Source organism: Fistularia commersonii, chromosome 33 (genome assembly GCF_037954325.1).
Source record: "Fistularia commersonii isolate RoL2024-O1a breed Wild chromosome 33, RoL_Fcom_v1.0, whole genome shotgun sequence".
Taxonomy (NCBI): domain Eukaryota; kingdom Metazoa; phylum Chordata; class Actinopteri; order Syngnathiformes; family Fistulariidae; genus Fistularia; species Fistularia commersonii.
Genome location: NC_141316.1, coordinates 3947343 through 4008290, shown reverse-complemented (window position 1 = coordinate 4008290; position 60948 = coordinate 3947343). Strand labels below are relative to the sequence as shown.

Here is a 60948-nt window from a genome sequence, read left to right as displayed (position 1 = left end):
CGAATGGAGAGAGGAGATGGGGGTGGGTGAAGAGAAGTCTGAAACTTTATCCTTTTTTTTTTGCATCTCATAAATCTTACGATCCCAGGTACACGTTGCCTGTTCAAGTGACGTCAATAATCCCAACACTGAATGGAGACAAGAGAGTAGGAAGGATGACACATGATGTTTGCGTGGGGGGTTTGCCGCAACAGTAGGTGACATTGACGATCCCCCTGCCACACACACACACACACACACACACACACACACACACACCTGGCACTATCCATTTACAACAATGGGTACTGGGAAATGGAGCTGGCTTGTCGTTTTTTTTTTTTTTTTTGCGCCCGGTGATTGATATGCTGACACGCGTGTCCGTGTCAACGCCCCGTGCGTGTCGAGTCCCCGCGTTGGCAGTCAACCAACGCGCAAGAGAGAGGCGCATTTCCTACATGCTTCCTCTTACGTCCTCCTCCCCTGCGTACGCGCATGCATGCACACGCACGCTGTCATTCCCAGCCATAGGCAGGGTTTTTCCGTGAGCTGCAAAAGCTTAAACGCGATCGTCACTCCTCCTCATCATCGGTTCACAGCTTCTCTCTCACTCCCTCTCTTCTTCCCATTCCTCCCAAATGCACTTTCCTCACCGCAAATGTCATATCTGACATGCGGTGTTTGGAAGCCTCTCGAGATGCGGGAGACGCGGGAGAAAACTTTTTAAGGCTTTTATCCATGTACTTCCATTCACACACCCCGGACCACTTAAAGTACTACTACACCACTGAACTGGGATTTTGTAGTACTGGATGACTGCCTCACCGCTGCTGGATATAGGTTTCTTCTTATTATTATTATTTTTATTATTGTTGTGATTATTATTATTTGCATTTTCTTATTTTCCACCTGCCCGGCGCGCCTCTCCGAAACAGCCCCGTGGATCCTGCCGTCGGGGACTTTTATAGCGTGTGAAATATTTGCAGTAAGTGCGAAGTTTTGGAGAGCAAAGTGAGATAAAGCATGGCTGTCGAAACCCGCAGATGAGTACGAGGAGGAGCCGCCGGTAAGACTGTTTATTTATTAATCGCTTTTTTTTTTAAATTGATTTATTTTGTAAGTATGGGGCATAAGACGTACGTAGCATTGACCGTTAGTTCATCAGACGTGATAGAAATTGTTATTGGGATGAAGTAAATTTGGTCCGTGTCTGTCATGCACCTGGAACTGCATTAAAGTTTAAAATAATTGAAAAAGAAATGAATAAATAAAAATCGGAAAATTAATGATTGAGGACAAGGGATTAATGTCAACGAATTTGTTTCAAAACCTCTAATGCCCCCTTAAAAGTTGTCATCTAAAAACTCCTAGATTACTTACATTTTATATATCATATATATTCAGAAATACCTCTTTATCAATCTGTTGACATCGTATTTTTTGTATATATTTACAACAGCAATTGATTGACATATTTCCCACCCATAGCATTTACATCTCTTTGCAATATAGCACAAATTGCAATGGATATTTTGTCAATGTGATTATCATCACAACATTCATTATTTTTGTGTTACTTCTCACAATTTTGTTACTAAATAAGGATTAGATGATGATGATTAGAATCATGTTATTCGATATGTTCAATTTTTTGGTTTACTAAGCTATCATAATTTATTAAGTGCAATTTCAGATTTCATATATCTATTTATTAATTTATTAATATTGCCCATAAGACAATAATCAAAAGAAACAAAGTATAATTTGAAAAGAAATCTATACAATTTGGGAGTCATCAAGTAAATGTACATTTTCACTGGATTCTTTTAAGCTATTTTTTTACACTTTTTCAATCCTCTGTATGTGTGAAACATATGGCAGAATTGAAAATAAAGTTGACATTGACTTGAACTTGAGTAAATTTAAGATTTGTTCAAATGTACTTTATTTCGATTTAATTTCATATGATTCTATTTATTTAATTTCAATATTTAATTTTGTTCCTGATATGTCTTTTTCTTAATGTTACTCAATCATTTTAGTAGTGTCGATTTTTGATAAATGTCTGTCATTTAGCAGGAAATTAGAAAACAAAGACGTTAGGAGGAAGGAAGAAGGAAGTTTCCAAGCGATGAAAGCAGTGTGAAAATCAATTTTTGAAAGTAATATGTCAATTTATTGCATTATGGGATTTTGTAAAACAATTTCTCTTAGTTTACCAAATACTCAGGTGAATTGAAGTATTTTCTGCATCGTCATCTGTAACTTTCGATGTTCTCCCAAGTAGAAAGTTTTGAAATCAATTGTTGGTCATGCATTGACTGAATTTTTTTTTACTGGCTCTGAAAGTCTTAAAAATATGAACAACTATAACAAGAAAATTATGTTTTTATAATAATATCCCATTATTATTATATGATTCCATTCATATTCTGAAAATAATTAGTTGATTTTCTGTTATTTTCTAGTATGTCTACCCACCTCTTCAGAATGTTATGGGTATTGTTTGTTTAGATATTTTCTACTCATGTTATCTCTACTTTGCTCTTATTTTATTTTGTATTTATTTCCTACACCGTACATAATATGTCAACATACGGAAGTAAGTCACCCCCAACAAAATTACAATCAGTGGATTATATTGAAAGATAGAAATTGTACTGGTGATTGAACAAAAAGCTAATCAAATTATCTTATGAAATTGTGGTTACTAATCACGCCAAACAAGCATCGACAGCAATTTACGTTAAATTGAAGGTTTAGAAGCTGCAAGACCGTCTCATATTTTGAAACCAGTCATCAAAAATCAATGGCACAAACAGTTTTGAAAAGAATACCCAATATCTCCTTGGCAAGACCACTGAAAACAATCAAACAAGTGCCTTACGGTGTTTTGTATACCAGTTTCAGTGGGAATGAGCCGGAGGGAATTTTCACAAATTATTTTTGGTGCTGACATTGGACTCATTGGTGTGTGGGTTACTTTATTCTCCCCCAGTATCGCTAATGCTTCGTTGTTTTGTCTTTACAAGTATGCCGGCCGTCCGAAGCACTTTGTCGGAACTTTGCAGTCAGTGACTCTCATTATCGAAGGGATAAAACCTGAAAAGAGATTTTATATGAGTCCTCGAGCCTGATATCTTCCATTTCTATTTTTGCTTGCCCAGATATGACCACGGTATCTATGGAGCCTGCAGTGTCCCTGGTGGAGATGGGCCCAAATGCTACCAAACCCCCTCTGGACCTGAGTGATGATGCAGCTGCCACTGTCACCATCGGTACCATCCTCTCCATAATGTGTCTTGTTGGCGTCTTGGGAAACATCTACACCCTCGTGGTCATGTGCCACTCCATGAGGAACGCCGCCTCAATGTACATCTACATCATCAACTTAGCTTTAGCAGACCTGCTGTATCTGCTCACCATCCCTTCCGTGGTGTACACATACTTCTTACAAGGATGGTACTTCGGGGATATCGGGTGTCGGATTCTGATCAGCATGGACTTCCTGACCATGCACGCCAGTAGCTTCACACTGACAGTCATGAGCACGGAACGTTACTTTGCGGTGCTGAAGCCGCTGGACACCGTCAAGCGGTCCAAAAGCTATCGAAAGGCCATCGCTCTGCTGGTCTGGGCCGCTTCGCTCATCCTCACTCTGCCGATGATCCTGAGCATTCAGTTGATGATGGTGAAGAAGAAGCTGATCTGTGCACCTACTTTGTCACAGCTCTCTTACAAGATTTACATTTCAGTCCTCTTTTGCACAAGCATCGTGGGCCCAGGACTGATCATTGGCTATCTTTACATCCAGCTTGCCCGGACTTACTGGATATCGCAAACAGCGACCTTCAAACAGACAAAAAGACTTCCCAATCAAAAGGTCAGTGACTTGCATTAAAACAATCCATGTTTTTTTTTTTTTTTTTTTTTTTTTTTTTTCCGGTTTCAACCAGATCTGCCCTGCCACAGTCTGCCAGTGCCACCAGTATATATTTATATAATATATATTTTTATTTATTTATTTATTTATCTATATATTATATGACCTTTTCCCCTGAGGGTTGTTTTTCTGTCAATTATAAGAGGGTCTGTATAGTTACATTGTGTGTTACTGTGAGTGAAAAATTGACCTAGTGCTGCAGCTTAAAGCGCTGCAGACTGATGTCTGATGATGTTCAGATCAATCATTCAGTCTACTCTGCTTTTTTTTTCTTACCCGATAAATAAACTGGACATGGTTGTGGGACATTACTTAATTATGTTACAGATCTTTCAGTGAAACACGAATATCATCTAGTCTCTGATGACATGAATAGAGCGATTTACTGACAGTCGGAAGGTGATGTCGCCAGACATGGGGAAAGCAATTTAGACTCCAAAAAATCTCATCCTACTTTGGTAGCCAGTGGAACTCCAGAACCTGTCCAGCAGGTCTAATTCAGTCTGCAGCCCACCTGGAAATGGAGAACCCAGACACATTGTCTATGCTTCACTACACAAACTCCATTCCACCTATTGATTGGAGAGCTTTACATCTTTGGAGAGAGGTGAATTAGCAGACCTATGTAGTTTGACCAAATTGTAGTACAAGCAAAACTTGTCAGAAAGTATTGATTGAAGGCAAAATGCTCTCATAGAAAGTTAAGATTATGAGATTTTAAAAGAGATCTGGTCTTATTTTCCTCCAACGACAAATGAATACACCCACATTTATTTGCAGCTCCGGATGAACCATGGCCAAATCCCCAGACTGCATCCTTCAGTGGTCTCACAACATTGCATTCACATGATAACGCAATATTACATCATATACAAGTACATCATTCCCTTGTTCGCCACCTGCAACCCACTTGATGCTCTGAAAAAATATGGCGCTAGAACAGCTGAGGACCGGTAGGAAAACACAATGCCTCAATTAGGTGTGATATAATATGATGCATTGAATATTTATACGGAATACAATGAACTGAATGAGCAAAGAATTTGGCAAAGTGGAAGTGTACAGACTCCTACACTTTGCACCTGTTCTACTGTATATATTCTGTCTTGGAACTCAAGAACCATGTTGGTCAAGTCATCTTTATAATGACATTTCACAAGACAGGCATTGAGAAAAGAGGTCATTAGTCAGAGTCAAACTTTTTTTTTCATAATGTGTAGTTTGCTCAATGTTTGACCTCAACAATGAAATAGATAACATTTTACCAATTGGAATTTTGTGCACTCACCCTGCAAGTTGATTTAATTAGTACATCGCATTAGATGTCAGTAAAAGGCAGGGTTGGAGTGTCATGGAGACTTAACAAATATGAAAGCGCCACAAATGAGCTCAGCGTTCAATTACTCTTCAAAGTTTCGAGTTATCTTTCCATTAGCACTAAGAAGCGCAGATTACAAATTGTCAGCCTGGCTTTGTTTTGGGTGCTTAGAATGACTGACTTTCAGCTTGTTCAGTGGAAGATGACAACATTTTGACAACTATCCTTGAGTTCACAATCAACCTCAGCTCTGTCGGATAGGTCTCATCATTTTGTAGCCGGAATTCACCTATGAAAGCTACAGAGTTTCCCCTTTTCTGCACGTGCACACACCAACCATGTAGAATTCCATTTGTTTCAACATGAATCCACATGTTTGCCATGAACTTGAACTGAACCCTGTTTAAAACTTAGAATTGTACCAACAGAGCACTATATTATTCGCAACAGATTTCAAATATGACACAGATGACTTTCTTTGACAGACTACAATCCAATCACGATAATGGTTTCCTGTCTTGTTTCCGATTAAAATAGCGGGGCTGACTCAATTGACACTCAAACCATGTATTCTCCTGCTACTGTGTTGACAGTGATGAAAGTTGAGTTTTGTTTTGTTTGTTTTTTTGACAGACTCCTAACCTCCTTCTGACACCTCCGAAACGACAGCATTCACCCGCTTTTAATTGTTTTACATCCACTCTGACATTATATATCACATAATAACAGGCTTCTGCACCTCTAATTGACTATGAGGGATATCTGGTATGTAACCGCTGGAGTCTGGGTTGGGTGGTGATCTAAATTGAGACCGTTTGTTGTGTTAATGAGAGAATAATTACGCTGCGATTGGGTTGAACGGGTTCTGTGTGTGTCGTTTGAGGGACAAAGTTATGAATTCGGAGGAGTCATTTAAATAAGTCTGTTCGCTCACCCAGTCAGAGGCTCGGGCAAGGTTGAGCCTTGGGGCAAGTTGTAGGGTGTGAGTATGTGTGTTTAGGTCGTTTTAGGAGATAGGTGACAGGTTTGGAGATTTTGGAGGTTACACTTTTAGTACACCTTTGAAAACGGTAATGTCCTCCATGGATAGAGAAGTCAGATGGTTAAAGAGAGGAGTCAAAGAAGCCATCTTTATCAGACTGGAGAGACTGTCACTGAACAGAGGAGAGGACTTTTGATGCAACCTTTCACCTACATCCAACAGTGTGCTAAGATCTGTCCCAAGACAGAGCAACACAAACACATACCCGCAGATCCGCCTGTACTCTACAACTCACCCGTAGAGATCAACAACACACACCAGCCCCTGGCGACTTCCGCCCAAACCTCAGTCCAAATTAACTTACAAACTCTTTTCTTTTGCACAATCTACACATTAGCCTCATAATTATCTATTCAGAATTCATCTCAGGTGGGTTCCCCTGATCTCTTAGATTTGTTCACATAATGACGCAGACGTTAACATGACAGCCCCATTCAAACCCCATCGCTGCACCACTTTTCACTCATTTAAAACAACGGACCCTTTCAACTCAGACCAATGACTGACTCCAACCCTAGTAGTTATATGCCAGAAACTCCCACGGTCTGTTAGAACTGGAGACGCAAGTCTAGTTGCCACGATAAGATAGAAATATATTGTATGACACCAGAGCTCAGAACATTTAACAGAAAATCATTCCTGTCTCATGTTTCAGAGGTAGACCTTGAGCTACTATTGAACCTACATGCAGAGGAAAATGCACTGTACTTTGATTTTTGATTTTAACACTGAAATGCAACTTCAGACATGTTAAAGCTATTGTCCTACTTTAGCTTCTGCTGTGATCTCACTGTTGCAACATTGCAGCTAATAGTGAAGATTGTAATTGCCAAGTCGCTGTGGCTCAATACTGCATTAAACAAATCGGAACAAATAAATAGTTACAAATAAAAGTGAGAACTTACACATAAGGAACAGCAAGAGGCAGCAATAGATATTCTATTTTGCATCTGTGATAATAGTATCTTTTTACAAATTGATTTACCAGCGAGTCAGTTTTCATTATACTGCAATAAATTAATACAAAAGAAGGTGCAGCTGTTTGGCCTCAGTCATACATCCCTTTCTCCACTGCTTCTGGTTTTCTGTTTTCCATTTCCCTCTTGTGCTTTCATTCACCAAGACAAATCCCACCCAATTTAACATCACCACAGAACTTCACCATTTTTTTTTATGTATATATTTTTGTTTCACTCAATATTGCCGGCAATGCCAAAAGCTGCCCTCCAATTACTTTTGAAGGGTGATATTTATTGACATCTACCTATCTTTGAATAAGAATGAAGACAGAATCTGTTGAGAATCTGTAGGCCCCGTTGATGCTCTGTGTGTAAAAGTAAGTGAAGTAGAAGGGTTTAAAACCCTTGGCCTGAATGTGGTCAGCGTCTGGGTTGTCTAATGTCATCTGGGAGATGATTCTGTCACTGTTGGAAAAGATTGTTTCATAACTTATTCAAACTGATGGACTGTTTTTAATCGAGCATTACAAAACCATGGGGGGATTATGGACGTGGTGTAAGAAGATATGACGTTAGTTGGTGTGTGAGAGGAGGATGCAGAGATTAGGGTTGGATGGAAAAGGTTGATTCGCTGTGGCGACCCCAGAGGGGGAAAGTTGAAAGGAAAAGGAGAGGAAGGAGGGATTGGTACACATCAAGCACAATCTAGATAGCAATGACCACAGAACACCATCATTTGGATCATAATATACCATTAATGTGATTTTCAGGACATTGTCAGAGATGTTTTAAATACAGTGAGATCATTGCTAATTTATTAGCTTAGTGGATCCAAGAGCAAGAGACAATATCTGAAACCTCTAACTTCAACTGTAACTCAGATTGAAAATACAAAACATTAAGATGGGTGGATTGATTGATGGATGGGCGGAGAGCTGGATGGAATGGGGACCCTCATGTCTCAGCTGTTTGTTAAGAGGTGAACTTTGTGATAGATCATAGGGGTCAAGCAGCAATATTGGGTTCCAGCAGAATCCTAGACCTTCAGGCTCTCCAGTTCAACCCAACAAATGACCAGCCAAAATTTTGCATCATCACTCTGCCCACTTTCAGGCTTCTCACCCCCAACGCCACCGCAATCCCACTCAAACAGGACCCTTTGGCGCCAATGGTAAATCATATCCACTAGTCATGCAGTGAACCCTGAATCGCAAGATTCTTCCTCCTGACCCATGCTGGCCCTCATTCACTGAAAATGAAATAAAGAATCCTGAAAAAACCTGGTCAAAAATGAGAAGAGAAAACCAACATTTGTGATAAAAACAAACCAAAAACAACCTCAGAGCTTGTTTCTACCCAATTGTCCAACCCAACCTTCATATTTCATTCACATGAAACCCTTTCATCATCCTCATCCTCATGCTCATCCTCATCCTCATGTGTTTAGGTTTTCAATACTTGTCGGTTATGGTTTGTGGAATTTATAGATCATTGTCCTAAAGAGACCTTATTTCTCTGTTAGAACAAATTCGACTCGTACATTTGGCCTCCTTTAAGGTCTCTTAATGTTGATTAATTCTCTTGTTTTTCTGACCATTTAACAGATCCACTGATTTCTAGTAACGGTTCTTTTTCTTTTATGTTCCCAAAGGTACTCTACCTGATTTTTACCATCGTGCTCCTCTTCTGGGCTTGTTTCTTGCCCTTCTGGATCTGGCAGCTGCTGGGTCAGTTTCTCCCTTCACTGTCCCTGTCCCTCTCTCCTAATGTCAAGCGCAACATCAACTACCTGACCACGTGTCTTACGTACTCCAATAGCTGCATCAACCCCTTCCTCTACACGCTGCTCACGAAGAACTACAAGGAGTACTTGAGGAAGCACAAGCGGTCCTGGTCGGCCGGTAACTACTTCAACAGGAGGAATCGCTTTCAGCGTTCACCGCGCAGATCGCCCTCCTCCAGCAGTCAGCAGTGCACTGATAGCTTCATGCTCACGCACACAGCATCACTGCGTGCACACAGCAGCAGTTTGTGAGGTAGGAGAGTGTTTTTTTTTTCAATGATCTGTGAATGTCTTGTCGAGGAGCAAACTAAGACCGATTCAACATACAATTTTATACAACGTAAATATATACATTTTTGACACTTAGGTATAGAAATGCTTTTTGATGTTTGCTGTCAGATAATTTGTTTTTGGTAGTATGATACCCTGTGATTGCAGAATGCACTTGTTTTGGGCCTCTTTTTTGCATCCTGGCATTCATTGTTAAGCAGACAAAGTGATGCCATTTGATGATAGGCTGCCTTCAAAGTGAAATGCTTGGCAAGTGTTTTGAAATCTTTTTAAAAGATGAAACATTTTCAAAAACTTAGGAATTTCACAAGATGTTAAGATGTTTTCATTTTGACCCACATAATGAATTTGCCGAACAGAAATCAAAACCGGCATCGTCAGCTGATATGACTGTGTACATATATGCATACATATATATATATATATATATATATACACACACACACAGACACACACACACGTACAGATATATTTACATATAAACTGAAGCTTAAGCAACTTCGATTGAAAAGTAAAAGCAAAGCCAAAGTAATGCAACATTGATTGTTTTTAAAGTCACAGAATATTCTTATTGAAGCAATTCTTTCAATATTTCAAAAAACAACCACCATCACATTCATATTTGATCATTTCTTTCTGGAACATTATGTTCAGCATCTCAATAATGGCTCTATTTTTCCATTACTAGAACAGCGTCAAACAGACATATTTGGAATGTATTTATTCACGTGTCCATCTATGTGGCAGTCTCATATTTTGCATAAGTTTGAGATGTTGCTCACAAATAATCATTGCAATCAAAGTCTGAGGACTGATTTAATGTGTAATGAAGGGACACAGAGAATAAAACGCAAAACTTGGGTTCTTTTAGAGGAGGAGTAAGTTTGGAATAAACATGAACCCACTCACACACACACACACACACACACACACACACACACACACATACATTTACAAAAACCATTAAATGGCTACATCATTGCAATATAAGTGCTTTGTGTCACGGCAGCTGAATACAGTGTTCTTTATCTTTCATTAAAGCTGTGCTGGTTTATGTTTTAAAATACTTTCACTTTTTTCACTTCACATCAGGAAAGCCCAAATAAAATATAATACTTTAAGTTCTGCCTAAACTCTCCAGTCAGCTAATATATTGGTCGATTTTATCCTTTGACTAGTGAGTCTGTGTGTGTCCAGGTTACCCACTGTGAGAGAGTAGCAGAGAGCAATATATTATTACTCTTTGCCTTGGACTACAACGTGCTGAGTTACGCCCGCCATAATTCACATTGGTAGAAAATGCGGTGTCAAATTTATACCTACGCAATGCCACAAATACAGAGCATTTGGCCAAAACACACACGTCGCCAAAGACCGGGGATGTCAGCTGGACCCTCGGTGGCTCCGCGGCTGACATGCAACAGAATCGGAATGGAAATTTTATGAAATTTTATGTTGGCCGAAGTTTTGATCCCTGAACACTTTTCGTCATTGGCAAACAGATGGTAAAAGTACCCATGCGTCTTGCAGAATATTTTTTGGGCACACAGTATGGATTTCCACACATTGACTGTGGTTACGTGGCCTCCTGGTGCTGTGTGACATAATACTGGAGAGTGAAGGATTTTCCCTGCGGTTTTGGATTATCCATTCAATCTGGCTATCATGATCATATTCCTCTTGTGATGATTTGTAATAAAATGTTGATGGTCCTCTGACTTTAGAATCACTATTATTAAACAGACATTAACTTCCAAATTAAACTGCTACAGCCCTGATCTTACATTGTACAGATGCATCCAAGTCCATGTTATATCATTACATTGACTTCGATATCTTTAATTTTGAATGATTAGGAATGCGAAAAGAAAAGACCCTCATCTCCTAGATGTTTTTTTAGCATAGCACAGCAGAAAGAAAAAATGCTTTTCGGCACCAGGCTTAACACACGCAGAAACTTATACCAAGTAGTATTCTGGAATTGCATGAGTGGATATAACTCTCCGCACCAGTACGGGGCAGAGGTGTTTATTTACAGTCTAAAAAAATATTAAAAATAGCTTCCTTTATCGGTACATAGTGAGAGCTTTTAATATACTGTATGTCTAAAAAAATTTTGAAGAGCATCTTTTGAACTGATCGTGCTGCCTTTTTCTCCTCCATTTCTCTTATCATGCTCTGACAAGCATGCTTATGATTACTCATTAAGCACAATTATTTTACATATTAATTTTTCCATTGACATCATTCAATAAACAATGTCAATTAAATCTGTTCATTAGGCCTAAGTTGTTGCAGATTGGTTCAGCCAATGCGTTTGTGTGTATTTGAAAGAAAAGGACCACTGATTATTCTTGTCGAAGTCTTCTTTTTGACAAGAAGATTTCGACAATAATCCAACATGACATAAATGACTGAGAACCTCCACGTGCGCGACCATTCATTACGCATGGCTTTAATTGAATTCAAGTGCAGCAACAGGGGCACATGAAGTGACTTTTTTTTCTTTTCTTGAATATGTGAAACAAGATCATTTGTATAAAATATTTATTACCTTCTTTTTTGTACTAAACCCCATTAAACCAAACAAGAAGTCAGTTCTCCTGCCCTTCAAGGGACGAATACGATAGCCATCTTTGACCTCATCATCAAAGGGAGTTAGAGACAAGCTTTTAAAAGAGCCAACAACTGTACATGTTTCAATCACATAGATACATTTTAAAAGTGTCTTTCCTGAAAAATATACTAAAGGCACATTTTTCAACTAGTTCCATATGCCATTTGCAACCTCGAGCCGCTGTGAGTTCAGTCTGATTAGATGCTCATTTGAGCAGATCATCTCGGATTATGACAAGGATTATATTTACCATCACTGACAACTACAGAGAGTAGGCTTTAGTATTTCCAGTTGTTTTGACAGTCCCATTGGCTGCAGCTGACCGACTAATGGTCACTTGTGTGGTGTGTGAGGGCCTTTAGGCGGTCTCATCAAAGTGTGATGTGACAAGTCAAGCACAAAGGAGCCACCTGGCTATTTCCAACAACTCGCAGAGGTATTTCCCAGAGTTCTTGCTACTTGTGGCTCTAATGAAGATGAAATATTTCTCTTATGCCTTGTGAAATTACATTGTTCAGAATATTTACAATAAAGATTCACTAGCGAGTTACCTCATTACTGGCAGTGACTGACTCATTTTCAGGTCTTTTATAACCATTGTTGTGGTCAGACATGCAACACCACACAGTTTGGTTGGGGACACAAACGCACATGGTCGCACAACATTTTCATGAAAGGTCCAAATGAAGACACTTTTTAAGAATAGTGACTGATGATAATTTGCAAAAATTTTAAATAAACGTATCCACATGCCGTCCATCGTCATGTTATAATTACAATTTGTATTTGATTTTTTTTTTCTTATTGCTATTGATCATATTTTGTCTAAATATGAAGTGTATTTTTATTATATCAATTTAAGTTTTTTTTTTCCTGTTTTCTTTGTAAGAAGGGTTGGGCTATGACAGAAAATATTATTTATTGTAAAGCATTTCCAAGTCCATTGTTTTTTTTTTTTTAACCGGGAGGTTCTTATGATGCATTTGTTTCAGTAAATAGTGAGAAGAACCTGGAAGAACCTTTTTCTTTGAAAAGATAGTTTTTCCTCTTCTTTGTCTCTGAAATGATGAGGGAGAATGACCAACTCATTTTACAGATCACAATACAAACAAAACAAGAAATCGGAATAGGTCAGAAAATGACATTTAGTGTTTCTCAATTGCAACTGATTCGACGCCGAGCCCCTTCAGTGATTTATGATTGCATTTTCGCCATATCTGTGCAAAGGGCAGCTCACTCCCATGAATTTTTCTTGCTGCAGGAGTCTTCAAATAGGGAAATATCGTGTGTGTTCTAAAGTTCTACTGGTATGTGGAATTTCCACCAAGGTGCAATAATACACTCAAATTAATATACATAAATTTCAAGAACTGTTACAGAGACACGTCCCCTTCCTCATAGGAAACTCTAGCCACATTGCTGTAATTTTTAATTATCACGATTCAGTTTATGGTTTTCATTTTATGCTGTTTGACTGACATCATGGTCTCGACTTGTGAAGCACTTTCACAACTAGCTTTATACTTGATTCACCAATTCATACACACACACACACACATGCACGCACGCACGCACGCACACTCTGATGGTGTCAGAGCTGCTGTGCAAGACGCTAACCAGGCATCGGGAGCAACTTGGAGTTCACTGTCCTGCCAAAGGACAATCTGGCATGCAGACAGTTTGAGCTCGAAGTAGAACTGCCAATCGTCCGATCTGTAACTCTACCGATAGACTCACAGTTGCCTTTTTCTAAATCAACACCTGCGATCATAAACATGATGCATTGTCGTTCTGTATGAGTATGGGGAGAAATACGCTGACCTGGCATTCCAGTGTGGTTTAATGGCACTCTTTGATATGACGATCTCATAAAGGTGAACGTCTGCATAGACGCCCTCATTTTCATTCTGAAAAATCACCATCTCAGACGCCCTCTGCTAAAAACGACAGGGTTACAAACAATACATTTCTCTTTTGACATATTAAGAATGTAATGCACCTGTTCTTTCAATTATTATGTCGAATAAGCAATTTGTGTAGCATTGAGAAATACATCATTAGTTTAGAGGTTGGAGGACCTTTAGGGGAGCCTTACTATCACGCTGAGCACCTGTATTGATTTTGTGTCGTCACACGGTGGAATTATATTCCATAGCGAAGGATCAGAGAGAGCAAAGACAGGAATATTCACTTTTAACATAAAGCTGTTGTATAACAAATCGGTTTCTTTCACTTTTCGGGAAAGAGAAAATTACATATGAATGATAAATGTGTGGTTGCGCAGATGAAAGTTTCTACAACCAGGCAGAGTGTTTTCCAATTCCATTGAATTCATTATTAATTCTTCAATCAACAGATAGACAGCGGCCACAGGATGACTTCACACTTTGCGCTCGGCTCACTTATAGAAAGTAGCGGGAAAAAATACCAATATAACCACAGCTCCTTTTGGAAAATACATTTCAGAATAAACGATCTGCTGGAAAACTCAGTGGTTTGTGAAGAAATGGTTGTAATCTTTTACCATGTCAGAATTATTTCAAACTCCTAAATTGTTTCCTACACAACTGTCTTTGATATGAGTGGCTGACATTTCAAAGATAAATACTTAAGTGATTGATGATTCCTTGGGGAAAAGTTGCAAGGCCGAACACATGACGGCTGCCCGGTAGGCCGCTGCCTGGTGCTGATACCATCACATGTTTACAGCAGCAGGAAGCACACTGTGAAATTACAGGAAGTGTGCCTTTTAAGCAGCGACTCTTGCAAACATAGAACTCGGGTTTTGGTTTTATGATCATGGCGACCGTGTAATGTCTTGCTACAAGTTTAAACTTCCTTGTGCATAAGAAAGGGTTGATATTTCCATGAAGTTACAATGTCCGTGAAATAAGCATATAATATTTCAGGAAATTAATAAGGATGAGAAAAACTTAGAGGACTGGTGTTACTCCATTTCCAATTGACAAAAACCTTGCTGCCCCTGTTATCTACATCTCTTAGAATAATGTTCACATTGTTAACAGAGCCAGCTCAGACTACATAATGTTCATATAATCCATTCATATATAAATAGAAATTACTGTGCTAGAGGATGGGATTTAAATTGTAACTGTGGTGGTGAAATCTATGAATGACCAGCCTGTCCGTATAGATAACACATAGGAAATTGATCAGAAAAAAACATCCAATTTACTTATGTGTCTGCTCTGACTAACTGATTTACCTGATAAGTAGAAAATATAATATAAAATAACAATTATGACACCAAAATTTAGGATAACTTGGGGTATTGGGAAAATTACACACGCATGCATGCGCACGCTCACACATACGCACACACACACACACACACACACACACACAGGTTTTTAGCATAGTATTAGCATAGTTGTCCATTCTTATCCCTGATGTTGCTGTTGTTCTCCCTGCTGTCTATTTATTCGTGGATGTCTGGCTATCTTCTGTCTTTTAACTGTGTCTCTATTAATTTTAATACTCACTCACACACACTGTGACCTAAAGCCGCACCTTAAACCTCATAACATCAAGTCATTTGTCAACTTGATGCTAGAATTATGAACTTTAAACATGCTGCTTGAGCCCAACGGATGCTGGCCGCTGATGCTACACATTTATATTCTCCTATAAATTATTTTCAAGTTAAAAAGAAGACCTCCACCAACTCCCTCATATCATAATTGCTTTGAATTTGTGCTTATAGTCGGATACAGCAGGCCTCATATTCAGCCATCTGCCGCAGGCTGTGGCAGTGAACTGTGTCAAAATACCATATCACAGGGATTTTGTGAAAAGATGACGCTCCCGATGGTATTTTTTGAAGCAGTTTGGCTTTAGGAGTCTCAAAGGGATCGAGCAGAGGTCTCCTTTGTGAAGGTCATCTACACATTTCTCACAATATTTGTCTTACAATAGCGAGTGGGGTTTTGACTCCCAAGTCATATATACGGTCACCGATTGCACCGACTTTGTTCCTTTTGAAAAGTGGAAATGGGAATTTGCGCTCTCTTATCGTAGGTGATAGGAAGCTTAAGCTATAATAGCCAAGCGCTGTATTGTCTGGAAAGTGTAATCAATAACCATCACCACTCAAAATCCAGGGCTTTTTGAAAGGACTAGAGACTTGGATTGATTTTTGCAGGGGTAGCACAGCAACAAGGTCCCCGGTTCAATCCCAACAGGAGTCTCTTCTCCCACAATGTCACTATGTCGGGTCCTGTGATCGACTGCCAACCGTTCTGCGATGAACTACACCTCTCGCTCAATGACAGCGCGTATAGGCTAAAGCCCAGCGGCAACCCTGAGTGCAGGATTAGCAAATGAAGTAAATGGCATTAGCAGGGTTCATGTTGATGGTCCACTGTGTTATCGGGCTCCCAAAACACTGGTGATTTGATGTATTAAAACAAAACGTATTTATTTATTCATTATTTTTGAGTATGGTTTGCTCCATTGCTTTACTTTGAATACATTTGCGATTATTTTAAAATGTTTAATAAGCGTTTCATATGATTTTTTTAAATAAAACTATGCCAACAATTTCATCATAATTATGTTTATTGTTTGTATTTCCCAGTTGCCCCCAAGCTACTCTTTAGGATGAAACCCGCATAAAGAAATAGATGTTTACATTTACAAATTACAATTTACGAATTACGATGGATGGGTCAACTTCAAACAGGATCAAGCTTTGCAGAAAAAGCCTGTGCTTCACACAGCAAAATGCCCGGGGGTGGGCCTTGTTTACTGCCATCTTGTTCACTGCAGTTTATTGAGCAAGATCTGGGAGAGATTTGTTGGTTGCGTGCCGACTTTCCATGCTTTGTGAAAATCGCGAGTCCTTTGGAAAAGTGCTTTGGAAAAGTATTCTAGCATATTTCAGTTTGGGAATGTCAATCAAATATCATGACATGTCTGTTACAAAACTTTGATAAAGGTGCTGTTTGTTCCGGGTTGACTCTTGAAAACCGGTTTTGTTTGAAATTTTCTGGTGTCTGAGAGCTTAAGAGACAAGGGTTCCTGGTTTGACAATCCGTTCTCAGCGTGAATGCATCAGTCAAAATGCTGTCAGCTGTATTTTTACCTCAGTGTACCCAGACCTTAATAACAATGATAGAAAAAACAACCGCAGTGAGCATGACTCAGTATGATACACAGATGCTGGGGTGGAGCTGACCTGCGGGTGAGCCTTTTTCATGAAAAAAAAAAAAACTGTCCGTCAGTAAACAGCACCCAAAGTTATTACAAGTAATTTATTTTGCTCCAAATATTCTGCTTCTGTCATTGTAATGAAATGCCTACGTGCCCTGCAGCAGTTAAGAAAAGGTTACTGGCTGCTCTTCTGAGGATTTTCAGTTGTAGAGCTGGACTAAGCAGCACAGGGCCAAACAAAGCTAATGGTTGAGGAGAGGCCAAGACGACCATACGCGTATTGACTCAAAAAAATGTTGCCAGGTAAGGCTGACTTCGATTTGCGCCGCTGTTCCCGTGTCTCGACAGAGAACGATGTGAAAAGAATGAGGGGGCAAGAAATAGATTCGGGGTGCCAACAAGCTAGATGGGATTTCTTTCTGTGATTCGATATATAAATGAGACTCCTGAGCAAGAAGGAATATGGTCATAAATGTACAAAAGCATCGAGTATATCTGTGTCATTGCATGTATGTTTGTGTGTGTGTGTGTGTGTGTCTATGATGTGAGTTATCTAAGACAGCTGTGTGTGTTTATAGACCTTGAATTTCAGCTAAACGCATGCTTGTAAATACTTATTCCCTGACCATGGACAAAAGTGGATGGCATCTGCACACAATTTAAGAACAGTGTGTGTGTGTGTGTGTGTGTGTGTGTGTTGGGATGTCACAAAGCAAAAAAAGGAGCTTCTCTCTCTGTTTTTCTGAACCATCATCTAACATATTGAACACCTATAAATCTTTTGCCCTTTTTCTCGTGGATTCTTTTGGCCATCACTGAAAAACAAAAGACTCATTACAGAGGTTTATAACCGCCGCCATCCATGACCTCAAGACACCCTGTAGGAGCTCAACTTGGAGGATTGTTACTGCAGAGGTGTCTGTCATTCTGAAGTATTGTTGCAGCCGATAGCGGTAGTAAATGCAGCTGCAGAACCATCAGTTTTTAAACGTTCAGGGTTCCACATTGGGGTGGAAGCTGGCCTTGTAGAATGAGTGATACGGCTCTTAAAAAAAAAAACATTTGATTGACAGGAGCATGTTACCCCTTACAGTCGCTACTCGTGATATCTACGGTTCTCCTAGACACACGGCCAAAATAAATGTTACTGCATATTTTAAAAAAATAAAATAAACACACCAGCACAAAGAATCTAAAGTAAAAACAGATACATTCAAAAACATATTTGGATTATTTGTTGTCCCAATAAAATTTTAAAGGCACATTTTATCACAGCCAGTAGACAATAAAAGTTCCCATTCTCATGACTTGATGAACTTTGTTGTGCAATGTTTTTAGCAAAGGGAATATTTGGGAAGAAATTGATTGCAGTTCATTTGTACCAAAAAAGATGTATCAATCCAAGGCTTGACTTAAAAACAAATAAAAAAATATACATTGGCAGTCATCTTCCTCTTAGAAGCCTTAAAAATCCCAACAGAGACTAATAGCTGTTTGGTAAGTTACTTGCTTTGAATCTCCTGATTGCAGCCCCCAGGTCCCGAACTATAAATAGACAGTATCATTGTGGGTTTCAGCAATGGGTTGACAGTCACTGGACACCCGCTGATGGGTGTTTATTTTGTGCGCAAGAAACAGGTACTTAATCCACTGCTGCTGCTGATGTCCCTGTTCTTTGCAGATATTCTGTTTATGACAAAAATGCACCTTGAGGAGCAGAATGACTGTTATGCAATTTCACCCTGGATATCGTGGTATATCGCTGAAATGTCACAAAACTGTTTATCTTTGCGATGACACTATGCGGGCTTTTCTGCAAATGAATGTGTTTCGTTCAAAATCACGTTGCCTTACTTTGGTCACTCAGTGTTTGATAAAAGTTTGAGATTTCCCTGAGAGCTGGGGGTCCACCAGGCCTTCTTCATGCTGTCTAAAGCCCATTTTATAGCTATGGACAAAATATTGAAGTTTCAGATTTTTGTTCGTAAATGCCAGCGTGTAAAGATGTGTGTAAGGGTATTACTGACTAGAGTGCTTCAGGCCACATCTGATGCTATTTTATTGGCAACCACACCACCTCGTACTTGAGGAAATTAATCTCCGACTTGACAAATAAGGTTATGAATGATTGGGTCTTTCTTTAATAATATTCCATCCAAACTTCTCCATCTGCTTCTCTACAGCTCTTCCAATGAAATCCTTAATAGCTCGGTAGTCAATGAAACATCATCAAATGAAGATATGGGTATTGATACAGGAGGATACACTGTATTCACATCTGCTTCGCCTCCAAGGGTAGTTTTTAGCATAAAATTTGCGCTTGATGGGACATGTCCCATCAACATATTTCTGACCCTAGTTAGAGAAGGACATTTTTCTGACCCGAGTGAGAGAAAAAGTACGTTCACATTCGGCCACTCTAAGAAAATCAATGTTGACGCAACAATCAAGTTGTGTATGTCGATGTGTGTGCTTTCTTTACCGAAAGGTCACTTGTGGTTAGGATCAAATTTCAAGCTGCTCAAACTGTCGGGATGAAAGGAAGGTGCTGGTGTAGAGAATTGTTTTTCTTTTTTCAGCTTCATTTAGAGCTTCTTTCCCAAGTACTCAGTACCAGACATGCAGAACATCTGGCCAGCTGAGCATCGGGGATGCCTGACCCCGGCAAGTTCCCAGAATAGCAGAGTATTGCTAATTTTTACTTAAAATATGAAGGAATTTGGTATTAAGGTATGTATACACATACACACATATGTATGTATACATATACACACACACACACACACACATATATATATGTGTGTGTGTGTGTGTGTGTGTGTATACACATATATATATATATACACACGTATTTTGGAGAGAAGGTCAGAGAGGCCAGACTGAGATGGTTCGGTCATGTACAAAGGAGGAATATAGAATATATTGGTAGACGGATGCTGGAATAGGAGCTGCCAGGCAAGAGGTCTCAAGGAATACCAAAGAGAAGATTTATGGACGTAGTGAGGGAGGATATGAAAGTAGTTGATGTGAGAGAGGAGGATACAGAGAATAGGGTTAGATGGAGAAAGTTGATTCACTGTGATGTCCCCTGAAGGGAAAAGCCGAAAGAAGAGGAAGAAGATATATACACATGTAAATATATACTGTGTATATATATACATATACCGTATATATGTTTAAATGTCTGTTTAATAAGCGGTAGCTGTTATTGGCCACAGCCACACCACACAAGCCTGCAATACAACTAACTGTTCCCGCTCAATTCCAGGTAAAAAAAAAAAAATCAGAATTCCTTGCACCCCAAACCACGCCCAAAAATTCCCAGCAACCCCAAAATCACACAGAAAACAAGCATCAACATAAACCCCAACTTTTGTGCCTCGCCACAATATATTAGATATTATTTTCAATGTTATATGCCCAGTTAATGCTTTTCATTAATCTCAGTCCCTTCTGTTTACATTTACTTTCTCACATCAGTGCCACCCCCATAATTTCATGATGAAAATAAATGGAACTCTTTGCAGAAATGATCATTACATTCTACATTCAGGCCATGAGCGGACAGTTAATTTGGTGGCATTGCAGAGACCGCCTCCTGCCAAGGCCTGGGTTCCAATTTATGTTAAATTGCGATGCCAATACAGAATGAAAACAATCTGAAGCTTGTATTCTGCTTATAGGTCTACATTGAGTAACTAATGATTTTCACCATATTCTGAATTATATATTATGAAGTATGACACGATATTAGGCAGAAAATCTACAGAGACCACATATCATATCGGTTCTGATTTTCAATGAAATACACCGGATGAAGTTTGTATTCACAGGTGTGGCTGGGATTGTGTTAGTGTGGTTGCAGTCACATGAAAGTCTGGCATTATGATAATCATTTTGCAGCTGGACTGATGCAAAGACTCTAGCAGAGTACTGCTCAATCAATTTAGAAAAATAAAAAAGGAAAAAGAAATAACCAATAACCAATAATTAAATCAATTTAATAAGAAAAAAGGAAAAATACAATACATCAATGTAAAAAGTTGCATCATTATACAAAATAAATAAAGAAAGAAACATTAATGCCACATTTTGGAGAATGTTAGAATGTATGTTTGTGGTATGTGTGTCACAATTGAAAAAAAAGAGTTGAATTGCAAAGATATGTGGTGGAAGATCACGCAGAAGGATTTTAAGTCATGGCGGGATTTGAGCAGAATAATGTAGCCATGATGCAGAGAAGTACAAGATATTGTGACACTGCCCTACTGTTAATTCCCTGAAGAGAATGAGGACCTTACGCTGACAGCAGACGTACATCTCCCACAACGTATTTCCTGGGGATCCTGGTTAAGAATACTGAAATACTAAACAACAAAGAGTCACCTGCCTTGCGGCAAAATATAAATATTAATGAAGAGAAAGGCTGGGATACTCCCTCCCTGCTGTTCTAGAGTTGGCCGGCTAGAACATTTCCCTGCATGTTTAACGGATGGTAAAAGTCCTTCTCCATCCTTGGGGATCCAGACCAGTATGAGATGTCATAATCTTGTCACACTCACAAGATTATTGATACTTTATCTGTGTTCAAGCAGTGCCCATATGAGCACTGGAGTTTCATATGAGGCTGGAGTACCGTCAAATGTGCAAAGAAATAGCTGCTTCTTAAAATATGTGACAAAATAATTGCCTCTTCATCCGCTGGGAATGGGACGTTTTAGCATTGTAGCTGAATCATCTTGTTTCGTTTTTTTTTTTTTAATGTATACGACCAACAGAGAAATTTTGAATTCAGTCATCTGAGAGAAAAAAAAAAAATATATATATATATATATATATATATATATATATATATATATATATCTTCTTCTTCTCCTTTTGTCCTTTTCTCTTCAGGGCTCACCACAGAAAATCAGCCCTTTCCATCTGACTCTATTCTCTGTATCCTCCTCTCTATAGCAACTACCTTCATATATTCTCTTACTATGTGAGATAATCTAAAATATAATCTTAAATATAAAATAATCTTTTAAAGTAATCTTTTTAAAATGTATATATATATATATATATATATAGAGAGAGAGAGAGAGAGAGAGAGAGAGAGAGAGAGAGAGAGAGAGAGAGAGAGAGAGAGAGAGAGAGAGAGAGAGAGATGAATATATATGACTCTTACAAAATAAAATATAAGCATAAAAAAAGAGATTCAGTGTCAATGCGAATGGATAATGTGTTTCTAAATGTAAAAAGGCAGACATTTCAGAGGAATTAAGCAATTCAAACAGGGCTGTTTTTACAATTTGTCCACTAAAGGAGGAATGTTTTTCTTTGTTTTTGTTACATTTGGCTTAAAGACACTTACAAATTAATTGTGACTTTATAACCAGTTTGAGGCCATGTTGATGAAAGCTAAGACAAAACTGCAAACCCCATCTAATCACCGCTCATCTTAGCCAGCTGGCAGAATTCGACCATCCATTGCACATCCACAAGTGAAGTTGTTGGAATCTGAGTGTGACCACAATGATCCTACACAGATGTGCTTTGTCTGCAATGCACTTTAACAATTCCTGCTATATAACAAAGTGGTGAAGAACTCAAAAGTCAGATTTAATGCAGAGTTAAACTAAGAGTGGAGACGGGGTGGCTCGCACGCGAGGGGTCACATGGTTAGGAGAGGGGCAAGAACTTACACTTTCTCAGAGATCATGTCAGTGTTTAAATTATGCATTATCAAAAGCTGTTTTTAGATATTCTGGTGTAATGGTGTCTCTGAGGCAAAACCAGGTTACAACCTTATACCTTTATACCTTGCCAGCCTTTCTGCCTGCAGGAGCAGGTTTGATCATGTGTCCTAGCTCAAGAAAACTCCAAATGAGAAGGATGCATTATTTAAGCCTACCTGAAACAAAATGGTTTCTGACTCTTTCTCCACAATCCATCACATCCACCACCAAACCTCCAGTACCCCCCCGTCCATGTCTGCATGTACCTTTGGCTTGAGCTGCATTCATATCCGACTCCCTATTCAAACACACAAAACCATTCAAGATTATTGAAAGTCAGGTGGAACAGGGCTACCATGCAAGCTTCAGTCCTAGTCACTGTGGATGGATAAGCCATGTATCCAAGGGAACAAAGAGATCATCCAGCATTATGAGCTGAGATGCATCTGTATTTGTGTGTGTGTGTGTGTGTGTGTGTGTGTGTGTGTGTGTGTGTGTGTGCATGTGCATTACTCTGAGGAAATTAATCAAGGTCATAAAAAGCTGATAACAACCATAGACTGGAGAAAAGTGAGCTGAAATACGTTATACACTTGTGAAGAAGACATACAGAGTTGTATCTTCGACAGGTTGCCCACTGATAAAAAAATGAATAAAAATTCAGATAGGTCTAAAATGACCCAAATCATATTAATAAGGCTTTAGCATTTATTCAAAATTTCATTGCACATTTGAAGTAAAATTAACAACAATCGGGAAAACAAATTCAAGGAAATATTTGAGTTTGGTTGCATCACTTTACAAAAGCACATATGGATTTCACTTTATGTTGCTGTGTTGCTTCCTCAGACCATCAAACTGCCATCCAACGTATTAATTTTATTTTATTGTATTTCCAAGTTGTGATTATATCGACAGAGAGAGAATGAGTACTGAAGATCTCGTCTGATGGGACGGTTCTTCACTCTTAATCATTTTGATTTTCATGCTATGCTTTGATGGCAGAGCTACACCCTACATCCTATCAGTCAGATCCACCTGTCCCCCTGGGTGTAAAATATGGTTATCTGATACACCCTGAGTTCTCAGAACAGAGCACTGCAGCCGGACCAGCCGGCACACTACAAATCATTTTTTATTGTGCAGGATCAGCAGTCCTGGCGGTCAAGCAAAGCAAGCTCGGAGACTCCATGTACCAAATGAGAGAATGTTAAGGAAAATACAGGTGAGAACCGATGGAGATGCAGAGAGAGAGAGACACTGTAAGGGAACAGGGTGAGAAAAAGTGAAGTTGATAGGAAAAAAAAGGAAAAATGTTTCATAAGCAGTGTGAATAAGCGGAGTGTGAGGGTCAACTGTCTGCAGTGATCAGTGTCTACCCACTGCCTTCCCTTCATTTTTCCTGTGGCCTCTTTAACTTAATGCCCTCAAGTACTATTTTCACTTTTGATTAACAGCTTGCCCACTGTTTTTTGAAATTTTTTTTTGTTTATTTTGTGTATATCGTTGTAAACTGCATTCGGGAATGATTTTCTGTGTTTTGGTACGCTAGAGGTTTGTCACACCTCTTGCTACCTTGCAGAAAATCAGACGTTTCCCATAGCAACATGTAAGCAGAACATGCTTTTTCTGCTGTACTAATTGTAGAAAAAATGAAAAATAGACCTTACAATTCCTCCACACTCTGCTGTATGAGCTTCACTTTGTGATCAGGTTATTTATACCAGTGATATTAGGCTCCAGAAAAGGAAAGTAAGACAGATGTGAAGAAAATATTATGCTTTTGCCGATTTCTATCTTCACTTTAATAATAATGTATGACCACTTTGCTCTTCAACTATATTAATGACCTGAAAAAAGGTCTAATTACACCCAGGAAGCTTGTTTCATCATCTTTAAAAAAAGAAAAAAAACAGCAGTTGTGTTGGAATCGAATATTTATGGTTTTGAATCCCATGCTCCTCCTAGCGTGTTGAGACAAGTTGTTGAGCAAAATACTGAATCCCTAACTGTTCTCTGGGTGGCTTTAGTGTATGGATATAGATATAGATATAGATATAGATATAGATGTATATATAGATAGGTAGACCTAGAAAAAGCATATGACAGGGTGCTAAGAGATGAACTCTGGTGTTGTATTTGGATGTCTGGAGTGGCAGAGAAGCATGTTAGACTGGGGCAGGACATGTATGCTAGCTGTGAGATTGTGGTGAGGTGTGCTGTAGGGGTAAAATGGTGGAGGTAGGACTCCATCAGGGATCAGCTCTGACCCCCTTCATGTTTGCAGTGGTGATGGACAAGGTGACAGATGAGGTTAGACAGGAATCTCCATGGACCATGATGTTTGCAGATGACATTGCGGTCCATAGTGAGAGCAGAGAACAGGTTGAGGACAAATCTAGAGAGATGGAGGTATGTGCTGGAAAGGAGAGGAATGAGGGTTACTCACAGCAAGACAGAATATATTTGTGTGAATAAGAGCAAACCGGGTGGAAGGGTGAGATTACAGGGAGTGAAGATCGAGACGTTGGAGGATTTCAGGTACTTGGGGTCAAAAGTCCAGAGCAGCGAAGAGTGTGGAAAAGAGGTGATGAGACAAGTTCAAGCAGATTAGAACGGGTGGAGAAAAGTGTCAGGGGTGAGATAGAAGAATATCAGCCAGAATGAAAGGAACGGTTTACAAGACAGTGGTGAGATCAGCGATGCTGTATTGCATGGAAAAAATAACAACGACGAAAAGACAGGAGGCTGAGCTGGTGGTCACAGAAATTAAGATGCTAAGGTTCTCTTTGGGAGTGACCAGGATGGATTGGATCAGGAACGAGTCTATCAGAGGAACAGCACATGTTAGATGTTTTGGAGAGGTCAGATACTGTGACGGTTGGGTCATGTACAAAGGAAGGGTAGTGAATATGTTGGTAGACAGATACTGGAACTGGGGCTGCCAGGCAGGAGGTCTAGAGGAAGACCAAAGAGAAGATTTATTGATGTAGTGAGAGAAGATATGAAGGTGGTTGGTGTGAGAGATACAGAGAATAGGGTTAGATGGAGAAGGTTGATGGTTGTGGCAACCCCTGAAGGAAAAGCTGAAAGGAGAAGAAGAAGATGCGTCATCTTCTGCCTCAGGGTTCCAGTACTAAATGCTGTACTTAAAGTTATTTACAAACACCGTTCGCCCATTTATAATGGCAACATTGAGTAAGTTTTCCCCCGGCGGTGATACAGGCAGTGTTTAAGATAAATACTTCAAAGTCGACCTGTGTAGTAAAAGTTAGTTCTAACATTACACGATGTTTGCCTCCTGTTAAATGTCGGGAGTTTTAAAAGAAAAAAAGATTCAATCTTCCACATTTGTTTTCTTCTGCTATCCCAGTGAGAGAGAGAATAATGAAATATGGGCACAAAAGGAAAAACAATGGTTTCTTTTTCAGGTATTAGTCTTTTCTGTGAGATCCTCAAACCACCCTCTGAGATGCAGCCCCTTATCGTTACAATTTATGTACATTTTCTTCCCTTTTTTTCCATTTCTGTCACCTACCTTTTTGAAATATTATTACATTATCTGATCTGCTGACACTGTCGGTCAGGGGAATAGATGCAGTATAACTTTTTGAATAGGCATTTACACTTTGAATAAAAGGGATCAAACTCACAAAGCTACTCATTTCCCAAACCCCCGCATTTTAACTTGTAAAAATAAGTCAATGAATAAATAAAGTGAACAGTTTCAGGTATTTTATGAGCCATGTCTGTGTATTCTACAAATTGTCATCACAATAGCATATGCCGCTCTATGATTATCCGCTAATTTTTGTGTGTGCAGCAACTCATTCCATAAGTAATCTTTTAAGTTAATTATATCTGCATATACATTATTATATATATTTCACCACAAATTAATAGATTAGTTTTTGAACAGCTCATCTCAGCAGCAACAGCTTTACTGAGGCTGTAATGACTCATTAATTCTATCCAAAAATGGCTTGGTATAATATCTCTCATATAGAATTAGTCAATTTTAATTATATCCTAAGGCTCACCGGGCAGCTGTAAAAACTATCTGAAACTGGAAAATGATGTATTGTTTGCCACACATTTTTAATTGTAGGCAGGGAATCTGAGCATTTGTGTCAATGTGTGTCAGCCTTCAACCACACATTAACAGGATGCACAGTGGTCTGAATTTTATTCTATATCTCTCTGTACATTCTTACAAACCAATCCAATAGATACAAATATATGAAAGTAATCCAAATCAGTAGCAGACAGTGTATTATAATTATAATTAGTATTATTGTTATGTGAGGCGCTCAATTTAATGTTAAGACTGCAATAGAGTCAACTAACTCAACGCCCCGGAGTGACTCAGGCAGCAAAAATGTTTGTACTAAAGGGGAATAAATGGGCCGATAAACAATAAATGGGACAAAATAGTTAAATCCCCAGTTTTAAAATGTGTTTTGCTCCCAATTGACTCGCGTTTTACTTCAAAATTTGTGTTGAGTAAATGAGATTGTTTTTGACTTTTTTTTCCGTTAAACACTCTTGATGGTCTCATGAATGCTAATAATTTTGTATTGCAATTATACTTTATCAATTTATTTCTCTTTTGAATGTTTTTGCACATTTTGCCAACTTCCTTTTGACAAATACATTGTGTCTTTGTTTTGTAACATGTTTTTCAACAGTTGACCAAATTCCAGTGCTCACCATTGCCTTTAGTTACTGCACACCCTAAAAGTGTAAATGGACTGAAATTTCAGATCAGCCTCACCAGTTGGACACCTTTATATATTTTTATACAATGTATTTATTTATTTTATATAATTGCTGTGGGGAAAAAACAAAACAGTGCTGCTTTTCAAAATTTTTGGATAAAGTAAATTCGGCACAAGCTTAAAGCACCCCTATGATGACTTGTTAATCAAAACCACATGGAATAGTCCAAGTTCAGCCACTATTCCCAAACCCACGGAAAACTATTTTTTTCCTCAATAGTTCCCATCTGGGTGCATTCCGGCAGCATTTGTCTGCACAGACATCTTCATTTCATCATGGACCAGCAACTTAGTGAATTTTGATTTCTTTCCTCCTCTCTGTTGTTTCTTCAATATCCCGCATTAACGAGGTTTGCAAACATCAGTCAATCACTGTGTTAGCACCTCATGAGATGAAGCTTTTGTAATCCAGGGATGAAAACCTGGATTTCTGACCTGGTAGTACAGTCTTTCACATTGATGAAATGATGCCATATATGAAACGCTTGCCTCCATCTGCTCCATCAAAACTGCAACACTTCAGTCAGCAGTAGGGTTGCAGTGTCAGTGATGCAGCTGCAACAATAACAGTGCATCAGGTGGAATCATGAAACTCTACTATGGTGGCTGTAATTAGTTCCCACAGTGTTGGAGAGGTAGCAGCCTACGTCAATCTATCAGCATCCTTGGGATCAGTGATGCTTTATTCGCGTCACATGACCAAAACCACCTGTCTCAGCAGCCTCCACGCTGCTAGTGCTACTCAAGATTTGTTTTAGTTAAAAACAGTCAAATACAGTGGTATCAGCAGTATCACCTGGTTTAACAGCATCCAAATATGTTTAATCCTCCAGATTTATCTTCCAGTTGTTTTTCATATATAAATGGACTGATGCAAAGAAAGTCTTGCCTAAAAGAGAGGGAGATGACAAGCCCTTAACACCATGTTTTCAGCCATTACTGGTGCTGCAGATTACAAATGTACAAGTATATTTTCACTATATACACACATGTATACATATGTACACATAAACATATGTGTATATATGTGTATATACACATGTGTATATACACATATATACATATACACACACACACACACACACATATATATATATATATATAAAATGTTAGATGGCTATTCTTTTTCCACAGGTGTAATACTTATTCTAATAAGAGAAAACAGAATTAAGTCAATTAAATAAATAAGATTAGGCCCCAATTTCTAAATTGGACAGCACAGCAACAGCCTGTTGCAGTGACCTGGCTCTGTTCACCCAGTGTATCATTGCCATTCCGTTGAAATCTTTGTGTCACCTGCTTGCCGACAAAATGAATTGCAATTCATATTATATTTAAAATCAGACATTATGACATAACAGATAAGTATTCAAAATGAAGGACTGCAGCTTGAGAGAGGTAAGTGGACATTCTTCACTGCACATCAGAGGAAATCAACAAAAAACGCAGCTGCTTTACATTCAGATGCTTTATCATTTACCAAGTACTTTAATAATGGAGTGGATGATGGCTTAAAAGACTGTTTCCCATTTTCAAACCCTCTCAGTCTGCTCTTGCTCTGTCACAGACTAAAGAATCTATTCTGGGGATAATTTCTGTTCTTGGCTATTGTTGGTGACAGATGTGAAGCGGCTCTGTCACAGTTTTGGAGAGGGAGCTGCGGCAGAGTCTTTCCATATGCCTGTATATGATTGAGAGCCTCTTTTAAATTATATTCTAAATAGCCATTATATCTATTGATTTAGTCTCACTCATCTGTCCTTCCCCAATCTTCCTTTTACTCTTTTTTTTTATATGTATATTATTTATCGTTGGAATGGCTCACTCTTACCACCTCTTATTTCCAAATCCACTCCATTCAAAATATTGTATCCAGTAAAGAAAATAATAATAATGGTGCGAAAGCAGCACTAGTTCAGCTCAATTTTTCTTTAATCGATATCTTTTTTTGAAAATGAAATCACACTCAGATTTGGCACAAAGTCTATTAATTTTGATGATAATGATGATGGGTCAAGAATGTTGAAATTGCAGAATCAAATGGCCCACTCATCATTTCTGTATACCACTTCCTGGCAAGCTTGTTGTGGTTGCACGGTTGCGATCAATCCTAAATTCCCCATTCCCCGAGGTGCTGTGCGGCATTTGAGCAAGGTATGACACCGGTCTTGAGAAGAGAGTCCTGGGAATTCCAGCAAAAGGTCTGCGATGCATAAAAAAAGGTTTGGCAACTGTAGCAGGGTTTGTGGGGAGATGGCAGAAATCTAAAAGCCGAGAGAACGAGGTATCAGGCCACTCTGTTTGACAAGAATTGACCGTGATCTGGATGACTGAAAACCTCCACAGTCAAGGAGGTTTTGCTTGTTTCCAAAAAAACTGAAGGACTTCGAAGGAAATGCTGGATAAAGGGACCGTTTTACATCAAATTGCAACTCCTAAACATATTTAGCACGAGAAAAGTTACTAATCTTCTAAAGGGTTGTTTCAATCAGTTGATGATAAAAATATCAACAGAACTTCTTCAGTGTTTCCTCACAATTATGAAAAAAGTGATATTAAAAGTAGTTTAAAAAGCTTAACGATGACTTTATCATTAGAAAAAGTCATTTACCGTGGAATCAACACAATGGCCTTGGATACAATCGTCTTCTTCTTCCTGCTGAGTGGAGGTAATTCAGTATTAATATCCTACAGGTTGGGAGGAGTGTCTGAAGGGCCTAAGGGGAAAATAAAAAGACAAACAAAAAAAAAAAAGGCCGTCGTCACTGTGGAAAAAGAATGAACATGAAAGTGAAAGCTCTGAGCCTCAAAGAAATAGTAATGAATGTAAGTCATTGAGCGAGAAGACATGAGCCGTATTTTTGTCCAAAAACAAGCATATTGTCTGATCCACATTGTCCTTTCCGTACTGGACAATGATATGCCCCCTCTAGTTTTCATTATCCTGGGTGCTTTGATTGTACCATTGAATATTTCTTTTAATTGCATTCTGCTCCTGCTCCTCTGGGTGGATGGGCTGTTTTCTCTCAAGGGACATACACTTAGTAGGACAGCATTACAGCTGAAGCTAAAGAGCTCCCTGAGTGATGGACGATAGCTTAAGTAGACCTCTGTGACCTCAGGAATGTGTTCGATAAATGTGTTGTGGAAAGCACGAGGGGTTGACGCTGTCAACACGCGTTTCCTTTTTCATTTGCTATAAAATTCACCACTGTGGATTTTGTGCGATCAAACCTTACTGGAATATTCTGATGCTTTCCTCTCACAGCTATCATTGGTACACATATTTCAACTATTTTACTCTTATTTACTTCTGTTATCAACTTTTATTGCTCCTTCCCCAATATATATCATATTGTGTCCATATTTACAGCTGGCTGTAGGATACACACAGAAGATGATGAATGAGTTCTTCTTCTTCTTCTTCTTCTCCCCCCCCTCAGGGGTCACCATGGGCACCATCACACTTCTTCTCACGCTCTAAGATCATCAGGACCAACTGCCTTTCCTCTACTCATCCTTTTCAGTGCCTTCCTCACTTCACTTTTACTTATCTCTGCTACTTTGCGGTCTACAATGGTCACCTCTTCTACCCTTGACCCTCTTTTGTTTCCTCATTCATCAGCTCTTCAAAGTGCTCTTTCCACCTTCCCATCACTCTTCTAGCATCTGTCGATATGTTTCCCTCTCTATCCTTAATCACCCGAACCTGTTGTACATCCTTTCCATCTCTATCTCTCTGTTTTGCCAACATGTATAAATCACTCCCTTCCTCCTTACAGTCCAACCGAGCATACAAGTCATCGTACACCCTTTGTTCTGCCTTTGCTACCTCTATCTTCACCTTATGCTGTATCTCCCTGTACTCCTGTCTGTTCTCTTCTATGACCCTAATCTTTGCTAACTGCTTTCTCTGTATATACTCCTGCATTTCTTATTCTACCACCATGTCTCTCTATGTACTTTCCTTCCAGATGATACACCGAGTACTCTCGTACCTGTCTCCCTAATCACATTAGCTGTAGTTGTCCAGTCATCTGGAAGCTCTCCCAGACCACCCAGATCCTTTTTCAACCCCTCCCTGAAAACCATACAACACTCCTCCCTTTTCAGCTTCCACCACTTTGTCCTCTGCTCTGCCTTTGTCCTCCTAATCTTCCTTGTCATCAGTCATCCAACAAACCACCATCCTATGCAACTACTTTGCAGTCACTGATCTCTTTCAGATTACCCCGTCTATACAAGATGTAGTCTACCAGTGTGTTCCTATTCCTGCTCTTATAAGTTACTCTATGTTCCTGTCTTTTCTGGAAAAGTATTCACTGCATTGACCTCTATTGAATGAAATCTGGTGCATGAATTACAGCCTTATGCTTACTATAGTTGTTCCTGGAAATTTAAATCAGACACCTAACAACAAATCCTTTTTTTCAAAATATTCAGAATTTAAAAAAGTAAAATGAATAAAAAAATGTATTTATTCCATCTGGTTCTGTTAGATGAAAGTTCACTTTTGATGATTTTGCCCTGTTTTTTTTTTTTTTTTTTTTTCCCTATTTTGGTATCTCACACTTCACCTGTCTTCCAGATTTAGACAAGAGACTCAGAGGGTTGACCTTAAATTCAAGCTTGAAAGGAAGCATGTGTTACCATTTGTTTATTCGGTCCTTTTTTTCCCCAGAAATTCTATTTGGTCTACATCACTGCAGCTGTGCAGCTCTACTACCTATTTTAGTATTTTTCATCATCATTATTGTTCAGGTAATGTGACAGCACCACTTAACATTTAGATCCTACAATAGTAATAAAAACATCCTCATTAGTACTGTTCATGCTGCACCTGTGTGTCTCCATGTTCCCTTTAAATCTTGTGGATACAGATTTGCAGAGCAACTGCTTCACAAAATCCCATCCCAGTTTGTGAATTCCATCCTTGAAGAGATCAATGGCTTAAATTCTCACTGTCTCAGACTTTCTGCATGGGTTCCCCATGCATTCCAATACCTTTTGCTCTAAATGAAGCACTGTCTGGTCTTTTACATAAATTATATAATATGTCAAATTGTCAGATACAGCTTGTTTGGCCACAAAAGAAAAATAAGAAAAAAAAAAAAAGCAGAACTTCCGAGCTACTGCTGTGAACCATTCATGTCAAAAGCCATCAGTTGAGACACTGATGAGAAGCATAATAATTGGTACATAGTTATCAAGTTTAAAATATTGCATGATTACAGTGGTTGGTCTTACAATAAAAATAAAAAAAAAATTAAAATAAAATATGTTCAAAGACATCATAATAGACTAATTTAACCGTTATTCATGTCACTTTAAAATGCTTACACATGTTGGGTGTTTTCAAAGGAGATTTACAGCAGTGCAAATCTCTGTGACTGCTCACATTTTCCAATTTATCAAGTCATATTTCAAAGCAGTTTGCTTAAAAAATATTAAATCATAAAAATGCATACATTAGTACATACTCCCTTACTCAAACACATTGTAATACACTCAGAATTTGACCATAATTCATGACACTTTTAAATGTTCACACATTTTTGGTATTTTCAAAGGAGATATATAGCATATGCTGTGCAAATCTCTGTGACTGCACGCATTTTGCAGTTTACCAAAAAACACATTTCACGAGTTTACTTAAAAAAAATCAAATAAATAAATACACACATTCATACATACTCACTTACTTGCATAAATATATGAATTTGTCTGTCGTTTTCACCAGGAGAGGTTGCTCGTAATGATAATAATAGCAATAATATGTTCAGTGAAACAGGTATCAAGGGATGTATATTCTGATGTTACATATATTATTATGTATATGATTTATGGAGGTGTTCAGAGCATTAACTGTCTTTAGGTTCGTCTTTGTCAACTGTGTCAACTGACCCTATCCTGCAGTTGTTTGTTTCGAGGACAGGAGGCGTGTACAAACACACTCTGGCAGTTCAGTCTCTCACACAGAGTGACTTTTGACTTAGAGGGCGATTGGAAGGGCAATGATGATTGACAGGCTTTCAAGGCCATTTTGAGCACAAGAGTGGACCATTTCTCGCTCGGTGTGAGGATATTTTAACCTCAGAAACGTTCAGCCACGCGTCGGTCTCGATCCATGCTGGGTGAGGATTGAAAAGAAAAACAATCACCAAGAGCAAAGGAGCAAAAGTAACTGGGTCTTTCTGTGGTCACAAGGCTTTGACAGTCTGAAGTCTCCAGCCAAAGTCAAGAATAAGTATGAAAAGCACACAGTCGGATACACATCAACAACTATCCAGAACATTCTGATATTTGGCTGTCTGAGACGAAATATCTCTTACTGATGGTTCTCACAGATTAATTGTACTGTAGGACTTTTGGAAGACCGCATAGGCAATTAGCGTTTCCTGGCTACAAATACAAATAGTCTCTCTCGAGACAAAGCACTCCCACGATAATCGCCCCCTTCCCCCCATGCACAGCCACGTTTAGACTGAGTCACATCAGCAAGGTCAAATATTTCTGTCTCTGGGAAATATTTGGTACGACACCAAACATGACAGCTTGTCAGGAAGTTGGTCTGGTTTACTTAAAATGTGGATTATGAAAAAAAAAAAAAAACATTCCATACCGTGTCCGGATTGCGCTATTTTCTTAGAACTGTGCAAATGTCATTATGTTTATGAAATAGAGTGAATACGTCAATGCATACAGTACATGTACATACAATTTAGGACCACACAACAGCGACACATATACACCTTCATTTGAACTTGGTCCCGAAATTGGGGTTACTCGTCTCATTTTGAAGGATCAGACTGTCTAGATTTATTGTCATATTTTCTAAACATGTTGATTTATGGGTCTTATCAGCAATACTGACTGTAAAGCAATTCTCTCTCTCTGTAACTGAGCAACCGAAGTAAATTTGGGGCTCGAACAAGGTCGGTGCTGGCCTTAAAATTGAATAATGATAACTGATGATGCAATCTTGTACCTTCGGGCGTAGAGTAAACGCACCAGAAACCAAATCAAGCAGTCTGAAAAAAGGCAGTGAGAAGGCAAAACACTCACGCATTGCAATATGTTGATAGGAAATATTCTATATAAAATGTGGTCCAAAAAAATTGCATCACTCGCCTTAGGTGCAATGCTGCAATCACTGTTAATAATAAAATGCAAATTTTTATTATAAATTTCAAATTTCCTTTCAGTAGTGGAAGAAGAAACTTTCATGAAGTGTAAATCCAGTAGTTCAAGAAAACCTCGTCTTGTACTGCCGTGCCTATTGCCTTCATCATTGTGTCACTTATATTGTATACCTTTACGTTCTTTCTTTTTAACATTTACTTATTCATGAATGAAATACTGGCAACAAAATTCACCACGACAACTTGCGTCTTTCACCGAGTCATCCATGTACAAAATAAACATTTCATAGTATCAGATAAATATAGCCCTTATAATAGAATAACACACTGAGACCCAAGATGGCAAATCACTGGGGGGAATATTATTTTAGGGACACACTCAAGGGGATACAGTTTGAACATTGATCATTTAGATTTACAACACACTTTGTAGAAAACGCGGACGGGCTCATGGCCCAAAAAAAAGAAAATATAAAAAATTTGTAGCACTCATATGTCAATGGATATTTCATCGTATAAAGGGTGTCCCTTGTTGTATACAACTTGTCAACAAAATCACAGGAATTAATCATCTGGGCAGCATGCATTTCTCTGATAAATGTCATGGCATTCCTGTGGTCAGCAGTCACGGCAACTTACTCAATAGTTTTTATATTATTGTATTATCTAATTTCCCCACATGGAGAATGGCAGTTAAAGAGAGAGGCAACAATTGGATATTGGATCAAAATAATTCCACCTTAGTCTCTCATTTATATAATGCATTGGCTCTAATTACAAACCAATCTCCTCAGCTTATTACAGGAAGCCCTGGTTAAAAAGAGTTTCTGTTCGAATTGATAAGGTTTTATTAGGAATCCCCTCATTAATACAATGTAATTGTCGTATGAATCAACTTTTCTTTATTGAGTCTTTGTCATCGCACCTATTTTGCAATGTCTGAATGCAAACTATAGCTGTTCTTCATCCATTTCAAAAACAAAGAGAGGGCACCATTTCAGGAGCGCCGCTGTGTGTATTTGACACCATCATTTTGCTTTGTCATTTAAAAAAAAACAAAACTGAAAAACTCAGACGGATGATTGAATACTAGAAATTTATAGCCCCTGAACCACACAAACAAAGATAGTGATGATCGTCATGCTAGATGCTCACTTTTAAGTGTTGTGATGCTTGAGGACTCTGCTCCCCCAAGTACTTCAAGAAAATTCACTGCCTGATGAACCAGCAGGGTACTTCATCTGCAAGCCCTCCGAAAATCAAATTGTCTGTACGGCTCCTGATCAGAACGACACACACCCTGCGTGGAGAGTCTCCGTTGCATTAATTAATCGTCGTATACCATTTTGGGCCGTGCTATATAACTCCCCTTCAATATAAACAAGGATGACACTCGGTACACATAGAGTCTTAATTATAGCCGCACAGATGCTACAACTTAACATTCCTGTCTGCAGCTGAGCCGTGACGAGAGCTCATAAAACAGTGTTGCCAGACTTCTTCTCGCTCAGGTAAATAGATTAACCAATGGAATTAAGCACAGTGCTGTGGCGGGACCATATGCAATAGGTGCACGCTTGCAAACGCTATTGAAAGATGGGTTACACTGCTGGAGGCGGAGGGGGGTCGGGGAAGGATGAGGTCGATGGCATACAGATGCATGTTTACTGCAATCCGATCACGCAGGGTTGTGAAGGTTTCGTTGGCATTGCAGGTCGCTTGATGGGAACTTTTCGATGCACCCGGTGGAGATTTTGCAGATGCATTGCCCTCCATTCAGCCACACACACACACACACACACACACACACACACACACACACACACACACACACACACACACACACACACACACACACACACACACACACACACACACACACACACACACAGGTTATCAGTATAGTATTAGCATAGTTGTCCATTCTTATCCCTGATGTTGTTGCTGTTGTTGATGTTCTCATTGCTGTCCATTTATTAGTGGATGTCTTGCTATCTTCTGTCTTTTAACTGTCTCTCTATTTATATTAATATTCATAGTTATTTTTTTACACTAGTATTGTTACATTGCCGTGACAAAGGAATTTCTCCCTCCTATTGGGATCAATAAAGTTTATCTTATTATCAGAACTTTATTTTCCCCTCAGGGCAACTCTTCTTTACCTAACATTCAACATGCTTCCGCTCTGCCTTTACGATTATTCCAACTGTGAAATGCCCAAAGCGTGTATATCCAACTGCCAAAATACCTGTAATCATCAAAAGGACTATGTGAGAACCTCAGAATGGTGCGTTTGACATGTCAAACCTCTGACAGGAACGCGCACCGTTCACCTCTTTTCATATTTTCATGGCCTTGGGCCAGGCCAAGTTCAGGATGCGGCTTGCTTTCAGGAATATGATTCCTTTGCCTGATTGCTACTGAATTTTTTTGAAAGGGCTAAATCAGAGTTTTCAGCCCTGACTTGAGACAGACTTTTGAGAGCCTCGGCAATTGAAGGAGATTGAGTGAGATTCGAGAGCATGACGTGAATGAAAAAATGCAGTACCAAATAGCCAATGATTCAGATGGGTTGTGGGGAGACATAACACTATTCATCAATCCGGCATGCAGATCTGAGAAACCACACTGACGTTTCAACTTTTCATTGAAAGAATTAAAATAAATACTGTGCGAGAGTGCCAGTCTCCAATCCAGTGCAGGGGACTCTCTGGAAAATGTATGGGTCTCTGGTCCAAAAGGCACAAACCCAGAAAGATTATTCCTGTCAAATTGGAAAAAGAAAACTACATCTTTTCCCAGCAGCGAAACTGACGGACAAATAAACGGGAGATGGCGAAAAAAGAAAAAAAAACATCAGAATCGGCGGAGTGACTCTAAAACCCATCACACACACACACAGACACACACGTTACACGCCTACATAAAATGTCAGATCATTTCAGTAGAAGCTCAGCTTAGAAGTTTGTGGCAGCTGTGTGATGATTTTACAGCTGGCTGCTTTAATTCCATGAATTCCTCAAGTCTTCAGTCAACACTTTTCAGGAAACCTCTGCTTTTGTAAGAAAGTTCGAAATCAACTTGTATTACAGGAATATCAGGGGGCATCCTCATCTGTGTTATAAATGATGTCAGCTACAGTTATGTTGCATTGAAGTGTCGTGCTACCAAAGCGGCTTCCTGTCGGGGCAGCTTCCCTTTTCGTGTTGCCGCAGATGGTGCAGGGTCTCCTGAGGGATGGGGAAAGAGGGGCCAACTGATGCCAGTTTTTGTCTTTTTTTTAACTTTATAGCACTTCATAGCATTAACACCTTCGATGGATACAATGGATGTTCCGTATTTAATATTTGAGCAGTGGAACCTGCATTTGCCATGGTAACAATCTGAAAAGGCATTAAGAGAGATTTTGGAGATAATGACTCTGTCAAGGAAACCTGATATATAATTATGAGACGATGCTAACGCGTGCACTCACTAATAGAAAATAGGAACCTGTGTAATGTTGGTCATTTTTACAACTTTTGCATTAAAATCCAGTTAATTTAATTTGTGTTAATGTTGTCTGCAGGACCCACTGATATACACGCATAAATGAACAGTGAGCATTTTAATACTTAGACAACCAATCAACCTTTACCAGTATGATTGGTGAGCCTTAATCTTAGCAACCCCTATCAATTAATAGACAATTTTATTATGTCCATCAATTAATAGACACAATTTTATTGTGTCTATTAATTGGAAAAAAGACAATTCAGCAAATCATGTAACCATATGTTACCGACTTCCGATTGGAATTCTGAAGACAATGAGGAAAAAAAAAACTCCTTTCAGAGCAAAGTGAATAATGAGCTTGGAGATATGGATTTGCAGCTCAGAACTCATATGTGCAAAATGAGTAGAAGATATGTATTGGAAGTACCCAAAATTTATTTATATAAATTTACATTTGCAGTGAGATACGTTAATAACAAGTTGTATAATAAATGATATCCTCAACAACACAGAACAGATGACAAGTTCCTCCTGAGAGAGGGCGTTTGTTTTCTTTGTTTTCTCGGAAGTCTGGAATGAGGTACAAAAGTAGTGATTGAAGTAAACATTAGATAAACCTCTGGATTACAAGTGTTCACAAGTAAAATGCTTGAAGGCTTTTGGAATTGCACTGTATTGTTGATAGTAGAGAGCAGTGCACCGTGGATGACACAAACTTGTAAGTTGATCAAAGGCTTTATGTACGAGTTGGAGCAGCTGGGTGAGCAGCGGGAGCTTTCTGATTGCTAGTTTCAAACCACTGATGAGTTTTATTATCAACAGTGATGAAGAAACTGTTTTTTTTTTTTTTCCTTCTTTTAATCAGAAAGTCAAACTATGACCTGTGGAGGTTCTCTGCTGAACCCTGCATGCTGGAGAACATCTTGCCCTCAAGAAGTCAGGGTTCCCACTGCTACCAAACAATTAGAAAGATATGCGTATACCTCAGTGTTTTCCTAATGATGTTAAAACATCAGTCTCCATGGTTACCAGCACAACCAGTAAAACATAGACCACAAATTTTACCACACCTCCGTGCTATCATATGAGATGAAATAATAGATTTTGACTGAAGAAAATAAGATTCTAATTGGGAGTGAGAAGCATGGTGTGTGTGTGTGTGTGTGTGTGTGTGTGGGGGGGGGGGGTTAATAGTCACTGCCGATGGTTTGCCGGAACAAGTAAGATACTGTCTGACCTCCAATAATCTCAGAGTGCGCATCAGTATCTGGGATAGATGTGATATTTTGTGACAAGTGTTCTGTTTCTCCAAATCTATCAGCACGCCGTTTACAATTTAACTTATACAAATGCAGCTGGACGTCAGAGATACCATTACATCACCAGATAGTTAAAGCAATAACACGGTTTTGAAAGGAAATGATAAATCACCAGAGAGCATTTCTGTCAATGGGCTCAATCTCCTCCACTTCTGGCCCAGACTGGTTCCCTGAGTGCAAGCCTCGCTCCAACCTGATTGGCCAATCAATCAAAGACTTCTATGGAAATTCTAAGGCTTTCTGTACCACTGCCTTGCCCCTGCTCCTGCTCCATATGCAGAATCCATTTCTACGGACTGTATTTTCAACGATTGCTGAAGCGTGGCAACAATTTTATTATCAGTGAGGCTGTCCAAGGGTCGGAACAAACCTCCAGAAACCAAAGAAAATATATTTACCGCGGACTGAATGTCTGAATGTGGAATATAATCTGCGCCAGACGTGTCCACCATCACTGATGTTGTCTGAGGTGGATAAGTGAAAGTGGTCAATTAAATTTATCTCCAGACTTTCACTGTCATTTCTATTTAATTATTTTTACCGTTTTGCTTTTTGGATTCCGTGATCGTTTGCAGCCCTCCAATGGCCTGAATTTTAAACACCGGAGACCGTTCTTCAAATGAGTCCCGTGAAACGTCAAAAAAAAATCTTAATGGTAAACACTAACTTACAAAATAGAACAATGATGACTCTGTTCGGGCTGATGTTTTTTTATTTGTCAAGGTGAAATGATATTGGCCATTCACGAATAATGTGGACAATGTCAAAAAAAAAAAAAAACAACCACTCTGTTCTAAATAGAATATTTTTTTTTCCCCATCTTGTGAGACAGCGGTTTCATGAGAGTTTCATGAACAAGTTTGGCTTATCCATTGCAGAGAGGGAGCTACATAAAGGGCTATGTGTGACGCCGGCCAATCCGGCTGTGGTTTAAAGGCGGCGGATAGAAATAGAAGCTTCTTCCTGCCTGAGACTTCTGCTGCGTCTGCCCCTGACTGCTCAATCTCCCTGTCAGGACAAAGCAATAAGGGGGGCTTTGAGCAGAGGAGGGAACCAAAAGTTGAGGTGTGTGAGTCCACAGCGGACCAGAAACACCGCCGCTGCTAAGCAGATAAACCCGCTGAGGTATTAGGCTACGGGAGCACAACTTTAATGAACAGAACGAGTCAGATTGGATTCATTACCAAAGGAATGAACATGGAGGAGCGAATCGCTCCAAATCAATTGTTTTGGCTCTGCCTGGACGCTCAGTACAGGATGGATACATGGACAACAAAATCCTTGTTTCATTAGGAAAATAATCAAGAAAAATGTGCTTTTGTCTCGTAAACAAAGCGGTAAATTACCTACAATTCCCTTTAAAAATATCTTGGATCTAGGTGGGACTGAATAATAACACCTAACTGTTACTGGTCCTCATCTTGTGTGTGGCACTTGTACCAAGTGTCTGATCGGACCATTTTGCAGAGAAGAGAAGGGAAATGTTCCAAAGTAAATGTGTTCACAGGAAACAAGTTCTCACCTTAAAGGTTCACATAGGCGTGATAACTGTTGTTGACATTTGTCACCTACATGTTGATGAGGGAAAAAAATCTGTTGATGGCGGATGGCGTTCATATCATGCATTTTGTATAGTGAATTTAGGTCTTAAAGTCTAAGACTCTGCATATGATCCAAAGCAAAGCCACCAAAAACAACCTCAAATCAAACTGAATGCTTTTCAAGGCAACTTGCGTGTCGGAAGGGGCTCAACAACAGTTTTAGATAACGAGCCAACATGCCATTGACCCTAAGAGACATGGCGGACAATAGCGGAGGCGTGATGCAATGATGCTTAACAAGAAGCCGGGATCAAAGGGGCCATGTTTCAGACTCTCTCAAATGTTACCCTGTAATAACCCTGACAAGATACATGATTAGAGTGTGTGAGGAGCCAGCTTTGATCATCTCGGTTTTCATATCTGGACTCAGAGGCACACAAGCCAGCGGACACACTTGAGACCTGTGAAATGGCATTAGAAATACTCCACTAATGACACAGCAAATGCGTGCCAAGAAACAAAATGCAGCCCAACTTCTTGATTTGCGTGAGGAACTCTTTGTCGGTCTGCCGTGACCCGTTGACTTCAGACGCTGTGCATGGAGAAAGAGCAATCCAGCACTATCAGTGCCAGGATAAGGGCGTTTTTCTTTTCTGAGTCTCTCTACGGTTCAAAACGGATTACGATATGCAGAATCCGAGATCTTTGTGATTGAGAAAACTGGATGTGTAATAGCCTGGCATCACTGGAACAATTTGCAGTTTTGGATTTGCCGTCTGATCTTGCCGAGGTCGTTTCAGATTACTTGGGAGTGTCAACAAGGGCCAGAGTCCAAGGACTGCTCTGCATACGACTGACCAGACCATTGGAATGTGTTATTGAGCTCACAGGATTGGAAAAATAACAGACTACGAACGACAAACAAAACGATGGCTGAGCAGAGCAATTATGAAAAGATTTTTTTTTTTTTTTTTTTTTTTTTGCAGAAACTGAATTGTGACAAGCTTGTCAAAAAAAAAAGATAGCTTTCAAACAAAGGGCTGTCAAACCACTGACTACAATCCATTAGAAGGAAACTCTTTATTTGATGTTATATCTTCCATCTTATCTCATGTTGTTCAATTATAGCAAAACCAATGCTTCAAAGCGGTCACATGAAACATCCAAAGAGAGGGGGCATCCTATTCTTCATTCACTTCCTTCTCTTTCAAACACAACTTTCACGTTTCTTCGACCTTTACTTGTTCACAGTGCTCAAGTAAAGCTAAATATTGAATTGAGCTCTGCGTTGTTTTTAACGTACACCATTTTGAATCTGTGACTACTACAGACTTCACCATTTCAGATCTGTTTTAGCTTCACCGGGAGTGAAGTCCCTCCAGATCAGTCAAATGCTATTTGAAACCAATGATAATGAATGAAAGATCATCTAGACCAGGAGACAATGGTTCAATGTAACTTAAGGGCATTATTTTTGTGGCTGACATGGCTTACCATATTTTTTTCTTAACAAAGGTGTATTTCACTTATGTCAGGGCTAATGGTGCCCAATATTTATGGATGTTTTAATGAATTTAAAAATAATCCAAATGAATCTAAAATTAAAATAAAATCTTACTTATAAATATTAATATTTCATATCATTTCTATACACTCCTTGTGCCTTTGAACAAAGCAATATTCATATGTGAGCACATCATTTGTACTGCAAAACACTCATCATTTCACGTGTTATGCTCAAAAATGAAACAAATCAAATGATGCGGCATAATAGCGAAACATATGCTGTTATACACAGCCTAAATGGCTGTTCCTGGAGCCCTTCATGACCTTGACTGTAATAATGGTTAATAACAAATGAAATGGATTTAATAATGAAGTCAAAATCTTTCTCTGACGCTGATCCGACACCTGAATGATTTCAAATTGAGTCTATCAACTTGGGATTCATAATCCATACTATACTCTACATATTAGTATGCCATGATATGCTGTCAGTCATTGTGGCAGTGTTATTTATGTTTTTTTTAACAAAATCCAGACAAAAACCTGTAACTCATAATATCCATATCATGCGAAGAATAACTCTTTTTTATTCAAAGCTTTTATACTGTTAGCAGTAACAAATTCCTTAGTGTCGCCAACGCAAATGCAAGTGGCACAGAAACAGTCATGAAATATATATAATATCCGTATATAAATATTGTATACATATATATATTATACATTTACATATAGATAGAGATGACTATAAATACCCAGGGGGAAATCGTATCGTCATAGCAGCCTAAGATAAGAATACGCGCGCGCACACACGGACATATATATATACATACATACACATGCATAACTCCCCTGCAGGATGAATGTCAAGCAAATCCATTAGTTTTTTGATAGTACTCACAACAAAATAAATATTGTAAATATTTTCTATAACCGAGACCAATGTAGCAACAATCAGGGAGCTTCTGTTGCTCTCTCCTCATCTCCTGCATAAAGGCTCTTTGCTTTCTGCAGCTAAAGCCAGTGCCCCCTGCACAGGCTTCCTTTATCATGCAGTCCTGCAGAGTACTGAGCACGAGAGGAGCCCTTGAACCCATAACTCCAGAAATGGTGGAGAAGTAACTCAGAGAAAACTACGACTGATCTTAAGTCTGTCAGTGCTGTCGACAGTCATGGAAAAATCCTGCTCCAAAAGGGGATCAAAGTATCCCCGGTCCACTGTATGGTCATACGGTGTCGGCCTCATGTGGTTTGGTCCATTCGAAACGTGACACGTGGGTTCAGACATACCACTGCTATATTCCCTCCCCCACCTTGACACAAATAGCCAAGGAGAAAAACATTAAACGGTCATGAAGGAAACACAGGAGATCAGAGGGGGAGAGTGGTTAAAAACCAACGCATGCTCTGATCTGAGTCATCAGAAAAATATAGTGATGCAATAAGTGCGGGGAAAGCTGTGTAGTAGAAGAGGATGTTGAAAATGCTCGACAGCCAGCAAAGGAGGAGTAAAATTCGCATTGGCTTTTTAAAGGTTTCCAGGTGAAGTTTGTTGCAGCCTGTTAAGATGAAGGTTTCGACACAGCGGCAGCAGGGTGGGGAATCTGCTTTATCACGAATCCGTACCCAAAGATTGTTTCCTCGTTTCAACCTCTTCCCCGCTTCTGAGTGTGGCAGAGGCCGGTGTTAGTTAATCCATCAGACACGGGCTTATCTCTGAGATAAACGAAAAAGGCCACGATCGCATGATGGTAATTCCAAAACAAGCCCCAAAGCAGATGCTTGTCAGGAAAGGCTCGCACATCAGTGACGAACGTCAGTGTCATACAAATTATATTTAGCTCTCTTTGTTTTCTGTTTAAACAGTTCAAAATCATTTAACTCAATGAACATGTTTTACTGTTTGCACCACCATCATTAAAAAGCATTCCATAACCATATATGGTTTTATTTTCTATACTTAATTCTATATCAAAAAAGTGTAGTGTTCTAAGCCCCAGGATTGTGGATTTCATGAAATAAGGAGTCTGTTATAAGGATGACTATGGATTATGGTGGTAAAAGTGTGATTTGAATGTATGAAAATATCACCGTGATGATGACTATCAGTAGAACCCTCATTAAAAGCTTCCACTGGCAAATTATGCAAAGTTAAAAGGGTGAAATCTACCAAGAGGAAAAGGTGTAATGTGATTGTGAACATGCCCCTGCATGGGTCTGTGTTTGAACACACACGCACCTTGCACCCTTTAAATAACATCCATACTCAAATTGTACTTTGGTGTAAATTGGTCTTGCGCCCAGTTCCAAAATATCGAGCGGTCACGAAAGCCATATGATAAAAGTTCTCCAAAGACAGAAGCTGAGCAGATGGCAGAGGAGGTGGGTTTATTGAATTTTCAAATGGAGAGTCCAAGAAAATGTAACCCTTTTGTATTACTTTTCTACATTATGGTTTGACTCAAATCTTTCCCAAAGAGTTATTTCAGTTCTCACAGCACTGATCAGGGTCTAAAACAGAGCCAAGATACTGTAAACCCAACAGCTATAGGTACTTAAATCATCAAAAAATATTGTTCTTGCATCAATATTTAGAAAAGAATAGAATACACCTTTCCTAAATTTTACCAACCGTAATCTCTTTACTTTGCCGCATCAGTTATTTACACTGGTGCCAGGTTCCAGAAAAAAAAAAAAAAAAGAAAAATTGAATACAATCCAAGTTTCTCGGGCTGCTCATTTAAGCAGTGATTTGGTAAGTTAAGCAGGGTGTTGTATTTGTAACTGTATCTACGCAGGCAGTGATCCGTTTCATGTGGTTTCATTGTTGAAACCGACGTCACGCGTGGATGTTTTATCAGCTGAAACAACAAAGAAAGACAGAATAGGTCTCTCTCAGCAATATTTCATTTATGATCGTTATTTCGGTTCTGTCGAGAACCTTTTATACTCTGATTAGGTCTGCTGTGGGACACAACAAATGCAAAAAATAAAAATAAATTCAAAAGATCTTTGAAGGGCATGGTAGTGTTGGGTGAAATGTATACATGGGATGAAAGAGCCGCCCTTCTGGCCAGTCTTTTATGCACACATGGAGTGAGATATTACTTTTCTGCGTCACACATACCTGCTAGATTTTTTTTTTTTACTTCTATTTTACCTTTTATTTTTTTAAGAAGGATTGGAAAGAGCTTCTCCAGATGGTCCTCCCTTTGTTCTTTTCCATAGCAAAATCCCAGACACTGGTGCCCAATACAAACCATCAAAAAGAAAAGATATGTTGCAGACTTGTGTGATGCTCGGGTTAATGGAAGATAGTAGTGAGTGCATTTAGATGCATTGCTTGTATCGTTGAATCTCATGATGACTGAAAGGCTGGACACACACACACGTACCTGCACACGCAAAAGAAAAAAAAAAGGAAGAAACAATAAGGGAGAGCCTTGATTTTCATGAGTTATAAATTTCCATAATCCTTTATCTGTGTTTGAAAGATGGCTTCACACAGACTGGCCATGGAGACTCTGTAATTACCAGTCTAATCCCTCCATCTGCTCCCAAAGCCATGATGCAAATATCATTATGATTTCCACTTGTGTTACACGTGTCAATACACAAAGGTGGATGTGGTTGCAGGAGACGGAAACATATTGCAAAATAACAAATTAATAATGACATTGATTTCGATTTAAATGTCTTCTGTATGTCTGTCTGTCCCATGTGTCTGATGATGGCGTATAGATTTCTCTGGAAGATTCTTTTAATTGAGTTCGAGTCAGAGGCTGCAGTGGTTGGATTTGGAGGATATTTGCACGAAACTGATTTTTGTCAACGATTGGCATGAATTGCATCATCAAAAAAAGCTGCACAGATGTCTCATATTAGGGAAGGGTGAGGATATTTCATTTTGCATACAAATGTACAGTTAAAAGGTTTTAGTCGATGTTTTGAGTCCTTCGAATAACATGACGAAACAGTATGCTTCATAATCCGTCCATCCTCATCCCCTTATCCTGCACTCAGTGTCAGGGGGGATGCTTGAGCCTATCCCAGCTGTCATCAGGCAGGGTACAGGGACAAACAATATATAAACAAACAATCATTCACTAACATTCGGGGCAATTTTCACATTTTTTTTTTTTCTCTGATTAATTTGGAAACGAAACAGAGTCCTTCAAGCTGTGAGGCCGAAAAACCAACCACTGCGCACACCCCCCGGACCAAACAACAGAACAAACCAATCAAAAAATCGCAAACATGAACAGAAAAAAAATTAAAAAAAAAAGAGAATAAACTAAAAATCGGGGTACGTGCACGGAAAAAGGAGAGTAGCAAAGTGGCCCAAAAAGACAATTTCAATCTCCGCTCCCTTCGCAAACACTCGCACCGGAAGGGGAAGAAGAATATGTCAATCCCCATTAACATATTGACCAGTATTATTTTACATCTAATCTTGATAAACACGGATGTAAAAAGAAACCCATTGTCCTCAAAAAAGGGGGTTTCCCTGACTTATCCACTGGTGTTTTCTTTGTTTTTTTTTTTTTTCCCCACACTGTTATGTACTTTTGACTGTCTTCCTCTGGTGGCTTCATCCTTTCACAAGAAGAAACATGTCAAAAGTTAAATAACATATGTTATGTCCTCATTTGATGACAGACAGCTTAGAAAATATGATGCTTCATTTAGAAAGTTATTGGTAGGCAATAATAATATGATAATGTCCAGAATTGGGATATGGAACATGCATGTCAACTGATCTAATTTTTGGGTTTTTGACATTTGTTGCATTTGCTTGACTTCCTACATCCACCTAAATATACAGCTAATGAGGTGTTTAGTAAGCTGATATCAGTCCAGGCAATTTTCCACTTGCTGAAAAGGAGCTGGCTCGTGTAGATTGGTTTTACACATTTAAACCATTAAAAAGGCTAAAAATGGCAGGCTCCTTTAGGGATAAAAGGGAATTTAAGGAATTAGCAGGCAGTTGTGAGCAGCAGAATTGAGACAAATGTCGTTTTAGGCAGATAAAACAAGATGAGGCCATAGTTAACAGTAAAGGTGACTAAAAGGTGAATGTTTCATGTAGATCATTTAATGCTGCGACGAGAGTAAGTTAGGTGACAGGTGTTTCAATTTGCGCTTGTGAATTCTACTGCAAAGTCTCGGGGGAGGAAGAGTGAGATTCTGAAACAGCAGATTGCCAAGGAAACAGAATGCCCACACATTAAGGTTTCATTTGAAATACTGTTGGCATGAAGACTCAGAAGAGGATCTGGTCATAAAAAAAAAAAAAAAGGAAAAAGAGAGAAGTCGGTTTGCTCGATGTGGAAACACAACTGGATATCTCACCTGAGGGGAGAAAAAGGGGGACATTGGCTGGAGCGCAGAAAAAGAGAGCAGGTGCTCAGGGCTGATGAGTCTAAATATGGAATATTTGTCACTTAACAGAAAACAGGTGCTTCTCAGAGGTTTGGGATTTGGTCAGATTGTGCGGGAGCAATAATCCATCATGCATTGCCTTTAGGGAGGTGTCTGGCAGCTGTTGTTATATTGGCGAAAAAAGGTAAAAAAAAAGAAAAAGGACAAAGAACAAGGAATGCAACAGGAGATGTTATGATCCCAGAGAGCCTGAATCTCATCATCTAGTTGCTCCCTTGAATCGATCTTCATCTAAAAGTGTCTAAATCGCTCACATATTTTTGGCCTTGAGTTCTCAGTACATCCAAACAAACCATATTCCATTTCAAGCAATGTCACTTCCGTATAGTTCAATAAATGTACATTCATTCAGGCACTCATTTATTTATTATGTAAACTTGAATGCATGGTTGCAGGGGGCTGAAGCAGGGCTAGGTCACCTGTCAATCACACAGCCACATAGAGGCATGAAGTTAATTCACTCGATGAGCAATTTAGGGTCTTAAACAAACCCGGCGTGGGTTTGCAGACCACGCGAGGCTCTCTAGGGTGTTGGGAGCCATTATTCCAATAACTGGTATAGAAGCGTAAAAGAAGATGAAGCAAATTAAATATGCTGGGATGGGGAAAACAAACCATTCCCATAATCATAGAAATAAAGGCCTATGTTACAAAAAGTGTGCACTAGGTATTTAAAAAAAATGAAGTTACTGGCAGTCTTGTCATTTCCCCGTAATCGCCTCATATTTTCTTTTCCTTGTATTTGTCATCAAATGTTAGTGCTGTAAAAAGTATATTGTGGAAGAACAGGGGACAAACACACACACACACACATTGTGTGTCATTACACTCACATTACTTGTCTCTGTGGACGGTGCAAGCGCATGTGTCGATGAGGCCTGCAGGGCTGCAAGCCAAAGATAAGAGCCAGTGACTGCATGTTGCGTTAAGCCACGGCCGTGGGTCCTGCCAGAGAGCCAGAGGCAAAACCAGCACCGCCGACTCACAAGTTCAAACTTGGATTTAACTCCATTCCCACCCCAGAACCAACCTCGGGCGGTATTAGGAAATCTGAATGGTTTTAACCAAAGCAGAGAAATCTATTCTATATGAAAATTGGCCGCCACTCATGCCGAAAGCGGCCCGGCGTGTGGGTGAAATATGCAAGTAACAACTTTGATAACCACAATAATGACCCTTTAAATCTTTCTCACTGCTCTGCTGGGAAGGAGATTAACGCCCTCTGCTCAACACATGCCTCAAAAGCCAACATTACCGAATCCACAGGAGCAAGCGTCTGCTCCCGGGGATTCAGTAATTCTTTAAATGTATAGCAACGCAGATGGTCTTTTTTTTTTTTTTTAACCTTTGGCATTTTTACTGATCATCTTCACTTCTTCAAGCGTATAGAGAGCTCCTCATACTCTCGGGGTGCTTGACAAGGCTTTGGCAAAGAAGGGCCGATATGCAGCTCACAGCTCGGCAGCAGCTGCCAAGCAGGCCATGAGGTGATTTGGCTGTGAATGAAGGAGCCAGAGGAGGTCTGTTGGAACAGCAGCGTGATAAAAACAAAAGAGGCTGGATGGCGGTAATGAAGGGGTGTCATCAATGGGAGGACTCTGAGCCAAACGTACGCCACTGTCAAGTCAACACATGCGCAAGGAGCAACTGGAGAGATGGGGCGGGTCCTCGGGGGAGGGAGCCTTCTGATTTCTACCCATGCTGCTTCAAAATGATTCAATTACTTTGAGGACTCTGGGCAGAGACAAATTCAATGTCCTGAGCACAGAATATATATTAATACGTTATTACATGCAGATCCTCATTGCTTTTTTGCTTTTTTGTGTTCTCAACTGGAGGGCTTTTTTTTTTTTTTTTTTTTTTTAAATCAGCAAAAATAAATTAAAAATGTAAGAATTCAGTTGCATAAAAAGTTTTGTTTTTCTTTTTTTTTTACTTTCAGACCTTCATTGCTATGCAAGGTGCATGACCTGCAGACGTGTTTAAGATCCCACTGAATCAGCTTGAAATAAAAATGAAAAGTTGTGATGAGGGCAAAATGAAACTAGTTTCTCTAGGTAGACTATGCCAAAACCATATAGTTATAAAACTTGCATTGTGTTTCTGTGAGCTCTGAGGAGCAGGCAATGCCTCAACTTTCATTATGTTCATGCTCAGTTACTGTGCATGATTATAGCACAAATAAAAACTATGTTTAAAGAAGACAGCAGGAGGAAATGTTACAAAGAATAAAGACAGCATTTGCCAGAACACGTGCAAAAACTAGTAAAGGTAGGAGACTGTGAAGAAAGGCTTGTTATAATTACAAGTGGTCATGGAGTTTTGGTTGCTCCTTTGGTATAGAGGGATGCAGAAATCATTCATTGAGTAAAGTTTAAACACGACGTACCAGCGAACACCGCTCAGTTCAGTTTTCTCTCCCAGCTTTTCTGTTTCTATGTGTGGTTTCGTGTTTGCTATGTCAGGTTCTTATAAACTTTCCGGCGGCCAAGTGGAACAAAAGGTGAAGCTGAGTGAGATCTGCTGCTGCTGCTGCTGCTACTGTTGTTGTTGCTCGGGCTATTTTGAGGGTCATATCAGTGCCAACATGCACCTACCCAAGAAGCCCGTTGCCCTCTGTGTCACATAAATGGTGTATGATATGGCACCTCCTTTTGTGAATATTGTATGAAGTGAGTGTGTGTGTTTTCATACAGTATAATTAAAAATTTTAGAAACACTAACTATCCTTCCCTGCAGGCCAGAATTATCACATATAGTAAAACAGGTAAATAAAAGCCGATATAAAACTGAATAAACGCATCTTACCTTAAGATGTAAAAAAGAAAGAGATAAAAATAATGTGACTACTGCACCATAATCAGCATTAATTTTTAATAAAACAAATGTTAACTTTTTGTGCAGGTATTGGAGCCAGAAGGTGGTACGATGGCTGTACAAGAGTAACCTGCTAATATGGGTTGCTGTTTATATTGCTGGCTCATTATACGTTTCCAATTACAGGTTTGTTCGTTACTGAGAAGTACTTACACAAACCCAGCCAAAGTAATTGGAACCACAAATTAGACCAGTCCTTAATGTACCAGGCTTTAATAATGGACGTGAGCGGACTTAGTTCTCCTTTCATTATCATCATCATCAGACGCTGTTCCTGAAGTGGTTTTGTCATTTTTATGTTTTGTTTTTCTGTAATTCATAATAACATGAGTGTCTCTCTCTCTTTTATCTCCAGAGAGCTTGAATTGAAATAAGAACTGATAAAGTATATTAAAACTCATACGTTAAGACACAAGCTCTCTCAAATCAGGATTTAAACGGTTTATAATCTGATCATCTTCCCCTTGACATTAAGGATTATGCGTTAAACTTTCGTACACATTTTAAATGAATGATACTTGAATAATGACTGACTGAAGGACACAAAGCAGTGAATGAATCGGTCCGTCTACGACACTGATTCTGCTGAAAGAGAAGGATTGACCTGCAGTGACAAGCGAAAGCACAAATTAGATTAAGAGTACGGCGGAATCTTATTAAACCGTTGCCACCGTAGCTGACGGACAATCATTTTCACTCCCGTCATGTATTGGTTGAGAAGAAACTGCATCCAAGAGGAACGGTGGTTAGCACCCCAGCCGCCCCCATTAAGAAGGTCCTCGGTTGGATTCTGGGCTTCCCGATTTCCTCAAACAGTCCAAAAACATGCACAATAGGAGACACTAAAGTTCCTAGACGTGGGAATGAGACGGTGAATGGTTGTATGTCTCTAAATGTAACTGGCAACCAATCAAGGGTGAACCCTGTCACCCAATGACTGCTGGAAAAGGCCCCTGTGCGCCCCTGACCCTGGATGCAGGAGAAGCGGTAAAGCTCTTGATTTAATAAGCATCTCACGCACTTAACCATTGCATTTGGAGCAAAGTTGTAATATGCAACTGGCTCGTGGAAGTTTGTTAGCTAAGAAGGTGTTTGGGCTCGGACGCAAGTTCAGTGAGGACGCTTCACGAATAACCCTGCCAGAGTCGCTTTGTTGGGGTAATTACAGAGGCATGCAACAGTATGTACGCACATGTATGTTTATTAACTTCAATAACAACGGAGCTTGTTAGGACATTAGGATGGATGGATTTCCATGGAATGCAGAGCTGTGGGGAACGAGCAGTTCCCCCAGAAGCTTGAGTGTGGCTGACAGACTAGTCAGTGAAGGCTTACTTTTCTATGTATGGATTGAAGTTGCTGTTACATTTAAAATGTCCTTTTCACAGACAAACACTTGTGGTGTAAGCATGTAGTCTTACTCATGTGGGAATAACTTTTTTTTTTTTTTTACTTTTTCAAGGTAATCATGCAATAACGCATATTGCATTAATAATGCAATACTGACCTGTATGGCGAATACAATGCTTCTTTCTATTTTTTTTATTTTTGATGCTGATTGGAGAATCCAGTGCGTTTTGCCTTGGTGCACAGGGGTCATTCATCATAAGTAATTAGTTTTAAAATAGAAATCTGTGAAATACGAGTTGCTGTTCCTGAAATATCCCATATCACGCAATTTCTATATTTTAGATGTTAAGATGGTGCAGTATAATAGATGGCTGAGAAACCTCTACAGATCTAAACACAGATGGTTTTCCAAAGAGAAGCAAAGTTCAATAATTTTATCATTACACTGAAGTAAGATTGTTTTCAATACCTGAGAGCTTCTCCTAAAAATTCTAAAGGGCCATTGCTATATTTGCCAAAAGACAGCAAGCCATTAGAATCAAGCAAATTGATATCAAGTGAGACCATATGGGCCTCTCAATACGTTTCAGTTGGAAACAGAATGGGAAAGACCTTGAATAACCATCCATTCATCTTCCCCCGCTTATCGGGAGACTGGTCGCGGGGGCAGCAGCCCGAGCAGTGAGGCTCAGACCTTCCTCTCCCCCGCCACTTGGCCCAGCTCCTCTGGGGGAACCCCAGGGCATTCCCAGGCCAGCCTGGAGAGTCCCTCCAGCGTGTCCTGGATGTATGACAACAGTCAGAACCTTATCCCCCACCTGAAGGCGGAGTGAGGCTATCCTCTCATCCACCGGGTTGAACCCCACCAACAGGCGCCGAGTCAATCAATATGCCCACAGGGGCCCGGCGCCTCTCACCGGGGCAACTCCAGAGTGAAAAAAAATAGTCCAAGCCCTCTTGAGAAGCCTGGTCCCAGACCCCACATTGTCCGTCAAGGTGAGGCCAACTATATCTAGTCGAATTGCTCAGCCTCGTGGCTCCTTCCCTGCCAGAGAGATGACATTCCACATCCCAAGAGCCTGGTTCTGCGCCCGTGGGTCGGACCGCCAAGGTCCACCACCCGGCTCACACTGCATCCCAACTCCCTTTGCCCTTCTTGTGGGTGGTGAGCCCAGGGGAAGAGGGACCCATGTCGGTCTTTTGGTCTGTGCCCAGCCGAGCCCCATGGCTGAAGGCCCGGCCACCAGGCCCTCGCCATCGAGCCCCGCCCCAGGGCCTGGCTCCAGGGAGGGACCCCGATAACCCACTTCTGGGCAAGGGAAGACTAGATCCAATGTTTCTCTTTTTCATGGTGGTCTTCTGAATACCTTGAATGACCAATCTAAAATCTGCTTGATCCTATTCAAAATGTTTTCTGAAACCCATTCAACGCCTGCTTTCTCAGGAATTAATTTAATTACCAAAGTGGACCAAAGTGCAATTCTGCAAATGCCAGAAGAAATAGCCTGAGCATTTTGGTGCAATTAAGCAAACACTGGCAAGATGTCTTTTTTTGTCTAAGTTCACTACAAAGAATTATGTGTGTTTTCGGAAAAACACATTGTCTTGGAAAACATGGAGAACATCTTCCCCTCTGTTTTTGTCGGCAGGCTGTTTCCGACCTTCAAACTGTTGCGTGTGTGTCTTTAAAACATGTGCAGTCACCGTTTTAACAGTTTTGTGTTCTTCTGTCTCTCCCTGATAGGACTGGCTGAGCTGCACTGGCTGAGGAATAGAGGGAAGGAGAGGAAGCCAAAAAAAAAAAAAAAGAGCAGAGAAAAAAAAAAGCCTCAGCGAAAGAAAACTTCATTACCACAACCATGAAAGAGGGAATTCTACTGTTTGAGCACCCGAGAGACACGGGGAAAAATAGGAGCTGCTGCTTTATGAAACTGTAAAATATAAACCATTGCATCTGTATTGAACTTTCTTTTTCTGGACTGTGCAGTGAGATGAGGGAAAAGGCTTCAATATTTTTACCCTCTGCCACTTGCAAGGTGTGTGTCATGTGAAATTGTTGGTGGAAAAAAATCAAAATAAAAATACTGGCAGAATGGCAGATATCTCTTGTCTGAAAAAGGCAAAAAAATAAGTGGGGATCCTTTTTACACAAAGGCAAGGTTAAAAAAAAAAAAGCATGATGGAGTTTGTCATGTAATATTTGGAATTCATGACTGATCAAATCACATGATAACGACAGGAATAACAGATAACTAACTCATATGAAAGTTACGGCTGGGTTGACTGAGTTCGCAAAAGAAAAGAACATGTGTCATAACAAAAATAAATCAATAAAACAAAATGAACAGACAAAGATGAGACATCCCATTCGGTAGACAGCACATTGTCAGAGTGCAGGTTTCCAATATATAAACTAAATCCAACTGAAATAAAGATACCTTTCATATGCATTTAATATAGATGCTATGAACCTTTACGAAACATCATGCGCATCAGATTCAAGTGATCCAGTCCAGATGGTGGGGATAAAGTGACCGGACACGTTTCATTACAGTCGCAATGAATGTGAATGCACATTAATTCCAAATTATTTTCATTTTTGTTTTTGTTTGTGAAATGGTGGTACTATTAAATGTGATTGTCAAAGTAGAGGACTAAAAACAATGATGAATCCCATGACAGGTGCAATGCTTGATCCCACAAACCTTACGGCCTAAAACAAGTCAGTCCTGCAACGGTATCATTCTATTTTAATGGTTGCAAAAGTGCAGGTGTTGTGTTTTGTTTTACTACATTGCGGAGTGTTCCAATCTGTGCTCTCAATCAACCTAATGCCATTTATCTGAGCTCCAGAGTTTGCACTGCAGGGCATCAGATTAAATTCAGTTAAGTAATTGGGATGCCGTTGTAGGGAGAACGAAGTGCAGCGTGTTAAGTCTCGATTGGAAAATGTGTTTGTGTGTGTACTATCAACCACAATTTATAATTACCTTTTTTTGGACGGTGTAGCCAGTTTATAACCTTGGGAATTTCCCTCTGTGTTGCACTGGTCGCGAATGTGTGGCCTGGATATCCCTTGATGGATGTTCACGCTCTTATCTTGGCTAGAAGGTGTGCGGGTAATTCATTGGCAGGCCACCCGGCAAAGTTCCCATCATCACATTTATCTGCCTGAGTGTCCATTCCGCAACCCTCTCTGGTTCTTCTCCCTCGGCCCATGTTAGCAAGTTCCAAACGATGCAGCAAAAAGTTTTTTTTTTTTTTTTTTTTTTTTTTTAAACCAATCAGTAAAATCTTGAGCTACCAGCCATTCACCTGGTAGCCAATCAATGAGACAGCGCCAGGGATGATGTATGTCTGCGTGTGTGCATCAATTCACGCCACTGTTTTGTGTTGGATTCTGATTATCAAAATTGAAAATATATAGGAATGATCGATGTAATTCTGAAATATCCATCCATTGTCCGCTATTATTCTACTCAGGGTTGCAGGGGATGCTGGAGCCTATTCCAGCTCCCATAGGGTGAGAGGTGGGTACAGATAAACAAACAGACTACCATTCACTCTTATTCGGGGCAATATTTCCCAATTTTATTCTTAAATATATATTAATAGAAAAAGAAAAATTCCCAGATTTTTTTTTTTTTTTTTTTTTTTTTTTTTTTAATGTAGCCTGACCACTGATGATTCCTGTTGATTTGGGGAAAATACATAAAAAAAGAAAAATAAAGATATTATCTTCCATTTACCAAAATTACAGACTAGCAGAGATCAAGAAAGTATGGAGCTGTTGTAGGAACCCAGGTATCTGACTGGGGTTATTGCATGTGTGGATTCAAGACTGCAGTTACATGAGGTTACAACCGGACATTTTTCCTCTATATCACCATATGTCACAAACGCTGTATTATAGATTAATTGTGTATGAGAGGTTATTCACCTTCCAACACTGGACTAACTTCAAAGTGTAAATTAATTGACTCCAAAATATCACAGGTAGCGCAAAATGTTGAAAACATTATCATGGTTTGGGGTGAAATTGAATTAAGTAGACTTTAAAGGGGCCCCCGGCTGCTCGGTTATATTTCCTAATGCAAAGTGTTTGGCAAGTTATAATAGCTTGAGCTGTGTCAGGAAGGAGAGCATTTGCTGGTGTTTGCCACATCCAGCCGTCGCTGCAGCCACCGTTGCCTCCAGCAGTGAGACTTCTAGCGTCGTAACATCCATACCAATATGTTACATAGTTGAACCACTTAAGTTAAATGACCAATTGACTCGCTCAATGTCATTTGAACATATATATCACTCGAGACGGTACAGCTTTCACATAGTTTAGGTAATGTGCAGGACAAGTACGTACATCTCTGGTCCACAACTTTCAAGTAAAAAAGCTGAAAACACATTGAATAAATGTTTAGCTCCATATGAAATGCATTGGTTGAGCATTTTCAGTAGACACTCATTGTGAATGATTATATCCATGTTTCACCCACTGACGTGTCACACAGGGAGACGCTTTATAGATTCGGTGCCTGTTGGATGGCAATGGATTCCAAGATCTAGTTTAAAATATTACTTTGGGATCAGATGCCACCCTCATCTTCCACAGGAGTGAGAAGCAGCGGAGATCCCATGTTGTGTTTTTGCACCATCATTAAGTTACTCGTGAGAAAAGAACTCAATTTCAATTGCAAATAGGAGCATTATAAATCTCCATAGTGTTTTGAGATCACATATGCCTTGATTATCCAGTGCCAGTCTGTTGGCAGTGGAAGCTGAAGAAACACCCTCTACATTGAAAACTCATATTTACTAATAAGAATGTGCCGCTCAGTGTGGGTGCAGTGGGAACATCTGTTGATTTAAGCTTTTTTAATTAACTGTCAAGATAATGATATTACATAAAAACAAAGTAAGCAAGTACCACTCTGCACACACACAGGCAGATAGTCATTCATGCCATGTGCCTGAACAAGCAGCTCTGTGTCTCACTGCCAGCTTCAAACTGATTTTTTTCAAAGTGACATCTCGAAGAAAAAAAAGAAAAAAAAGCAACTGTCACACTTTGAAACAACACTTACAAATTTTGTTCTGATATGTAACCAATTAAAAAAAAAAACAAAAAAAAAAACAGAAAACGTTTGCATTGTGAATAAGTATCATTTCAACAGATTGTGTTCATTTCCTGAGTATTGTGCACCATACTGATGATGAATGTATTAACTTTCATTGGACTTTGTACAAATTTTCAAGCCTAAAAGATTCTGATTCATCCTGTGTAAGTGACGCCTGCTAAAAAAATGAAAAAGGACAAGAAAAACTAATATGCTGTTTTAGAGGAGTTATTTCGGTCAAATGTATTAATTGATAATACATGGGGATCAATGATGTGTTTCTTTATTTCTTTCTCTACTTCATAGATTGTTGATTTATTTCAACTGTTTACAGATATTTCAATTCCTTTGCATGTCAAATAATGCTACGTAATATGTGTGTGCTAATCAATGTCTGTGACGCCCACAACTAAACTCTGAAAAGCCAAGACTTTTACATGTGTATGTGTGTGTTTTCTTAGTGTCAATCATGACTTTACATCCAAGAGGAAAAGACACAAAGAAAGTAGGAAGAATTGCAGTTTTACAGCCACCTCTTAGATCACAAGCAATTTGACTCCAATTGCAGACAGACACTGAAAAAATTACCTGGCTGACACATTAAAAACAGTATCCTCCATCCTTTCTTATTTGGGAGGCTTTGCATACATAAGCTTGAAATGATTTCAAATTTACTGATCTCATCAATGGTATTTTAGGGGGTTTAAAACTATATAGATGAGAGAGATATTTTAGATGCATTGACTGGATTGCTATACATAGACACTGCCAGGTATGAAATCTTATTAGTCAGACACCACTAGTGGCTGGTTTTGACAGGCCCATGTAGCATGGAGACCAACTGACAGACCCGGATCTCAACTGAAACCCCTGCAGGCCAAACAGCAAAATAGGAAACATTCGTTTTAGATCTAAATACAAGATACTAGTTTGAATGTTTACTGGATATGCAAAAAATAGATAAATCTACACCAACTTCCCAAGTATGACTTCTGTGGCAACATAAGGGCCCATAGAAATGAATCACGCTTTGTAAGTCTTACACTTACTGTATGTTCACTAACAACTCACTGTGTCCATTTAGTTGCAAAAACAAGTGTGGTTAACACAAAGTGCACCATTTGCTTTATTGTCGTTTCGCTTCGCTCAGCACAAGATGACACGGGGACCCCTAGGACTCAATTTATTATACAGGCAGGAGCTTTAGTTCGGTCTTTGTGTCCTTGAGGACGGCTCTGACCTCCAGAGGCACTCCGTGCACGGGCTAATGTCATGGAACACGGCTGCAGCCATGCAGGTGTAGCATGGTAGTGAAGTGGGAGCATTAAAGACCAACTGTATCTAGTTAAGGTGGTCGGTAATCTGAGGCTTTCCTCTGTCAGCCCTCTGCTGCTGCACTCTGCGGCTTTGGAAAATAAAGGAGTATTTCATTTAAATTAATGTAACTTTTAGTCAATGATTTCCTTATTGTAATACCTAACATTGGAATAAAACGTGTTAAATTTCTTGTCATGCAAAATATGCACCGCAACTGCCAATGTGCGACACCTGGAGGCAATGCCATTTATTAAGCTTTAACAACCCTGATGTGCAGACATTGTGCGTTTAGCAAAAATCACATTAATCAAGGCCATGGGTACCCATACTTTTTTGGCTTGTGAGCTACTTTTAAAATGACCATGTCCAAATAACATCCTAACGATATCCTAACCACACACACACACACACACACACACACACACACATATATGTGTGACACACACACACATATATACACATACGTGTGTGTATATATATACACACACACACACACACACACACACACACACACACACACACATATTTGTATGTGTGTGTATCGTTTCCCTTGCATAACAGCATGAACACCTATGGCTCAATATAATTGTGCACATTTTTGGCCATTACCTTACCTCCATTTTTACTCTGATGACGTCTTGCACTGAATGGACTCAGTCAACTGACAGGTAGCCCAGCATCTAACACACTTCCAATACCATCAGTCATGGTGGAACAGTGTTCATATCAAGATCTTGGACAAATTATGGGGGTAAATGCAGCAAGTTAGGCTATGCAGTGTGTGTACATTTGTGTGTCTATGTCAAAAAAAAAAAACCTCATTAACCCAAGTTTACTGTTCTGTATATTTCCTGTGCATCGTGTATTTGCAGGTGTATTTGCAGTCCCTATGTCCTCTATTGTAAGACGCTTTGGATAAAAGAGTCTGCCAAATGCAATGTAATGTAATGTAATGTAAATGTGACAAATGTGACATGTCCAGTAAGTTAAAGTGCACAGTCAAGAGCATCAGTGGCTGCTTTCAAAGTACAATACATTGCTGACCATCATCTGCAGCACTAAGAAGCTCATTACTCGCTCTGTGGGTCGACTCTGCGCTGCGGTGTTTAAATGATTTTATGAAAAAAAAAGGCAAAGATAAAAGTGCATATTTTCAAAGTTGGCTGAGCCGTTTATGCTTGGCTTACTTCATGGTGACACCGCACGTTGGGTCATGCTGGGTGTAAAATATTTAATTTAGTCAATGTTTTTTTGACACAAGGTTGATTTGTCAACATTAAAAAAGTTTCTAACAAAAATATATAAGAAGGCTTTCTTTTGTTACAAATATTCGCTACCGTCTTTCACTGCCAAACATTTATTTACAACAAATATCTGGAAAATGGAAATAACAGACCACAGCCAGCTGTGAAATTGACATGGGTGAGGTCTGTATCTCCCGGGCGGAATCAGATTAAATAACCTCTTTGTTTCCATACCGATGCAAATCCCAACACAAAAATTTGCTTTGTCGATCCAGAATGTGATGCGTATTGGTTACAGTTATTCTGTGAACCAGCCTTTTATGGGTCAGGTTCAAAAAGATCACATAAAAAAGATGCATTTTACCACAGGATCTATTAAGGCATAGGAGACTGTTATTTTGGCGCAGGTGAACGCAGAACTAATGTGCACTTGATCTCAGAGGGTAAGTCGTATCTCGAACGTGTGGAGCTCCACTGTTGGGCAATTTAATTGGCCTCATGTAATGCTAGCACATGTTTTTCTTGATTAAAACACCATGAGACGGGCATGTCAATCTCCATATCTTCTTTAACCATGTAATGAATGAAAATTAGACACTACATCACTGGATATTTAGCCGCTTAGAAAAGTTTACACATTTTGTTGCAAAGCACAGAGCCACACTTGAAGTAGAAAAGGTGAAACACCAGGTGCTGTGAGGAATTAATAAAACAGTAAAGTGCAATTCATTCACCTAACTTCATCCCACAAAGTGTAAAGTCCCCCCCCACCCCAGTTTGTCTCTTTATTTGCTGACTGCATCCCCCTTGCTGGAGTCCCACCGGATCTACTGCTGATCAGCATTTCAGGACCTCATATGCTCTCCGGCCACGCTGAGGGCCCGGAGCAGAAAACAGCAAAAGATTCATCTTGTGAATGCAGTATCGACCCACAAGACAAGTTTGAGACAAACTTGTTTGCAACTCAACTGTTTTACCAGTTAAACATCTTCATTTAAT

The 60948-nt window shown here is 39.4% G+C and overlaps 1 protein-coding gene across 1 annotated transcript; it reads left to right on the top strand.

The window, feature by feature from the left end:
- Nucleotides 1-877: 877 nt before the first annotated feature.
- Nucleotides 878-54576, top strand: uts2r1 (urotensin 2 receptor 1). The gene is made up of 4 exons (XM_086140419.1): nucleotides 878-1045; nucleotides 3147-3862; nucleotides 8893-9277; nucleotides 54019-54576. The coding sequence occupies exons 2-3, from the start codon at nucleotides 3149-3151 to the stop codon at nucleotides 9274-9276; spliced, it is 1098 nt and encodes a 365-aa protein (XP_085996545.1). The 5' UTR covers nucleotides 878-1045; nucleotides 3147-3148; the 3' UTR covers nucleotide 9277; nucleotides 54019-54576.
- The last annotated feature ends 6372 nt before the right edge of the window (nucleotides 54577-60948 follow it).

Bases quoted from the DNA above. Each gene is read 5' to 3' on its own strand.
- uts2r1 (XM_086140419.1), top strand. From the start codon at position 3,149: ATGACCACGGTATCTATGGAGCCTGCAGTGTCCCTGGTGGAGATGGGC. The intron at 3,863-8,892 runs GTCAGTGACTTG...ATGTTCCCAAAG, and splicing joins AAAGACTTCCCAATCAAAAG to GTACTCTACCTGATTTTTAC.